At 48.5% G+C, this 71,304-nt stretch overlaps 2 long non-coding RNA genes across 4 annotated transcripts; one reads left to right on the top strand and one right to left on the bottom strand.

Annotated features, from left to right (window-relative positions):
- Nucleotides 1–34,803: 34,803 nt before the first annotated feature.
- LOC143653306 (uncharacterized) lies at nt 34,804–46,916 on the bottom strand. The gene is made up of 3 exons (XR_013161244.1): nt 46,780–46,916; nt 46,445–46,534; nt 34,804–34,964 (listed from the first exon to the last, which is right to left on the bottom strand). It is a non-coding gene; the product is annotated as an uncharacterized LOC143653306 (long non-coding RNA).
- Nucleotides 46,917–47,946: 1,030 nt separating this feature from the next.
- LOC143653305 (uncharacterized) lies at nt 47,947–52,822 on the top strand. Of its 3 annotated transcripts, XR_013161243.1 has the most exons (4): nt 47,947–48,108; nt 48,224–48,546; nt 51,368–51,615; nt 52,536–52,822. It is a non-coding gene; the product is annotated as an uncharacterized LOC143653305 (long non-coding RNA). The 3 variants fall into 3 exon arrangements; XR_013161242.1 differs by lacking the exon at nt 52,536–52,822 and having other exon boundaries at nt 51,368–52,156; XR_013161241.1 differs by lacking the exons at nt 51,368–51,615; nt 52,536–52,822 and adding an exon at nt 49,095–49,714.
- The last annotated feature ends 18,482 nt before the right edge of the window (nt 52,823–71,304 follow it).

The following is a 71,304-nucleotide window of genomic DNA, read 5'->3' as shown; positions in this document are numbered from 1 at the left end:
GACTTGAAACTTAAGTGTCCAGTGGGCAGAGGTGAGCCCCGCTTTGCCCAGAAAGTCTGCCTGGTGCTTTTCCTTGCTCTCTGGGTTGTTGTTTTAATCCCACTGGGGCTCTTTGTGTCTCTTTGGGATGGCACAGATCCTCCCTCATGTCTCCATCCCTTGATGCATCCTTCATTCCGATTTTGAGATACCGGGTGGAATCATGCATGACTGATGGTGTGGTGCCAGAACATAGGACTGTCCTTGCTCAGTCCGCTTGCCATCACTAGGGTAAATGTGGCCTGCTGAGTGCATTACAATCCTGGCCCCTTCTCAGCAAGCCCTTGAATCTGGTGTCAATTTGGTCCATAAGCCTTGGCCAAGCTTCATCCTGAACATAAAGATCTGAAGTAGGCTGTTCAGTTTGGGAGTCTGGCCAGTCAAGAGGACTCTGGGGATCTGTAAGACCTTCAAGTGACTTTCACCAAGTACTCATAGCTGCCTTCTTTGGGGAATGGGTTGGGTGATGGTTAGGCTCTGTGTCAACTTGGCCAGGTGGTGGTGCCCAGTTGTCTGGTCAAGCAAGCTCTGGCCTATCTGTAGCTGTGAGGACATTTTGTGGACTTAAGTCATGAGCACGTTGGTTGCATCCACAGCCGATTGCAGGTGTAGTCAGCTAAGGAGAACGTCTTTGTCAATGAGTGATGCTTAATATGATCACCAGAAGGCTTAAGGAGAGTTCAGAAGAGAGAATCTCTCTCTCTGCTTCAGCCAGCCAGGTTCTCCTGGGGAGTTCATTGAGGACCTTCATTGGAACTGTCAGCTTGCTGCCTGCCCGACAGAGTCTGGACTCTTGCATCCCTGTGGTTATGTGAGACAGTTCTCTAAATCTCATGTTTATAGATATCGCCTGTTGATTCTGTTTCTCTAGAGAACCCTGAAAAATCCAGCTTGCAAGTCTGCACATGAAAAGTGGTTTAACATCACCAGGCATCAGGGGAATGCAGGTTAAATCTAGGATGAGATAACACTACACAACTGTTAGTTGGCCAAAATAAAAATCATTGACAATAACAAGTATTGACAAGGATATGGAACAACTGGAAATTTCACACATTGCTGATAGGAATGTAGACTGGTACTGCCACTCTGGGAAATTGTTCGGTACTTCTTAGAAAATTAAACTACACTTACCTTATGGCTCAGCAGTAACTCCTTTGGGTATTTCTCCTAGAGAAATGAGAACTTATACACACAAAAACCCATACACAAATACCTACTATGGCTTATTTATAATTGCCCCAAACTGGAAATAACTCAAATGTTCTTCAACAGACGAGTGGATAAGCAGACTGTGGTACATCCATTCAAGTAAATATTAGTTAACAATGAACAGGAATAAGCTATTTGTTGATACACACTATACTTTGGGTGGATCTCAAGGGCCTTATGCTGAATGAGAAAAGCTAATCCTGTACTCATGTAACATTCTAGACGTGATGAAATTGCCGTGATGGAGGGCAGAGCAGTGAGACCAGTACTGGGGTTAGGGGAGGATGTGACTCCTGAGCGGTTTCAGGAGGCAGGTCGCTGCAGTGATGGAAAGGTGCTGCATCCTTGCAGGGGTGGGGGCTTGGATTTATATGTATGAGACATTCTCTTGGAACTGCATACCAAGACTGAGGAGCTCCAAGTAAGAGGTGCGCTGGTGTTAACAGTTTTGGACTGAAGTTGGGTGTTGGTTTTGATCATGCCCAATGGTTCTGTAAGGTGCATTCTTGGGGGACCCTGTGGGGAGAGGACTTGAGGGGCCTCACTAAAAACATTTTGCAACTTCTTGCAAGTCTCAAGCTGCCTTTTGCTTCTCAGACCTGGTCAGGTACAGCCTCAGAGGGTGTCAGTTGAGGAGTCAGCAGATTGCCTTGGGTGGGTCGGGATTTGACTTCTGGGGCTGCAGATGTTGCTCCTGCAAATAATTTATTTCTTTTAGCAAGAAAGACGGGCAGCCGGAACAGCCGAGGGCAGGATACTCCTATCCGGGCTTCGATTCTTGAGAGGCGTGGGGTTCAGGCGTGAGACCTTGTAGATTGGAGGTGGAGAGCTGGAGACCAGGCCCCAGGGGGTCCCAAACACCTTTTACTGAAGGGAGCAAAGTGGTCTGTCCCAAAGTGACCTCTCCCATTGGCTTTAGCCCCACTCAGAGCCAGAGCTGGCAGTGGACGTGGTTCCACAGTGTGAGGTTGGTGACGGTGCAGGTTTTTCAGGTCAGGGGTGCTGTCAGCTCTCCAGGGGGAGCCCAAGGCGAGGCCCAGTGCAAAGCTGGTCCACTTAGAGCCACGAAGGACGAATCCCCCGATGGTTTCATGGTCCCGTGGATTCCGGCGGGAGCTTTGGGGACTGACAGATGCAGGGGTTCAGGTGGTGTCATTGCTGTCTCTCTTCTTCCTTGCCATTCCTCACCGCTCAACTCTGCTTTTCTTCCCGAGCTGTTTCTAAGTGCCTCTCCCACAAATAGTTCTTACGTGTGTAGAAGGAAAGAGGGCTGCAGGCAGCTCAGCCTGTATCCAAACAGATAGTGACTCACGCAGAGAGAGAACTTCCCCCAGCCCTGCCCTCTGGGAACTTCCCGCGAGGCATTTCCACAGGCCTGGGGTAGGTGACCTGCCCTGTTGGGCAGATGGGGGTCACACGCCGAACGGGGGAGCCCCCCCCACCGCACCCAGGCCCACATTCAACACCCACAGAGTGTCTGCAGGGGCCAGACCCCATTCTAGGTGATGAGTTCAGAGCAGAGAGTAAAGCAGACCGAAACAGGCAGCACTCCTGCCTTTGCAGCGTTTCCACTCGATAGGGAGGACAGTGTGGGAGTGAGGCTAACAGTCCAAACAGAAGGGGTGTTGGGCGATGGCCTATTCAGGTGTGTTAAGCCAAGGGAGAGGGGAGTGGCGTGCAGAGGGGGTGGAAATGTCAGGAGGAGGGAGCAGGGTAGGTGTGGGTGCACTTTCACCCAGAGTTGCACAGCTCTGATGTCTGTGAGCTTGGAGCTTTAGCGGAAGCTGGAAGAGGCGACCAAGCCTGAGCCCAAGTCCTTGGCTGCATATAACTTTACCTGTGGGAGCAAAGCTGTCCTTCTGGACCCTCCCCAACCCTCTCTTCTGAGCTCCCATGTGAGAGCAAACGAGACTTCTGGGCGGGAAATGCAGGCTGAGGGTAGGACGTAGAGTGCGGCCTGGTGGGTACAGAGTGTGCCAGGAGGCCCCAGTGCCTCTGTCTCTGAAGCACAACACAGGCCCAGGGTGGGGACATGACCTTGGGGCCAGGGCACAGGGAAACACTTAGCCAATGAGCAAGTGCTGAGCTGGGGTGACTGGAGCGTTGGGTGTGCGTGTGGTGTGACTCAGAGGAGTGACTAAGGTGCAGAAACATGCACCGCTACCCGGCTACGGCAGAAACGCAGTCCGGAAAGGGACGCCTGCTTGGGGAGTCTCTGGCCTTCCTGCCTTTGTGTCCTGGAAGCACGACTTGAGAAGGGGCTGCTGAGACTGGAGGGAATTGCCACGCGCGAAGCCACATAGTGCTGGGTCTCTGGCTCTCCAGGGAGGGGAAGGTCCAGGCCACGTGATTGAGCCGCTGGAGAGCTGAGCATTGCACACCCAGGAGGAGCCCAGGAGGAGTGGGGCGGCTTGCAGCTGCCACGATGAGAATGGAGACGAGGGAAGCCTCTCCTCTGGGCTGCAGCCTCTCTGGAAGAGGCCGCAGAAGCCCCCACCCCACCCCCAGGTCTCTCCCTCCTGTGTCTGCGCTGACCATAGGGGCTGAATTTTGAGCAGGCTGGGCTGCAACTCAATGAGCCCCATTTGCCTCAGACGCAGATCACTGCTGTGGAAAGTGAGGAGAACAGAAGCCAAAAAAACACAGCGATTAAAATAAAATAATTTAAAAACATTTCTATGCATCCAAAATAGGACAGAAACAAAGAAAGCAAAAGAAACCAATTTGTAATGGCTTTAGAAGAATATTTAGGGGGGTATCTTTGACTCTGAGGTAGGGAGAGATTTCTTAAACGAGACATGGGAGACAAAACTCATAAAAGAAATGACTGATCAACTTAATAACATTAAAGTTTTAAACTGCTGGCCTTAGAAGTTACCATAAATGAAGCGAGGACATACGGCATGGATGGAGAAGACACTGGCAGTACAGATTGTCGACTGCTGAGACAGACAACCTGTACTGCCAACCGCTGACACAAATGGCAGCAAATCCAGAAGGAAAAGGCAAAACCCAACAGAAAGATAAATGTCCAACCTTCAGGCGAGGAACCATGAGCAGCTAACTACTTTGGAACCACGTGTGAGCCCCACGGGTGACGGGATGTGCACGTGGGCTGAATAGAGGTGGTCAGGAGGTGGGGGCTGCGTGGGTGGATCTGTGTCTGATGAGGTTGTGATGTGGGGGGCACCGGGCCCGGGTGGAGGGGGGCCAATGGCCCAACCTCATTTTAAGCAAGTTGGTAAAGACTGGTAAAGTTAAAGATGCTGCAAATTCCACTTCTCCTCCACGGGTACATGTGGAGATGTGGATCGGATGTGTTTTGTTGCGGTGTTTGGTAGTGAAAAGCAGAGAATAATTGAATTTCCATGAATAAGAAAGTGGATAAATGAATTGCAGTGGGCTTATGCAATGAAACCGGATACAGCAACCTGGAGCCAGAAATAGCAGTCTGGTAAATCTACAAAGCATGATGCTGAGCAAAAGACAAAAAAAAAACAAGCTGCAGAGAGAACAGAGTAATATTTATGTAAAATTGTAGAGCATGCAAATTGTTTATCGATTTATATGTAAGTCACAAATTGCTTGGACGCACAAGGCACGTTTGTGCTAATTACAACAAGGGACCCCCTCGGAGCAGACAAATTTGCGATGAGCTGCTGCTTCGGGAAGGCACATCCACCGAGCACATCCACTGAGCCCATCCACCGAGCCCGTCCACTCAGCTTGTTCCCCAGCCACCCCAGCCCTCCCAACCCATCCACCAAGCCGACCCACCGGACTCGTCCTTCCAACCCATCTACCCACCCAGCCCACCACCCAGAACCCCACCTCCTCTGCAGGTCTCCTGTGCTCTCTCGCTTTTGCCGGCACAGTGGGTACTGTCATGCCAAGACTGGCTTCCGGTGCGACCAGTCCTGTGCACTGGCCAGCGCTACCCAGGGCTTCTTCACCCAGGGAGGTGCTTCCTGCTTGGTGCAGTGCCACTCTGGAAGGGGAGCTGCCCCCCAACTTCCTGATGCCTTCTTCATTGGTTGGGTGTATCTGGAGAAGCAGGGAAAACTGGGAGTCAATGGCAAACCCCATCTGGACCCTCTTTCCCACTCCCAGTTGCCGGACAGTTCTGGTCATCTGGGAGAGGTATCTCTCACCCTCTCCCTCCAGCCCAGCATCTCCCCAGAAGTCTCGTCACTGCCCCTGCCAGCCCTGGGGTTTATCCAGTTCCCTTTTTAATGCTTTGCCCCCCCCCACCCCCGCCCCTGCTTGTGCACGCTTCCTGCCTCCTTCAAGGCACAGCTTTTGCCTGTTTCTTCCGCCAGGAGTTCTGATTCTCTGGTGTCTCAGCGGTCACATGCCCTCGGCTCGGACCGTGTCTGCCCAGAGTGCTCGTTCCCGGCTCCGCAAACACCCAGCCAGTGCCAGCCTGGCCCAAGCACAACCCCCCTGTCTTACACACCCATCCCCGTCTTGGATGGCATTAGTTCTGTCTCCCTGCGATGCCGCAAGCTCCTGGAGCTCCGCCCTGTCCCCACACAGCCAGGGGCAGCCACCCTGACCCAGCCACCCCATGCCCATCTCCCCAAATCCGGCAGCTCTGTGAGGGGCTGGGAGAGGCCGGCAGGCAGTAGGGTTCCCTCTGTCCTCCGGTGCATGGCAGCCCCCATCCCTCCGGTGCTGGAGAATCATCCTGACCAGGTGACTGCCCCATGAGTAAGGTTGTATCATGCAGGGGACAAGTGTCAGCCACAGGGTCCAAGTCTGGAGCTGCCGCCCGCAGCTGTGCGCCCTTGGCCCCCTGCACCGCTTTGCATCCGTCTGTAACAGGTGCCCAGCTGGGTGGGAACAGGAGGCTGAGGGCATTACGTAGAGGAGGGGAGAAAGATAAAATTTGACTATGATAGCAAGTACCTGTGTCTCCTGAAAATGAAATATTTTTATTTTAAATCAAACTTCAATTCTTATACCTTTTAAGTAAATATCATTATAGGTGAAATAGAAATTCAAACTTTAAAAGAGCAGTCTTCCAATCTGTGCATTATGTTGGAATTTACCAGCTGAGTTTTTTCTTGTTAGGAACCAGCCTACGACACGTCTAGATGTAACTTTCCTGGATTTTGCATTTCACATAAATCAAACAGATTCCACTCTTTGTTTGGGGAGATGAGGAATGGAGAGGAGTTCTCTGCTACACTCGCCTCACCCTCCTCGGGTTGCCCCCAGAAGCAGCCCTCACGTGCGCTGTAGTAACTTAAGTGGTGGAGGCATGAGGTTGCTCCAATTTCAGGGAGGGAAGCTGGGAACTAATACATTGGTGCTGGGTGACTTATAAAGCAAACAGGAAGGGGTGATTGGGTTCCTAAAAATGAGAGCATTGGCTGAAAGAATTTTCAGTCTGCCCAGGAAATTGGTTTCTCCTTAGAACAAACTTTAGCAAGGCTTAGTTTATCATCAATTAAGAAGGTTATTTAGATATTTCTATACCTTATCACCACTATCATTTCAGACATGATATATAATTGGTAAAATTTAAAGAAGCCCAAAAGCCCAGGGACAGTTTGGTTTTTTCTTGTGAATTCCAAATGGTAATCTATGCCGATTTTAATCTTGCATTTCCACTGATGGACTATCTAAAGTTAAGTGTCTAAATTGTGTTTTCTGAGCAGTCAGTTTGGAGTTTGTATGTGCTTCCAGCTTCAGGGTCTTCAAATGGCAAATATTTGTACTCTCTCAGCAAAGCTCAGATTTCTATCTCCCTGCATCTTAGGTGAAGAATGGCCCAGGTGTATCTGTCAGCAATGCTATAGTGTGCTGTGTAACAACCCCCCACAGCATCTCAGTGGCACACCTTGACTGGAATTGATATGACTCACGGGTGGCTGCCTGGCTGCAGCTTGGCTGATCTGGCCTAGGAATGCCTCCCCTCTTCTTTGGACCAGCCAACTACTCCAGACTTGCTCCTTCCATGGCCAAGGTACAGGTGCAGGAGACCAGGCCACTTAGGTACTTCTCAAGCCTTGGCTTGTGTCTTACTTGCAAACACACCTAAAGCAAGCCACACAGCTGAGTCTGAGGTCCTGCAAGATCTCATGGCAAAGGGTGTGAGTGGAGGGAGGGCTGGGAGTTGGAACCACTGACGGAGTCTACTGAAGTAGCCTTTTACTTCCTGAACCCAAATTTCTGCCCATCAGTGCCCTCCTGGAGGCGGCAGGATGCACGAGCATGAGGATCGGGGAGAGCATGAGAGAAGGAGAAACTTTCATTTATCTCACTGTTCCTCTTCAGCTCCTGTTTTTTGATACCTGGCACCAATATAATGCCAGACTTGAAATTAGCACATGAGTGATTTCACTGCAAACTAGAAACACTTCAAGTGTTAGCACCTAACGCCTGCTAAACCCATCTGATATATGCTTCTTTCCTCCCTAGATGCCAAAATCGTTTTTATAGGGAAAAATTTCTTTAATAAAATAAAATCTCAAGCCATTTTAGAACCCAGCTGTACCATGGATTTTACACAAACACATTTTGAGGCCCCTGCACAGCCCAAGTCCGCGTGCTTTATCAAACATTGCAGAATTTGCCAGTTGTTCTCCCCCATGACTGGCCGGGTGTGCCTGTGACAGGTCTACACAGGGCTCTGGAGAACAAAATTGAACGTTGCCTGGCTCAGTAGCCAGATTCCAGGAGAGGTGTTTCCTGGAGCCTGGAAGGAAGGCACATGGTGCCAGAGGAAAAATGCATTCCGCACTCAAGTTAGAAGTGCCTTCTCCATCAGTTTCCTTATAAACAGCTGGAAGGTCCAGCTTCTCTTTAGTGCCTCCCAGAGCTTTCCAAAGGCCCTCTCCAAGAGGAGAATGAGGAAACCACGGCAGCTCTCCCTGAACCCTGTCTTCTCCATGGACGCCGTGCTGAATCCAGCCAATCCAGCCATCCTTCACTTGAGTGAGCCTGCTTTCCTTCTCCTAGTCTATGCCAAGTCCCAAGGCACTTATTTATCTTGTAATAAAATGGATTTAAACAATTTTCAACTGGAATTTAAGTCTTATAAAAAGTGTAACGGCAGGAAGAAGCATTCTACACAAATGCGATGACCGAAAGGCTACAGCTGGAGGGGCCCCTGGAGTGGCTGTTCTGTGAGTGGGGCTGAGCTTTCTTAACTGCCCGGCATCCCTGGGATGACCCCAGGGACCTCGGGGGTTCTGGAATCTGCTCCCTTCAGGCCACGTGCTGTCAGTGCTGTCATCAGCCCCAGCTGCTGAGTTTTATGTTCCCTTCTTGGTCTGTCCACCCACAGACCCCTCGTCTGCGTGCCCGCATGAAGCCCATGCTCACGCACTTCCCTGATGCATGCATTTCATCCAAAGCCTGGTGTGGGCCGGGTCTCCGTTTGCACGCCCAGGCTTCCATCTCCTCCCGGGGACTGGCCCTGGCCTCTCGTCCCCATCTTTCCCTGGACTCTTGTTCTGCTTCACCCAATACCTGATGCCACCATTTGGAGAGGGTATGAGGGTCCCAGGAAACCGAACCAGGTGGAGACGCGGCCCATGTGCCCGTGTGCTTAGCCAGGCATCTGGGGGGTGGGGCGGTGGCCGCGTGGCCTTCCAGCTGCACCATGGCCTGTCCTGGGGTCTTCTCTCCTGCCCTGTGCAGCCCCTGCCGTGAGGACCCCATGCGGTCCCTGTGCCCCATTCTTCTGGAAGCTGGTCCTGGAGTGAGGCCAGCAGGCCGGGGGCAGAGCCGGGAGTGCTGGGCTCTGGCTGGGGAGGTCACTGCAGAGCTTTGTTTCATCACCCACAGGGCGATCTTGGGGTTTATTGTGCAGACCAGGGTGTCTAGAGGGTGGACAGGGAACTCCATGCAATTAGGCTGGGGCCACAGACATGCACAGTGACTGTCCCTAACCCAAGAAAATTCCCGGCAAGTCCCTGGCTATGTGCTGGGGACAGGTGGGGGACGCCCAGATGAGGGTCGCTGCTCTCCAGATCCTCCCCAAGTCTCAGGACGCAGTAATCGGTAAGGGCAGGATGTGTGCACCCCAAACACAGGCTCCAGTGCTGGCCTGCGTGGGGCGTGAGCATGCCCCCTGCCCGCTCCTCCCACGCTGTCCTGGCAGGTCAACCCAGTGGGTGCTGCTGAGGCCCACTGGGGACAGGCGTCCACTTCAGCTGCCACACAGCGTGTCCTGCAGGGACGGGCAGCCAGGTCGCTCTGCAATGACTTTCTTTATAGGGCATTGCCTTTAGAATACAGAAGGAGAAATCGTTTCGTATCTCCAGTGTGCTGCGTCCACCCACCCGGGCTCCCACCTTCAGTGCACTTCACTCTCAAATCAGGTTTCACGTGCGTCTCTCCAGTAGGAAAACATCCCACTGGGACCGTGTCGCCTGCTCAACCGATCCACCTGTTCAGAGGGTCAAGCCCAGCTGCTTAAAGTGTTTCCAAAAGGGAGCAGGTCACCAGCACCCACAGCCATTCCGAGGGTCTCCCTATGGCCAGAGCCCACTTTCTCACAGCCACGGCCGTCTGTGCTGGTGAGTGGTGGAGAAATTCTTGACTTGATGTGTGGACGGTACTGAGGCCAGACTTCCTGCTCTTCAAAGCCTTGTGTCTGACAGGGAACGCATCTCCCAGGTGGGGACAGGTGTGGACAGATGAGGACAGGTGAAGACAGGTGAGGACAGGTGACCTATCAGCAATGCGGCACCCCCTCCCTGCTGACATCCACAGCAGGGCTGCCCTCCAGGACAAGCTGCTCCTCACCTCACACCACAGCCCAACAGCCTTCATGTTTGCTTGAGGAGCTTGGGGCTGCAAGGAGGCTGGGAAGAAACAGGAGGGTTCCCGGGGGAGCTTCCCGGCCTGCGCCCGGGGAGGCCCTCCCCGCCCTACACACTCCTGTCCTGTTCTCTCAGGCCGTCAGGTGGGAAGCGGATCCCCGTGTGTGAAGCTGTGTGGCACTGCGTGGGTGGAGGTGTCTGCAGTGGGCTCTTAAGGCTTGTGAGTTCAGCGCTGTCCCAGTGCATGGTGCCGGGTCTTCACTTCCCTCAGTGCTTCTTGAAGGGTGGGCAGGGGTACCTGGGGGACAGAGGGGGTGATGGGGCAGGGGGCACCAGGGGTGAATGGGACAAGGCTTTGGAGGAGTCGAGCAGGCAGCGTTGACAGCCATGGCTGGGGGCCCACCTTGACCCCTGTGTCATCATCCCCTTTGACACCTTTGACACCCAGTTACCCCTGTCCTCACTGTTAAGGCTCCGTGGGTGAGGGTCTGAGGCTTGACCACAGCCCGGGGCACAGCTGAGGGGCTGTGTTGGGGAGGACACTGTCTCCTGGGGGGAGAGGGACAGGCAGAGGCTCCCACTCAGTCCCGTTGGGGTTTGAGTCCCTGTGGGCTGAGCCTTCTGGGGGGCAGTCTGGGGCCCCTGCTGCGGGAGCCTTCTGCATGCTGGGCTGAACTCACTTGGGCCCCGGGAGCCCCTGCTGCCCCCCCAACGCGCCTGCGGTTTCTGGGGGCTGCTGCACTCCCCTAGGTACTGAGCCTCTTGGTCTTGCAGGGTGCCCTCTGGCCTTGTAGGGGACACCTCCCTGATGCCTACCCTGACTCGGGTCACGGGGCCTTTGGGAGCAGCACGGCCCTGGGCCTCGGGGTCCAGGGGAGGGAGGCCAGTGCCCGGGGGAGCCTCCGCAGGCTGTGACCCCCTAAGAAGGCATCTGCAGTGTTGGCCACCCCCACAGCCAGCTGCCTGCCACCTGCTGGACGCTGCGGCCTCTCCACGGTGTCAGCCGCCTCCTGGGGTCTGCATAAGGGGGAGGGGCGGGTGGGAGGCAGGGGACCACGGCAGCCCTGAAGGGGCCTCCTTAATGCACGTGTTCCCCAGCCCAGGGGCCACCTCAGGGGTAGTCCTTGCTGGGGGGTCAGTTTGGAGACAGGGCTTTGTCCCCCCCTCCCCAACGCTGCCGGAGGCTGGAGACCCCATGGCCAGAACAGGGGACAGGGGTGCGGAGAGGCCATCTGCATGGTAACCGCCACATCCTGGGCGAGCCAGCAGGATCCAAACCCCAGGCCTCAAGCCCGGGCCCGGGGTCCATGGATGCGCCTGCCCCAACCCCACCCCATCCCCACCACCCGAACCGCCCGTCCCTGGGTTGGGACACTGCCCTGAGGCCTGGAAAGCATCCTTCATCGTCTCAGTGACCGCCCCCCTCTGTAAGGACCCCAGTCCTGGGGTGCACGTGGTGAGGCGAGTGCAGCAGGGAGCGGAGCGCCGGCCTGCGGGGATCCCTAGCCCCAGGGCGTGTGGGTCCGGGAGGAGCAGGTGCCCAGAGCAGCCGGCACAGGGCGCCCGGCAGAGCGTCCAGAACCACCAAGCCCAGGCGCCAGGAGGAGGAGCTTGGAGAGAGTCCCCTGTGGAGGCCCAGCCCACACCCCGGATCCTCTCCTTGGCCTTTCCTACTCTGAGACCCAGGACGCCCCCCCCACCACCACGGGGCCTGGTTCTGCGCACTCAGATGTGCCGTGTGGGGCGCTGTGGAGCCCAGGTGGGCCGGTGGGGGCGGGACTTTTCACAGTGCAGGTGCTGGACAGGGCAGGGCAGGTGGCGGGCAGATAACGGGGGTCTGCCTTCCCCCAGGGGTCCGCTCTGTGCATGTGGCCACCTTCTCACCCCACTCCCCAGTGCCCCCGTGCTCGGCGCCTGCCACCAGGAGCACCTGCTGTCGCCTCCTAAGTGTCGCTTCCCATGGAAATTAAATGTTTCCTCCTGAGCCCAGAAGCTGGGTCTTTAGCAAGGCCTTGGGAAGGTAACAGTGAGAACGCATTATCTGTTCTGTGACAAATGCGAAGCTGCTGCTGTTTGAAGACTGTTAAAGAACAATTGAGGGTCCGTCCACTGCGGGCAGCGAGGGGGGGGTGGAGCCATCACTGGATAGCGGCGTGCTAAGGTCCACCTGCAGCCCGCACACAAAGCAGGGGTGGGGGACACGCTGCTCCAGGCAAGGCTTCCGCCCCCCAGCTGTCTGCTCTTGGAATCGCTGTCACCTGCCCCTCAGCTGTGGGCAGTGGCCCAGCCTGAGCAGGAGGCTGGCCTCCCCCTGGGTTCCTGGCCCCAAGCCACACCCAGCAGGGAGTGACATGGGCAGACACAGGTAGCGCCAGGTGGGACTTCCCTGAGCTACACAGAACAGGTAGGTCATAGAGAGTGGCTCCAAGGCCCTGGGGGTGGGGGAGGGGAAATGAAGGCTTCCTGGGTGCTGAGTTGCAGTTTGGGGTCATGAGAGGCTCTTGGGAATAGCTGGTGGTGACAGTAACACAACTTCATGAATGCACTTAATATCACCAAATTAAATACTTAAAAATGGTCAGAATGGTTAAATTGTGGATCCACAATTTGGAAAGTAAAATACAAATTGGGTCACAGGACTGGGCCCCATGGCTGAGGTAGAGGCTGGATCTCCAAGTCGAGTTATTTATCCCAGAACTGGGTTCTCGGCTTGTTTATTTGTTTATTCATTTTAAGGGATGAGAATTTCTTGCAAATTAACTCTATTCAACAACCTAGGGAAAAAAATAAAACCGAGAAGAAAAAAAAAAAAGGTCAAAGAAGAATGAACCTTAAACTAGGAGGCAAAGCTGATAAGTGGCCCCCAGGCTGGGATAGCAGTGGGGCGAGCAGGGGACCCTGAGCCCCTGCCCCTCTGGCTGGGAGCTCACAGAGCGTTTCTTTTGGTGGGGTGGGGGTGGGGCGGGTGATAATAAAGCACAGACCTGAGGTCGGCTGCTGTTCACCAAGGACCCTGTTTGCAAAGCTCTTGTGTGTTCATCTCACTTGAGAAACAGTTTCTCAACTGCAAACAGGCCGAGAGAGAGTCCACAGAGAATACGCAAGTGACACTGTGGTAAGTGATGACAAATAAATATTTCATCTGAAGAGTGTTTTGATGTTCTATGTCTGTAATTGTTTATTCCAGAGATTCGATCTTCAAATGGAGCTAATGAAGAAGGGTCCGGCTCCAGCTGGTGACTCTGCTGATGGAATCTGGACCGCCTTCCGTTGTCCACCTCTGTCCACCTCAGAGCTGCCAACCCTGGGCTCATGCCACCCTCAGACCTTCTGACAGCCACACCGTGGGGTGTGCTCAGATTGGGTTGCCACTTGCTGGTGATGCCATCTGATCTTCACTAACCCAAGAAAGCGAGCCCTGAGCATTCCATGGTGGGTGAGAAGAAAGGACACTGAACCTCTGGTCCTCAACCATTTCATTCTGTGTGAAATCTAAGGGACTGTGTGGCTGCACGTTTTCTACTGCTGCACAATAACACAAACTTAGTGGCTCCAAACAGCCCATAAGCTGATCTTCCAGCTGCTGTGGGTTCGGAGTCCAGGCTTGACTGGCCCTCTGCTAGACTGCCAATGAGCTGTTGGCCTGGCTGTGCTCTCCTCTGGGCCTCGGTGGCGGAGAGACTGTTTCCAGGCCCCACGGTGGTTGGCAGATTCAGTTCTTTGTGGCCGAAGCACTGAGGGCCTCAGGTCCTTGCTGGCTGGAGGAGGAGGTGCCCTCTGCTCCTTGGTGCTAACCCTCATGGGGCAGCTTATGCTGCAGCAGTTTGCTTCTCCAAAGCTGGGGGCAAGAGGGTCTTCTAGGAAGTGGACGTCACAGCCATAGGGCCAGGCACAAGACACACCTGCAGGCCCCAACCTCAACCAGGGAGGGGCCCGCCAGCAGGACACAATCATGGGGCCACTTGTAAGGCACCTGGCACAGCATTTCCAGACACAGAGGCACGGTCCATTGAAATTGGGTCCAAAATGTGTCTGGTCTATTAACATGCAGAACATCTGAAAGTAGTAGCTGGAGATTATTCTCCCCTAGTGGAGTTGGGAAAGCTGTTCTTTGTCCTCAGTTCCCAGGACACTAACCAGACCTTCTCGGCTCTGCTCGTAGGATTAGGACGACGGAGCAGCATCAGAAATACGTTGTGGCCCATTACTCAGGGACTCTTCCTCAAAAGACAAAAAGTTTGAAAGCGCCATGCGGACCCTGCTCTGAGAGCTGCCTGCATGCCAGTCCCTGGAGCTCATTGCCGACGCTGGAGGAACGAGACGCGCTGGAGACTCCCAGGGATGGGCATGGCCCAGCCCCTCCCCAAGCCCCTGTGTCATCACTGACCTGACAGGAATGAGGCACATGGACACTGACATTTAACCCTCACCCTGTTCCTTAAACTATAAGAGCCCTAAGCCTCACCTCCACCGTGAACTGGTTTGGGGGAAATGCCTCCAGTTCTTGCAAAGTTCATGTGCAATAAAATCCCCTTCACACTGAGAAGGCTTCTCTCTTCTGGGGCTGGGCCGGGGGGTCCCCTCTATGGAAAGTGCCAGGCTTGCAGTGACAAAAGCTTTCAGGTTCAAGCTGGCATTGAGCAGGCCCACAGGCTTTGAGTGGTTCCCTTGAAATATCCTAGGGGTACAACCTACACACTGGATGCCTGTTCCTTTCTAGATGTCCCAAATAATTGTCCCTCCTCCAGGACCCTGGTGAGCTTTGGGAGCCCCTCCAGCACACGTGGGCTTGGTGGGAGGTAATTTCTGCACTGGGTGGTCTCTGCTCCCCGGACAGCTGGTCGCTAAGGGGCCTTAGTGCTGGCCTCACCTCGCTGGACCTCCCTGCGGGGACGCACGGCTGGGGCTGCTGCCGCGTCTGTGGGGCCCCTGAGCTTCCCCAGTTTCTCAGCCTCATTCCGGGACATGCTTTGGGGTCCCCCGTTTCTTGGCAGTGTGTTCCCCTCTGCTCACGAGAGTCAGATCTGATCCCTGTACCAGGCATGACTCGTCACTGAGAAGCCCCGGGTGTGGCGATGCAGGTACCACTGCCTCCGTGCCATGGGCACGGGGCCCCCTGAGGGCTGCGGGGTGAGCAGCTCAGGAGCACATGAAGCACGAGTCAGAACGCGCAGCAGGAAACGAGAGACTGGCTACTTACTTATGAGCAGCGGAGACGTCACCCAGCTGAGGCCAGATGTCCGTGCATTTTATAAAGGACCCTGCTTCAGCTTCAACGCTTTGACACTGCCTGATTTTGGAGAGCGGCTGTTATGTCTTAATGCTCCTTTTGTTTCCTTTTTGCTGAAGATGGGCCGCTTTATACCAACTGATCGCATCACAAATACTCATTTCTGCCAGGTGGTGGTCCCCGGGCCCCGTGCATAGGCAGCCCTGCCTGATGGCCACTGTTCTCTAACTGACAGAGGGTAAGGAGTTATCTCATAGGTTTTTTAGTACTTAACTTTACTAAGGTGAATTTACCTCCGCGTTTGGTGTCCTACCTTTCTTTCCCTGCAGACGTCACGTGGGCAGCGGTTTCTGCTATTCCTTCCTGGTGGCCAGTCCCTTGAGACCTGAAGGCATCGATGACTAGTAGTGCTGTTGCCAAAGCTCTCCTCTGCCTCCTCTGTTAAGATCAAACGATTACAAGAAAACTTCTCAAAATTAATGTGTCATGAAGAGTTTCAAACCAGAAGTTCATGTTGTTCTTGGTATTCCTGAGAAAAGGGGGCTGGGCCCCCCTGGGGAAGAGAAACTGGATGCCCGTTTTCTGTTTAAAACAACAGGAAAGCCAAGGTGCTTGTAATTTTTGTTAGGATAAGCAGTTATTAACTTAAAAAAAAAACAAGACAAAACTTTTGAGAATATAAGTATCATGCAAAAATTGATTTTTAACAGGAGAAATCGATCCTTTCCCCAGCTGTACACACGCAGAGTGGCAGTGGATTACCAAATGCAGGAGGGTCGGCTTCTGCAGAGTTCCTCTGGGAGGGGAATAGTCTGCACTTACCGAAATGCCGATTCATTTTACCTCTGCTCAACAGGAGCATTGAGTAATTCTCTCCCAGGGTCTAGGGGAAAAGGCACAGACAGGACGAGGAGAGGTTCCATTTCTCCTCTGGGCAGTGAGGCAGCTGGACCCAGCAACCTCAAGGCCCATCGCCATGGGCTTCATGGCTCGACACCTTGGAAAGAGGTGGTAGCCCCTGCCAGTTCCTCCTACTCGGGCTTCCAAGGGCCCAATCTCTAGAACCAACACATTTGCAAGCCATTCCTCAACTTGACAGTTTTATGTGGCCTCTGAAATCCTACCATAGGAGCCGTGGGCCCTCCCAGTTGTCTTATGAACCACTGTACTCCAAAATACAGCCAGAGTTCCAGTCCAAGTGGCTTCCTTGCTGTCTCCTAAACACATCCCCAGTGTCTATTCAGGCCGTGACTGTACTGGCCTTTCCCTTTCTCCTTTTATCTGTCCAAGCCTGTGTGTCCTTCAAGTTTCAGGTGTTCTCTGAATCTGTTCAAGCCCTGATTCCTGCTGTGTTGCCTGTGTTTGTCCCCTGCTCTTCAGGACCTTCCACTCGAAGTCTGGTTGGGAGTTGGGTCAATACCTGGAGTGTATGTCCTCTGGTTCCAACCAAGTAGTGACCTGGAGCTCAGTTGTGATAAATGGATGGATGGACAGTTGGATGGATGGATAGATGGATGGATTGATAGGTAATACAGGATTGATATAGGTATGTAAAACTTTCCCCTCAATCCTCTGCATGTGGGATATACTCGGAAATTACCTGTTGATGGAATAAGTTAAATATTTCAGTAAAAAGAACCATACTCGGGGATCTTCTTAGATGTATTTTGTGAAATTTATTTCTTAATTGTAAACATAGTGTTGATTTTTTCAAAACTTTTCTTTTAATCTTATATAATGGTAGATTATCCTGGTGACAAATTAGAAATGAATATGAACAAAGTCAGAAAGTTATTAAACATCTAAGAAAAATGCCCTACCCCAAATGATTTTGTAATTATGGCAAGAGTATGCTTTATAATACAAATATTTTTTGTACATAATACTCATAGTTAAATATTAACTTAGTGAAAGGATGAAATGTTGACTACATCTTAGTCTGAAATTCAGCCCCAATTTACCTGCAGTCTCAAGGTGGCTTAATGGGTCAATATCAAAAACCTTACCCTGGTTACATTCGTCCCTTCCTTTCTTCCAAGCTACAACTCATTGAATCCTCCAGTTTCCAAATCGCTCCTACTGATGGCTTGATCTATGAAGAAATAAATAATATTTCTAGGAAGACAATTAATTCAGAAAATAATTAAAGATGATTAGCTCCTGGTTGAATACAAAAGAGGTTTAATTTCTCCAGAATGTCACCTTGAGGGTTTGACCCACCACTCAGGGTCTGGAAAACTGAAGAAGAACACAATAATTACAGAAACAAACAAATAAACACAACAACAGAATTCCTTTTCAGGATGTCTGCTTATGGGTGGTGAGAGATGATTATCACGACAAATCTCTTTCCTTATTCCCCACTGACAATTCTAATAGAAGGATGGAAAGAGAGAGGCTGTCCTTGAAGTCTGCAAACATTTAAAATATAAAACCTACTCCATTCTCTGTGACACTGAAAATGCTCGAGGAAGTGAAATTGAGAATTTGGGTCGAATCCCTTTTGGTGGAAAAACGGGATTGTTCTGTTTAACAGCACAAGACCTATCGATGTTGTATAGAGGAACTTGTAGCCATTACCGACATTTCAGAACAGAAAGCCAGTCATATGTTCAAGATTGTTAGAGATGCCAAAAGAGCATCTAGGCTTTCTAGAGAAACAGGACCAGCAGGAGAGATCTGTAAATAGGAGATTTATAAAGGTGTCTCATGCAACCGTGGGAATGGAAGAGTCCAAAATCCGCAGGGCAGGTTGTAAAGCTGGTGGCTCTGATGAAGGGTCTGGATGAACTCCACGAGAGAGGCTTGCCTGGCGAAGAAGCAGTGAAAGAGTCTCTTTTCTTCCTTGAAAGTCTTTAGCTGATTGGATTACTCATGGTGGGAGACACACCGTAGTTGATCACAGATGTACTCAGTACAGATGCAATCAACTGACTGATGATTTAATACACCAGCCTTCTGATTTATCAACCAACTGACCGATGATTTAATGCACTGGCCTTCTGATTTATCAACCAGCCATGAAATATCCTTGCAGCAAAGGTCAGGCCAGCACTTGCCTGGCCAGAGAACTGGGCCTCATCATTTGGCCAAGTTAACACCAGAGTCTGTCCATCCCAGCATCTGATACGGTGTGTGCTCCCTGTCTAGGAGCATTTGTGCAGAGGGGTTGTCCTTCCTTCTGGACACACTCTGAAGTCCCTCAAGCCCTCCCAGAGGCCTGACACACAGAATGTGCCAGAAGACTTTGCTGTGGCTACTCTCCACTCAGACGGTGGAGCTCTGCTGCCAAGGCAGTTTCACAGATGGAGACTCACAGCCTCATCTGGGGTCTTGAGGACAACCAGCTGCTTCCTTCTGCAAGAATCAGTCTTCAGGGGATGTGGCCATCCATTCGGGACTTCATGCCGCCCCTCCCTTACTCCACAACCCCATGCTCACAGAGACTGAAGGTACACAATGATTTCAGCTTCTGCCTGGACAACACAAAGTCTTTATAGCACCTCAGCTCTGATTGCCCCTCCCAGTTCACAGGCTGATACTGTCCGCTATTTGAGTTCTACTCTAACACCAGAAGTCCAGCCTTCTATTGTTTTATCCAGCCAATTTCGGTTCAGTTTTAATCACATTTACCAATGTCAAACTGCAACGTGCCCTTTGCATCTCAGACCTTCCTTCCAAGATGAAGGAAGGAGTTGATCTCCTAGAATTCCCTCTAGTGAGCTTCTGAGGGTCTTACCCTTGCCTGGTTTCCTTCTTCTGAAACTTTGTATTTTACTGTGGTTATTGAAAGCAATGTTTGTTTTGTCTACAATTATAAATGATGGTGCTATTTTTTTTAGTACTTTCAATGTACTTTCCACTGTATTTCTTGAAAAGAGATTATGTTTTGCTGAGCATAATGTGGTAGAGATACAAGTTCCATACTTTATCCTGCTCTGAATACACTTGTGAGTCCTGTGACTTCTGCATCTGGGCACTGGTATCTCTAAATTATTTGGAAAATGTGTAGAAAAGCACAGATGTTGTTTTTTCCTAATTCTTCATTATTTCTTTCTAGAACTTCTCACTCTACCCCTGTTTTTTTTTTCCCTCTTTTCTCAGTTTGCATTTCTTTGTCTCCTGTGCACATACTGGATAATTTCTTCAGCTCTACCCTCTAGTTACTACATTTTCTCTTCAGCTGTGTTTTTGTCTCCTAGGCTGCTCAAAGCAAATACCATGAAATGGGTCGAATTAAACTGGGAGTTTATTTTCATGGTTTTGAGGCTGGGGAAATGTCCAGATCAGGACATCATCAAGGCAATGCTTTCTACCCAAAGACCAGCTGCAGCTGTCGTGGGCTCCTTTGTCCTAAGGTAAGGCATCTGTGGGCCTCTCCCTCCTCTTCTGGGTTGTGTTGATTTCAGCTTCTTGCTTTGGTGGCTTTTTCTTTCATGTCTGAATTTATTCCATTTACATTTATATTCCCTTCAGTGTTAGCGTTAAGACTCATCCTGAAGGAGGTGAGACACACCATAACTGAAGTAGCCTCATCAAAAAGCCCTGCTTACAATGGGGTCACACCCACGGGAATGGCTTAAGTCTAAGAACATGTTTTCCTAGAGTACATGCAGCCTCAAACCATCACAAGCTGCTTACATTTTACTGTTTAATTTGTCTGTAAAGTATATAATATTACTCTATGTTTTTAAATTACTCGAGGTCATAGATTTAAGGGTGCCAAACGTTTTACATTTTTTAAAAATTTCTTACTCATATATTCAATAGTCTCCTTTCCTACTACTATACATTGACAAAACATGGCAAGTTTTAGGCTCTGTGTTTTATAATTCCTCTATCTGCAAACTTTGCAAATCCAGTTCTCCTGGCTCTTACCCATCATGTCTTCTTTCCTTGTGTGGTTTTTAATTTTTATTTCATTTTATTTGTTTATTTTTATAATCTTATGTTTGCTGGAACTCTGAGGATGCTCAGAGCCTGACCTGAAAGTGAATTCCTCCAGGCAATTTATTTTTGTTTTTGATGGGCATGTGGGCATCATTAACCTGGGGCTGCTTTTAAATACATTCTTAACTTGAGATATTTGAATCATCCATGTAATGATAGATTCAGACCCCAAACTTATGGTTGGGTGATCTTTTGGCTGCCGATTCTCAGAGATTTCCCCACCCTCTACACCCAAGGTAAGTTTCTTATGGTCCTTCTTCTGAGGGAATATACGTACATATTTCTACTTCATTCTTTCCAGAGATATAGTCCCTGAAGTCCCTGGTGTTAGGAAGGAGGCCTGTCTCCCTTCTTCTAGGCTGGGCCCCAGGTTTTGTCTCCTGTGCTCACGTCACCAGGGTTGGCAGGTGTCCCCAGGGCAGCATAACTTCAGAGCGCACGTGTTTCTCACTTCCTCTTTCTCCTGGTGCCGGCCTCTGTGGGCTGCCTCTCCTTCTTTGCCAATCCAGGGTAGGAAGATTTGCTTACTTATATTTGGTCCAGCCTGTTGAATCATATTGAAGTGGGAACACTGGTCAGGATAACCAGCTTGTCATATTGCAGAAATAGCAGTGCCAGCCTGCAGCTCTGCTTCCTCAATCTGGGGTTCGCAGAGCCTGGGGGGTCTCACGCCATGCAACCAGGGTGGAGTGGGGGTGAGCCTCCTTGGTTGTGCCGCCTGCAGCCATGGGACACCCCTGTGGTCTCTCTCTGCTGCTCCAGATGGCATTCCAAATTGCATCCACAGACACATCCTTACTCACCCCTGCACCCGGCGCTGTGCGCACAGGATGGAGCATTGAGCCAGAAAAATCTGGCCACTGCAGCTCAGTTTTGTGACTTCTGAAAAGGCGTATAGCAAGTGCTAGGGAAACGAAGCAAAACAAACCAAACAAAAGCTTCGCCAATAAACAGAAGTGCTGTGCTGCATCTTCACGCTGTGGCATCAGGAAAAAGTCTCTGTTCTCCTCGCCAAGGCCTCCCTCCTGCGCTTCCACCCTTAGCTTCTGTGGCCGGAGACATCGACCCCACACCTGGCCAGGAGGCAGACCTCCGCCTTGTCCCAGAGGCAGCAGGTGCTCAGGGTGGGCACGCAGAGCCCGGCTCACCCTCTCACTGGGCAGGGGCCAGGCCTGCGCCGAAGAGCCCAATGTGTGCCCTGCCCCAGACCCCCTCCTTCCAAGAAGCAGGACTCACAGACATCCCGGCATCCAACCAAGACAGACGCTGGCTCTTCACGCTCAGCCGGACCCAGAGGAAGCCACGCTGCCCGGCCGTGGCCACTGGCTGCTGCCCCTGACCCCCGTGTCCAGACTACACGGCTCGGACGTTTATGGGGTTTACCAGGCCATGGGGTGAGCCTGGGCCTGTAAGGAAACAAGAACCAGAAGGAAAATGGAAAAGCACACTCAAAACAAACACAGAGACAAAACAAAACAGGAGTTTTCTTATCCAGCGGACGCCGTTTGGTTTTCTTCCTGTTTTCCCAGGCGTCCCTCCCTGCACCACCCTGGCTGACACCACTCAGCACCCCTCCGCGCACACACGCTCGGCCCCAGGCTGCACCTTCCAGGGAGGCAGGCACGGGAAAGTGCCTCGGTGTCTTCATCTGAAATTCAGGGGGTGTACCTTATTGAAAAGTCATGATATTATATAGATTTTTAGTTAAAAGGCTGTCTCGCCAGTAGTAGGATTCTATGAGAATTACACTTATCAGAACATGTAGCCCTTTCTTTTCATTTTATTTATTTCTGTTTTTTAGGTGCATGGGTTGGGAATCAAACCCAGGTCTCCTGCATGGCAGACAGGCATTCTACCACTGAACTACCCGTGCACCCCTAGTTTTATTTTTATTTAGTTACTTCATATTACATACACCTATGAATTCACCATCTGCGGTAGTTAGATTCAGTTGTCAACTCGACCAGGTAAAGGGACCTAGTTCTATTGCTGTGGACATGAGCCGGTGGCATGTGAACCTCATCTGTTGCTGATTACATCTGCAGTTGGCTAGGAGGCGTGCCTGCTGCAGTGAATGACATTTGACTTAATTGGCTGGTGCTTAAATGAGAGACTCAATGTAGCACAGCCCAAGCACCCCGGCATTCCTCATCTCAGCACTCGCAGCTCAGCCCAGGCCTTTGGAGATGCAGAAATAAGTCACCCTGGGGAAAGTTGTTGGAACCCAGAGGCCTGGAGAGAAGACCAGCAGGGATCGTGCCTTCCCGTGTAAGAAAGAACCTCAGCTGAAAGTTAACTGCCTTTCCTCTGAAGGACTAACAAAATAAATCCCCTTTTATTGAAAGCCAATCTGTCTCTGGTGTGTTGCATTCCAGCAGCTAGCAAACTAGAACACCATCCAAAACAAAAATTAGGGTCTGGATAAAAAAAAACCTACCTCTATCCTATGGGAAAACCCTCCTCTACCTGGCCCTCCCCCACCCTAAGTAACAGCCTCAGCCTTAACCTCATCCTCCCTCTGTTCTCCTGTTGTTTATTTTGTATATATTTCTCCAAAATTATATGTTTTATGTTCATTATATGTAACTTTATTAAAGTGGTATTTTTCTGAACATAATGTTTTTGGAATTAATTTTTCATTCAGTATTACATTACTAATATTAAGCCATATTGGGTTCTGTCATTGCATTTACTCATTTTGACCGCTGTAGAATATGTCACTGTGTGCCTACACCACGGCCCACTCCTCCGTTTCACTGTGCATGGACATTCGGCTTCCTACCAGGTTTTTGCTGTTGCAAACAGTGCTGCTAAGAACACATTCATACATGTCTCCGGTGGTTCACAGGTGAGCATTACCCTTGGGCATGTATCGAGCTGTGGGACACCTGTGGAGCAGACCATAGGACTCTTCAACTTTCAGAGATGACGCAAACGGCTTTCCAAGGTGATCATACTAATGAATACCCCCAGCAGCCATGAATGAGAAAACGCATGGGTTTACCTCCTCTCCAACACCTGGCTTTGCATTTCCCTGGTTGGAACATCACTTCGTATCCAGTGAGCCCTCCCCCAAGGCACGAGACGAGGGGCAATTCTTTCCTAAAGGGACAGCACTATCTTTCTTCTCTGGAGACAAAACAGCTCCGATGGGCGTCTGGATGCATGTAGGGACACCGCAAACGAGGCAAAGTGCAAACCCAAAGGGCTGCCAGCATGGTTATGAGTGACACATAAAATAGGCATTGAGTAGAATCTTTGCACTGAGCCCTGTGTAACGACCTAGGCTTCAAAAATGAACAAAATAACCCAGCCCTTTGGGGAATCACAGTCTAATTCAAATTCTTGCCGTGTGTGTAAGCATTGATGTCGTTCACAGGGTGTCATAAAAATGCACAGGCGTTTCCTGCATGTAGTATAAATGCAGATTCCAGCTCTACCATTCTGAAAACTTGAGCAAATATCCAAGCCTCCCCAGCCTCAGTTTCCCCTCTCTAGCTCTTCCTGCTCTCAGGGGCTACCAAGAGGACCTGATGAGGTCCAGGGTAACACTCTGCTGTCTTAAGCCTGGACTCTGACCCTGGGATGATTTATTTCTGTGATACCAAGTGGAACAAAGTGCTTTGCAAGACACAGCTAAGCACTGGGTTACAGAGCACTTACAACACGTTTGGATAAATGGAGCAAACACAGGCAGGCGGGGGTGGAGCAGCTGCCTTCTTGCTCTGAAAAATCCCATCACACTCCCCCTAGTGCTGTGAGTATCTAAGGGACAACTGACCCTCCTCTTGAGGTACTACTTCCAGAGAAGCTTCCAGAGGAGGCTGCTTATCTCGCTGCACCTGTCCAGTTGCCTGATGCAGTGTGAGAACAGGGTACCTGTGAGGTCCCCACAGGACCTCTGCTCTTTTTCTCAGGGGCATAAATCTGATTTCTTTCCTCACGGCTGGCAGCATAAAAATGGCCATAATAGCTATAAATATTGAATTAATTTTGCTCTATTCACTGATCACAAAAACACCCTTCTGATTTAGAGGTGTTACTCTGTGAGGCACGATTTTCATTTCTAGCCTGTAGAAGCCGCTCTGCATTCTACACCTTGAGGTCATTGTGGAGGTAATTTCGCATCAGAACTAAAAAGCATATTGTTTAATGCAAAGAAAAGAGTCTTTCAGAGAACAGTTCTATCTCATCTTGTGTGTTTGGCTGAAATGCACGGAGTGGCCATGCAGACGGCAGTGGGTGGATCAGGAGCCACTGGGAAAGAGGGACCTTGACAAATGGACCTTTTGCTGCAGGTTTCCCAGGCGTTAGTACCAAGAATTCAAAAGGAAGGATGGACGCACAGAATCCCTTTAGCAACCCTTGGGGGCCCCAAAATGCTAAGAACCCAGGCTCATCGGTCAGAGAACTGGTCTATTGTATTTACTTTCTCATCCTTAAAACCAGAACCAAAGTGATGTCATAAGACGGAAAATCTTTTCAAGAACCAATATAGTAGCTCTAAGAAAAGAAAGGTCCTTCTGGGGTGTCATAGAGTGAAATTTACATTCCTCATTGCTTCATGGACAGACATTGCTTCATGGACAGTAAAGGTAAGAAGGAAGGGTGTGCCGTTGTGTTTTCTATTTGCCCGGGTTCTCGGGAGAAATGGAGATCGCAGGATCTCTGTATAGATAAAATAAGGAATTGGCTCCAGGGCTGAGGTAGGGAACTGGCGAGTCTGAGGTCTGCATAGCAGGTGGAGGTGGGGAACCCTTGGGAGAGGACACAGGAGGCTTGAGTTCAAGTCTGTAAGTTAGGGAGGGGTGGAGGTCATGGTCTTAACGCAGAATTTCTTCAGATTTTGGAACTTTGGGTTCTTTGCTTTTTTTTAAAATAATTAATTAATTATTTTTTTAAATACCAAAAAACACAAAACAAATGCAAACATTCCTATTTTGATCATTCTGTTCTATGTATATAATCAGTAATTCACAATATCATCACATAATTGCATATTCATCATCATGATCATTTCTTGGAACATCTGCATCTATTCAGAAAAATAAAACAAAAACAGAAAAAAAATTTATACATACCATACCCCTTATCCTTCCCTTTCATTGATCACTAGCATTTCAAACTAAACTTATTTTAACATTTGTTCCCCCTATTATTTATTTTTATTCTACATGTTCTACTCATTTGTTGACAAGGTAGATAAAAGGAGCATCAGACACAAAGTTTTCACAATCACACAGTCACATTGTGAAAGCTATATGATTATTCAATCATCATCAAGAAACATGGCTACTGGAACACAGCTCTATACTTTCAGGCAGTTCCCTCCAACCTCTCCATTACATCTTGAATAACAAGGTGATATCTACTTAATGCCTAAGAATAACCTCCAGGTTAACCTCTCTACTCTGTTTGGAATCTCTCAGCCATTGACACTTTGTTTCATTTCACTCTTCCCCCTTTTGGTCTAGAAGGTTTTCTCAATCCCTCCATGCTGAGTCCCAGCTCATTCTAGGTTTTTTCTCAATCCCTTGATGTTGAGTCTCAGCTCATTCTAGGATTTCTGCCCCACGTTGCCAGGAAGGTCTGCACCCCTGGGAGTCATGTCCCACGTAGACGGGGGAGGGTGGTGAGATTGCTCGTTGTGTTGGCTGGAGAGAGAGGCCACATCTGAGCAACAAAAGAGGTTCTCTTGGGGGTGACTCTTAGGCCTAATTTTAAGTAGGCTTGGCCTGTCCTTTGTGGGGTTAAGTTTCATATGAACAAACCCCAAGACTGGGGGCTCAGCCTATAGCCTTGGTTGTCTACACTGCTTGTGAGAATATCAAGAATTCAACTTGGGGAAGTTGAATTTCTCCCCATTCTCACCATTCCCCAAAGCGGACTTTGCAAATACTTTTCCACTCATTGATCAAATCACTCTGGGATTCATCGGGGCATCATTCTGAACAAACCAACAAAATCTCATGTCCTACCCAAGGTTCCAAGTACTTATGGTGTTCAATCAAGCTATCTACATAAGTTATATTAGGAAATGCACTAGTCAAAATATAAATTTTGTAACAAATAAACATTTTTTGCTTTAGTCTCACACGTAAGTTGGAATTTTAAAATAATAATTACCATCTATTTTCAGCACCCTGCAGTAATGAGATTCCTTTGTTCTTACTCATGCAAAAACATTTTTAAAATTCATACATTTAGTCACTATTATTATACACTCTAGGCATTCCTAGATTATACCATCTCAATCTTTATCGTCTATCTTTCTTTCTGATTTCATTTGTGCCCCCAGCCCTCCTCCCTCTGTCATTCTCACATTCAGCTTCATTCAGTGTTTTAACATAATTGTATTACAGTTAGATAGCATTGTGCTGTCCATTTGTGAGTTTTTATATTCAGTCCTCTTGCACAATCTGTATACCTTCAACTCCAATTACCCAATATCTTACCCTATTTCTATCCCCTGATGGTCTCTGTTACCAACGAAATATTCCAAGTTTATTCACTAATGTCAGTTCATAACAGTGAGACCATACAATATTTGTCCTTTAGTTTTTGGCTAGTCTCACTCAGCATAATGTCCTCAAGGCCCATCCATGTTGTTACATACTTCATAACTTTATTCTGTCTTACAGCTGCATAATATTCCATTGTATTTATATACCACAGTTTGTTTAGCCACTCATCTATTGATGGACATTTTGGCTGTTTCCATCTCTTTGCAATTGTAAATAACGCTGCTATAAACATTGGTGTGCAAATGTCCGTTTGCATCCTTGCCCTTATGTCCTTTGAGTAGACACCTAGCAATGGTATTGCTGGGTCGTATGGCAATTCTATAGTCAGCTTTTTGAGGAACTGCCAAAATGCCTTCCACAGTGGTTGCACCATTTGACATTCCCACCAACAGTGGATAAGTGTGCCTCTTCCTCCACATTCTCTCTGGCACTTGTCATTTTCTGTTTTATTGATAATGGCCATTCTGGTGGGTGTGAGATGATATCTCATTGCGGTTTTGATTTGCATTTCTCTAATGGCCAGGGAAGTTGAGCATCTCTTCATGTGCATTTTGGCCATTTGCATTTCCTCTTCTGAGAAGAGTCTGTTCAAGTTTTTTGCTCATTTTGTAATTGGGTTGTCTGTCTTTTTGTTGTTGAGTTGAACAATCTCTTTATAAATTCTGGATATTAGACCTTTATCTGCTATGTCATTTAAAATACAGTCTCCCATGTGTAAGCTGTCTTTTTACTTTCTTGATGAAGTTCTTTGATGTGCAAAAGTGTTTAATTTTGAGGAGTTCCCATTTATTTATTTATTTATTCAGAGCTCTTGCTTTGGGTGTAAGGTCTATAAAACCACCTTCAAGTATAAGATTTATAAGATATTCCCCTACATTTTCTTCTAACAGTTTTATGGTCTTAGACCTAATGTTTAGGTCTTTGATCCATCTTGAGTGAACTTTTGTATAGGGTATGAGATATGGGTCCTCTCTCATTCTTTTGCATATGGATATCCAGTTCTCCAGGCAGCATTTATTGAAGAGACTGTTCTGTCCCAAGTGAGTTGGCTTGACTGCCTTATCAAAGATCAATTGTTCATAGATGAGAGGGTGTATATCTGAACACTCTATTCAATTCCATTGTTCAATATATCTATCTTTATGTCAGTACCATGCTGTTTTCACCCCTGTAGCTTCATAATATGCTTTGAAGTCAGGTAGCGTGAGACCTCTGACTTCATTTTTTTTTCTCAGGATGCATTTAGTTATTTGGGGCTCCCTGACCTTCCAGACAAATTTGGTTATTGGTTTTTCTATTTCTGAAAAGTAATTTGCTGGGATTTTGATTGGTATTGCATTGAATCTGAAAATCAATTTAGGTAGAACTGACATCTTAACTTTATTTAGTCTTCCAACCCATGAACACAGTATGTCCTTCCATTTATTTAGGTCTACTGTGATTTCTTTTAACAATTTCTTGTAGTTTCTTTGTATATGTCTTTTGTCTCTTTAGTTAAATTTATTCCTAAATATTTTATTCTTTTGGTTGCAATTGTAAATGGAATTTGTTTCTTGATTTCCCCCTCAGATTGTTCCTTACTAGTGTATAGAAACACTACAGATTTTTGAGTGTTGATCTTGTAACCTGCCACACTGCTGTACTCATTTATTAGCTCTAGTAGTTTTGTTGTGAATTTTGGGTTATTTTTGACATATAGTATCATATCATCTGCAAACAGTGAGAGTTTTACTTCTTTCTTTCCAATTTTGATGCCTTGTATTTCTTTTTCTTGTCTAATTGCTCTGGCTAGAACTTCCAAAACAATGTTGAATAACAGTGGTGATAGTGGGCATCCTTGTCTTGTTCCTGATCTTAGGGGGAAAGTTTTCAGTTTTTCCCCATTGAGGATGATATTAGCTGTGGGTTTTGCATATATTCCCTTTATCCTTTTAAGGAAATTCCCTTCTATTCCTATCCTTTGACATGTTTTCAACAAGAAAGGATGTTGCATTTTGTCAAATGCCTTTTCTGCATCAACTGAGATGATCATGTGGTTTTTCTGCTTTGATTTGTTGATATGGTGTATTACATTAATTGATTTTCTTATATCGAACCATCCTTGCACACCTGGGATGAATCCTACTTGGTCATGATGTATAATTCTTTTAATGTGTTGCTGGATTTGATTTGCTAGAATTTTGTTGAGGATTTTTGTATCTATATTCATTAGAGAGATTGGTCTGTAGTTTTCTTTTTTCATAATATCTTTGTCGGGTTTTGGTATGAGGGTGATGTTGGCTTCATAGAATGAGTTAGGTAGCTTTCTCTCCTCTTCAATTTTTTGAAGAGTTTGAGCAGGATTGGTACTAATTCCTTCCAGAATGTTTGGTAGAATTCACATGTGAAGCCATCTGGTCCTGGACTTTTCTTTTTGGGGAGCTTCTTAATGACTGATTCAGTTTCTTTACTTGTGATTGGTTTGTTGAGGTCATCTATTTCTTCTCAAGTCAAAGTTGGTTGTTCATGCCTTTCTAGGAATATGTCCATTTCATCTACATTGTTGTCTTTATTAGCATAAAGTTGTTCATAGTATCCTGTCATTACTTCCTTTATTTCTGTGGGGTCAGTGGTTATGTCTCCTCTTCCATTTCTGATTTTATTTATTTGCATCCTCTCTCTTCTTCTTTTTGTCAATCTTGTTAAAGGTCCATCAATCTTATTGATTTTCTCATAGAACAAGCTTCTGGTTTTATTGATTTTCTCAATTTTTGTCATGTTCTCAATTTCATTTGTTTCTGCTCTAATCTTCATTATTTCTTTCCTTTTGCTTCTTTGGGGTTAGTTTGCTGTTCTTTCTCTACTTCTTCCAAGTGGACAATTAATTCCTCGATTTTTGCCCTTTCTTCTTTTTTGATATAGCATTTAGGGCAATAAATTTCCCTCTTAGCACTGCCTTTGCTGCATCCCATAAGTTTTGTTATGTTGGGTTTTCATTTTCGTTTTCCTCGACATATTTACTGATTTCTCTTCTAATTTCTTCCTTGACCCACTGGTTGTTTAAGAGTGAGTTGTTGAGCCTCCACATATTTGCAAATTTTCTGGCACTCTGCCTGTTATTGATTTCCAACTCCATTCCTTTATGATCTGAGAAAGTGTTTTGTATGATTTCAACTTTTTAAATTTATTGAGACTTGCTTTGTGACCCAGCATATGGTCTATCCTTGAGAATGATCCATGAGCACTTGAGAAATAGGTGTATCATGCTGTTATGGGGTGTAATGTTCTATAAATGTCTGTTAAGTCTAGCTCATTTATTGTATTATTAAAATTCTCTGTTTCTTTATTGATCCTCTGTCTTGATGTTCTGCCCATTGATGAGATTGGGGAATTGAAGTCTCCAACTATTATGGTAGATGTGTCTATTTCTCTCTTCAGTGTTTGCCCCAATGTATTTTGGAGCATTCTGGTTCAGTGCATAAATATTTATGATTGTTATGTCTTTGTGCTGAATTGTTCCTTTTATTAATACATAGTATCCTTCTTTGTCTCTTTTAACTGTTTTACATTTGAAGTCTAATTTGTTAGATATTAGTATAGCTACTCCTGCTCTTTTCTGATTGTTATATACATGAAATATCTTTTCCCAACCTTTCATTTTCAACCTATGTTTATCCTTGGGTCTAAGATGTGTTTCCTGTAGACTGCATATAGATGGGTCCTGTTTTTTAATCCATTCTGCCAGACTATGTCTTTTGATTGGGGAGTTTAACAATTAACGTTTAGTGTTATTACTGTAGAGGTAGTACTTTCTTCTACCATTTTGCCTTTTGGATTTTAGATGTCATATCTAATTTTCCTTCTTTTTACCTTTACTCATAGTCTTCTCTTCTACACTCTTCTCCACACTTCTCTCTTCTGTCTTTTTATATCTGTCTCTAGTGCTCTCTTTAGTATTTCTTGCAGAGCTGGTCTCTTGGTCACAAATTCTCTAGTGATTTCTTTGTCTGAAAATGTTTTAATTTCTCCCTCACTTTTGAAGGACAATTTTGCTGGATATAGAATTCTTGGTTGGCAGTTTTTTGCTTTTAGTAATTTAAATATATCACCCCACTGTCTTCTTGCCTCCATGATTTCTGCTGAGAAATCTATGCATAGCCTTGTTGGGTTTCCCTGATATGTGATGGATTGCTTTTCTCTTGCTGCTTTCAAGATTCTCTCTTTCTCTTTGACCTCTGACATTCTGTTTAGTAAGTGTCTTGGAATTATGTCTATTTGGATGTATTCTCTTTGGGGTATGCTGCACTTCTTGGATCTGTAATTTTAAGTCTTTCATAAGAGTTGGGAAATTTTCAGTGATAATTTCCTCCATTAGTTTTTCTCCTCCTTTTCCCTTCTTTTCTTCATCTGGGATACCCACAACATGTATATTCATGCACTTCATATTGTCATCAGTTCCCTGAGTCCCTGCTCATATTTTTCCATTTTTTTCCCTATGATTTCTGTTTCTTGTCAGATTTCAGATGTTCCACCCTCTGGTTCACTAATCCTACCTTCTGCCTCTCAAAATCTGCCATTGTAGGTTTCCATTGCTTTTTTCATCTCTTCTACTGTACCTTTCATTCCCATAAGTTCTGTGATTTGTTTTTTCAGACTTTCGATTTCTTATTTTTGTTCATTCCTTGCCTTCTTTATATCCTCCCTCAATTCATTGATTTGGTTTTTGATGAGGTTTTCCATGTCTGTTCGTATATTCTGAATTAATTGTTTCAGCTCTTGTATCTCATTTGAATTGCTGGCTTGTTCCTTTGACTGGGCCATATCTTCAATTTTCCTAGTGTGATTTATTATTTTTTGTTGGCATCTAGGCATTTAATTACCTTAATTAGTTTATTCTGGAGATTGCTTTCACTTCTTTTACCTAGGGTGTTCTTGCTGGATGAATTTGTTGTCTATCTGTTCTTTGACATTCAGTTCAGCTTTTTCTGGACCTCTAGCTTAGGTTTTGTTTAACAGAGGACAATTTTTCAGTTTTTGTTTTCTTGTTTCTTGCACTGCTTGTATGGTGCCTTCCCCCCCGCCACTCTTAGGAGTGTCTATGTAGGTGTTATAGACCCCAGCCGGATTTTCCCAGACCAAACTCGCCTCCTATCAGGAGGAAAGAGTCACCTGTGTTGGTTTTCCCTGAAGGTGAGACCCAGCAGGTTGAAAGACTTTCCTGTGAAGTCTCTGGACTCTGTTTTTCTTATCCTGCCCAGTATGTGGTGCTTGTCTGCCTGCAGGTCCCACCAGCATAAGATGATGCAGTACCTTTAACTTCAGCAGACTCTCCCTGCTGGGATTGTGGTGGAGACAGAGGAGAGGATGTAGGTTGATTTCAATGGTTTCAAATTACCAAGTCCCGGTGTCTGAATTCCTTGAGGGAGGGATTCCACCTGAGCTGGGCTTCACCCCTCCCCTAGGGAAGGCACAGGCTCCAGAGAAGCCCTCAAACAAGCTTGTTTCTGCCTATGCCTGGGGCAGTTGCAGCCTGAGGAGCCCTGCCACTGTATCTAAAGGCAGTCAAACCTTTGTAGAAACACAGCCACAAAAACCTCTGTTTCTTTTTTTTTTTTCTTTTTCCGTCAGCCCTGCCCCCTTGGTGCCGGGGCAAAAATGAGCGACCTTCACTTTGACCAGGTTCACCTATGCTGGGGGCCTATTTTTAGTACTCAGAATTTGTTAATTAATTCCACAATTGGCGTTTGATTGGGCTCAGCCCCTGCTGCTGGTAAAGTTTCTTTCCTTTCCCCTTTGGAAAGCAGCCTGTGGGGGAGGGGCGCCAGCCACCATAGCTTGGGGAACTCACAGTTCTGGGGGTGCTCACAGCTGGTCCAGCTGGTCCAGACTGGGGTATACTCTGTACAGTCACTGACGTGGCCCCAGGAGCTGTTCTGTACTGTTTCTGGTTATTTAGTAGCTGTTCTGGGGGACAAACTAAAACGTGCACATTGCTAAGCCGCCATCTTGGCCCACTCGGTTCTTTGCTGTTTAAGGCACCCCGCCGATCAGACGAGGCCTCCTCCCTGCCCCCCACATTGAGAAGGGTCATCTCCTTTACTTCAAGTCTACTGACAGTATGTGCTAATCCACCTCCAAAATACCTGCACAGCAGTTTTGACCAAACAGCTGGCCACGACAGCTAGGTCAAGATGACAAATAAAATGGCCCATCACATATTTTCTCATGCTTTGTGCCCATGAGGCCCCCACCCCCAGCCTGCACCCCACAGCAGCCCCAGGCTCACTCGCAGGACCCTCAGACACTCGCCCTCCTCCCTTAGATGCCAGCAGACTGCTCTGCTTTGGAGACAGCTGACACAGATGCTCTTTTGCTAGTCTGCATCATAGCCTGAATTTGTTGAGAAGGTGTGCGATTCAATACATGGCCCCCAAAGTTGACCATGAAGCCAGATTATATTTTGTGTAAAGACAATGCAGATGATTGCTGAGGTGGCCAGGCTGGCGAGCAGAGCTTTTAGAGGCATTTGATGGAGAGAAGCTGTCGACACCTATACATCTCTTAGACCCAAATAGCTCAACAGGTGGAATCTGTGTTTCCACCAAATGCTTAGCCAGAATTCACTCCCTGCCAGCGTCTGTCTTGTGTCTAATAAACGAAAACAAGAAAGCTTGTATTACTTTGTTCTTTTTCCTACCGAGCTGGAAAGGAGGCCGCTTTATATTGTGAATACCGAATAAGCAGCCTCATGCCAGGTGCGGTCTCGGCAGGGGGACGCAGCTCTAAAGCACGGCAGTGCCTCTTCCCCGAGCGCCATCCCCTGCAAATCTCACCGGGCATGTTGTGAGCGTGGGAGGCTTCCCACCAGACTGTGCAAAGCAGCTCACCGATAAGAGGCAGGAAAACCATGTTTCCTCCCCCCATGCTCCCCCCGCAAGCATCTCCAGCCGGTTCTGAGCTGCTGGATGCAGGAGCCTTAGGATGGCTGCAAAGAGTCCACAGGAGCTGCTGCAGACAGCTGGAATTCAGGGCATTCCAAACAATTTGTCATTTTATCAAAGCCCTTTCTTTCAGCCTCAGCAGTTTCGGGTGAGGAAAGCATTTCTTAAGTGGGAGAAGGCTGCTATGGTATGACTCTTTAGGGAATGCAAATGTCTGAGAGGTGGAGCTCCTTGCCATGTGTGAAATAGAGGGGATTATGTCTGGCACCCAGAAGGCAAAGGGACAATTGATGGCTCACAGGGGCTCTGGCTACCAATGGCCAAGCAGGTGCACCTGCAAGCTCATTAGGTGGAGACGGGAGAAGGGGCAGGTCCCAGCCGTGTCTGAACTCAGAATAGCTTGGGGAGAATTAAACACCCCCAGTACCCTAATGGCTGCGCCCTGGGTCAGTTACATCAGAAACTGTGCAGTGGGTCACAGGCTTCAGTGTTCTATAGTTTCTCAGGTGATGATTACGCATCACGAAGAGCGAGAAACACTACGATAAACCCCGGTTCTCGTGCTGAATTTGCCAACTGGGCAAGTGCATCCAGCAAGTGGTCCCAGGGAAACGGTGCCTCCAGGACCCCCAGGGCTGAGAAAGGGGCAGAAGCCAGGCTGGGCTGGTGGGGGAGGCCCTGCTGTGAGAGCTTCGCTCCTGTGTCTCGCACCCACTGGCACACACATGGCATAAGTGTATTTCAGAGGCTGCGCTCGGGACCTTCCAGCCCTTTTATCCAGCCATAGCCCCACCTGTGAACCCTTCACTTTTAATTCATCTTTCCATCATCTAGAGCCCATCCTCCAGGAACATTTACAAGCAGGATACATTGGTAGAATTATCTTATGAACTTCCTTCTTTAATACATTCATGGAAGGTTTCTTAACTAGAAATCAAGTTTTGGGGACACAACTTTTTTTCCCCAATCCATTTTGGTAGAAAACCTGAACTCATTTTTGGCATACAGTGCACGCTCCTTGATATATAATGTTTTAATTCCTGCCTAGGAAATCATGGGGTTTTCTTTATTTTTTTAACTCAAAAGGTCATCAGAGTATGTGTACGTAAAAATCTCTTATCATCCATTTCCTTTGTATCATGAAAATTCACAGGTCTGTCCCCACTCAGGATGAATTCCTCATGTGTGAGGTTGATGATTTCCTGCAGCAGTCAGGCTCCAATGGGTTGCATGAGCTCTGCAACTCACGGCGATGGGCAGCTGTTACAGGGCTTCACTCTCGCACAGCTGGTGGGATTCACTGATAGGTCACCTGAGAAGACAAGGACATCCAGTCCATGGAGGGGCCACCGAGGGGAGTGGAGGTCAGCATGGCTTCTCGGTTGGTTCTGTTTCTCAGCAGAGCCTAACTCATACAGGTTTTGGTGCCAGGAAAGAGAGTGCTGCTATGCAGAAACACCTACACCTATGGCAGCAGCTTTGGAACTGGATAATGGGTAGAGGCTGGAAGAGCTGTGAGGCACTCAGTGGGAGAACTTTCTAGATTGGCTGGAGGAGATGATTGGTAGAGATAAGTATATTAAAGGCAACTCTGATGAAGGCTGAGAAGAAAATGAAGAGGGCTGTAGCAAGAGTTTCCATCCACTTATAGTGTGCATATATCCTTATGAACATAATGCTGGTAGAGATATGGACATTAAAGGTGCCTCTGGGAGGCCGGAGAAGGAATGATGGATGTGTTATTGGAAACTGGAGGAAAGGAGCTCCTTGTTATAACATAGCAGAAAATTTGACAGAGTTATGTCCTAGTGTTAGATTTAAAGTGGAATTTATAAGCAATGATCTTGGATATATAGCTGAGGTGATTTCCAAGCCAACTGTGGAAGATGTAGTCTGGTTTCCTTGCTTATAGTAAAATACGAGGGGAAGGAGATAAAGCGAGGACTGAATTGTGAAGCAAAAGTGAGTCAGTACTGGATGATTTGGAAAATTCTCACCCTCTCCAGGGGATGCACTTTGAAGCTAGGACGAGAAGCAGCTCAATAGGCTTCCCCCGAGACCCCGGAGAACAGCGCTCTGTACGAGGGTGTGGCTGAACGAGGACCCAACCAAGAGTCTCAGAGCACGTCAGGAATTCAAATGCAATCATCCAGGAAGGATTTGCAGAGGAATCTGTCTTCTGGTGGCTTGTTCTCCAATTGCACAGAAAGCTGACGAGAGTTCTGGTTATTTTGTACAGAAAAACAGCCCTGCCATCCTGGGCTATAAGGGGTAGAGATGGGATGAAATGAAGAAAAACTGACTTTGATGTTAGAAGCAGAGGTCTAGGAAGAAGAGATTTCCATGAGATAAAAGAGAAGGGCTTTCACCCCAGCCTTGGGAGGAAGCAAGGCTTCTCCTAGAGTTGAGAGGGTACTGCCTCTGCTCCAGTGTTGAGTGTTTGGGGAGAGTCTGGTCATTGTCCAAGCACTTGGAAAGGATGGGGCTGCAAACACAGCAGGCCAGGAGGACAAAACACTGATCTGCAGAGGACTCTCAGGTCTTCTAATGGAATTTGCCCTGCTCAATTTCCGACCTGCTTGGGGCCTGTGACCCCTGTCTTCCTTCCAGTTTCCCCCGTCTGGAGCGTGAGTGTCTGTTCTATTCTAGACCACCGTTTCGTTTTCGAAGCAGATGATTTGATTTCTAGTTTGCACAGGCCCACAGCTAGAAAGGAATTTGCCCCAGGATGCATCATACCCATAATTTTTGGTGTGATTTTGATTAAACTTTGGACTTAGAATTGTCACTGAAATGGCTTAAGATGGGGATGGGGTGAAAACATTTTGCATGTGGGAAGAACAAGTCTCTTGTGTGGTCCATAGAATGGGCAGACTGTTGGCGATTGGGTCATGTTTCCCACCAAAGACGTGTTCAAGCCCTACCTCCTGGTCCTATGGAGGTGAATCTGTCTGTACATAAGACCTTTTAAGATGCTATTATTAGTGAGGGTATGGCCAAACAGAATGCAGGAAGGCCTTAATCCAAAATCGTTGAGTCCTTATAAGCAAATCTACTTATTTGGACACAGTAGAAGTTAATAGGAGCCAGAGAAGGAGGCAGATCCCCAGGGGACAGACGCAAAGATGCAAGCCAAGGACCCCCAAGAATTGCAGCAAATCAGCACCAGGATGCTGTAGATTACGGGAGAAAGCACCATCTGTCAAGACCTGTTGGACTTGTAGCCACCAACACCATGGGATACTCCACTCCTAAGGTTTAGGCCACCAGTGGGTGGTGTTTGTCCTAGCAGCCTGGAGGACGGGTTAAGGTCCTATCAGTCTCCCCGTTAATGAAGACACTTTGCCCAATCTTTCAATAGGGCAGTCACAGCATTCCATGTTTTCAGAACATTCATTCTGAAACCGATAACATATGCAATGTAAGACAAGCTGCCAGCTTTCTTTTCAAGGAGTTGGCATGACATTGATGGCCAGAACTCTTGATTTTTTTGGACACCTGAACTGGCCTAAATTTTTACCAAAACCTCGATTACGAAAACATAAAGGTTCTTGGAGTCTGATGAAATGATGTGCTATAATTGAAGATGGTAGATACAAAGAGTTTCTATGGTAGTAATCAGGGACCCTACCCCTGGTGTCTGCCCAGGGAAGGCAGATGACAAGCAGACAGGGATTGCAGCAGTCCTGTCTCGTGCAGACACTGAACCCTGACAGAGGGGTTCTGATCTGCGAACACAGGAGTTGAAGACATCAAGCCAAGTCAGGGACATAGAGGCTGAAGGATCAGAGCCATGGAAGGAAGGCTGATAAGTGGCCAGGGGCAGGAGAGACGAGGGGGCCAGTGCCTGAGCCAGGATTGAGCCTGGCCCTCCACAATCATAAAGGAGCCTGGAAGGGGAAGGAAAGAATGGAGAGGAGGAGCCCAGTTCCATCCGTCCCTTCCAAGGGAAGATCCATCCCAACCACACACAGACCAAAGAGGAATTCCGAGGACAGACTCAAGGAACTTGTTCTCATTGTGGAATCTCCAGCCTGGTCCCCAGCCACTGTGCATCAGCTTAAACGCACCCTGCAGTCCCTGCAGGATGGCAGTGTCTGCCACTGTGCTGGGGACCCGCTTTGTGGCTCAGCACCATGTGGGGGTGTCCTGAGGTTCCAACCCAAACTACCTCCTCCTTGATGCCTCTGCCTCCTTTCCCCGGGCCCTTGGCGGGTCTGGCCCTACTTCATAGCCCTCCACCCCAGACCCTCACCCCATTAACTGGTTCCAAAAGCCTCTCTATACCTCTCTGCAGAGTCTTTCACGCTCTCCTTGAAAACGATTTTTGCCTCCTTTAAGACACCTTGCCGCAGGAAAAGGAGAAGAGAAAATGGGATTTATTTTTGTCCCTTTGACGGTGGTGACATTTCTTAAATAATTTTTTTAAAAGACTTGGAGTGTTATTTTATAAAGGGGCAGAGAATGAAGCCTGCCTTTTTGAGAAAGTGATGACTTAAGCACTGCTTCTCAGTTTTGCAGAAGGAAGCTGGGTCACTAGAATAGTTAGAATGGAGAAAGTTGGGCCTCAGAGGACCAGAGGGCTTTGCTCTTTAAAAAGCAGGGAGGTCGCTTTAGTGAAGGTGGTGAGCAGCTCACAGCTGGACAGCTGGACACTGGAAGGACAGTCTGACCTATTCCAGCTGGGAATAAACCCTGAGGTGGCCAGAGAGCTAATGATGAGGACGAAGCCATTTACAGAGTGAACCCTAGGTCCTTCTGCTGCCCTGCTCAGGGGGCCTTGCCCGGGGGTCACGGCCAGTGATTCCGGTTGGGGTGGGCTGCGTTGCTTGTTTGGTCAGCCCCGGGTGAGCAGAATTATCAGGGCATTTCGGTACCTCGACTGCTTGGCCTCAGGAGCCCGAACCAGGTGTGCAGAAGCCATGAAAAGCATCCCCCAGGCTGAAGGCTGAGTCTGAGCTCAGGGAATTCCCCTGCTTCCTGATTGGAGCAGCTGGTAGCACAGGCAGGTGTCCAGCCATCCCCCTCCTCAGACATCCCGGTTTGAGCACGGCACAAATGCCGCTTGTCCATGGAACAGATGGTCTAGTTTTGTGAGGAGCTGGTCATCTCTCTCTCCCTCCTTCAGGTCAACCAATATTTCCCCATGAGCCTCCAGAGGACCCTCCCTCAGCCCTAGCCCCCTCCGCAGCCCTGGACCTCACAGTCCTCCATATTAAACCTCTGGAACCTTTTCCACCCAAAGCCTACACAGACCTGTGCCCTTTGATAAGAGAGAACTTTCAGTGCTAGCTTTCCTTTAATTTTTAAAATAAGGAAGACAGCATGCAGCAGGAAAGGACACTGGCTGGGGTCAGGAGGGGGTGGGGTGGTGGGGTAGGGTGAGGGGTAGGGAGGCCGGTTCTAGCCCCAGCTAGTCCATTATCCCACTCAGGACTCTCCTCACATCCTGTTCTCGACCTCCCTTTCCTCATAAACAAAATAAAATGACAGGCACATCAGTTCAGCATTCCAGAATGGAAATGTTCTCTTTTCCCTTTTAACCTGGCCATAAATGATAACTGCACCCTCAGAAGAAATTATGCAGTCCGAAGAACAAAGAGCAGGAATAGAATTTAAAAGGATGAGTCACAAAGACCTATGTGGAAATACCATGTATACTAGCCTGGATGCAACTGGAGGTCCAAGAGGGGGAGAGAGAAAGAATGAGGCAGAAAAATATATCTGAAAAATTAATATCCTCAAATTTACCAAAGTTGGTAGAGAATGTTGCTCTTATAGATCAACAAATACTAAGCAGGACACAGACAAAGAAGACTGCCGGTAGGCATAACGTGGTCAGATTGCTACAACACAGAGACAGGGAGGAAGCCTTGAAAGCAGCCATCGAAAGACGGCACAGCACGTGAGAGAAAAGAACTGTGCAAGTGAAGGTGGGTTTCAGAAATAATGAGGCCAGGAGACAACTGAAAGACATCATGAAAGTGCCAGAAGGAAAAACATAAAGTAAAGCCAGAATTCTATATTCAGTGAAATGATCCTTCGAAAATAGAAATGAAATAAAGACATTTTGGATAGCACACATTGAGAGAGTTTGTCACCAGCAGACTGCAAAAGCAAGTCCTTCAGGCTGAAAGGAAGGGACACCAGATGGTACTGAAGAGTACCAGATAGAGCAAATATATGGGTAAACATGAGCTCTTTAGAGCAAACAAAAATTAATGCAATATTTTAGGATTTTAAGTGTAAGTAGATGTAATTTATATGGCAACTAGATCACAAAGAAGGCAGGCAAACGGAACTATGCCGTCATCAGGCTTCCTATATTTCACTTAAAGCAGTAGCATTTTAACTACTGTGATAAGTTAAAGATGTATATCATAACCATTGGAACCACTAAGCGATAGCTAACAAATCATTTGAATAATCTAAATGGAATGCTAAAAAATTACTACATTAGCCCAAAATCAGATAAGAAGAGAGGTAAAGAGAAACAAAAAGTAGGTGAAAAAATGCAAAACAAATAGTAAATGAGTATAGCTAAATCTGATCATATCAATAATTATATTAAATGTAAATAAACTAAAATTCCAAATAAAAAGCAGAGATTGTCGGACTGGATTAAAGGAAAAAAAAAGCAAGACCCAGCCATATGCTCCCATAAAAAATGCATTTTTAAAACAATGATGTGATTAGAATAAAAGCAAATGATGGAAAGTTATATATCATACAAACACTAATCTTAAGAAAGCAGGGGTGGATTTATTAGTATCATACAAAATAGATTTTAAAACAAGATGTATAACTAAAGTTGAAGAACATTTCTTGGCATTAAAAAGATCAGTACATTAGGAATACATAACAAGTATAAATGCCTATGTGTCTAATAAAATTGCTTCAAAATACATGAAGCAAAACTTGACAGAGCCAAAGGGAGAAATAGACAAATCACAAAATGCTATTAGCTAAAAAATATGTGAAAATAATTTTAGGGAAGGAAATGCACAGCAAATCATCTGCAGCAATAATTTATAACAGTAGGTGCTCCATCAATATTTATTCTCTTTCTACCTTTACGCTTTATTAAAGACAGCTTTTTCATCGAGCACTTCAATTTATCATGTGCCTGAGAATGGGTGTCTCTTTTCAATCTTGAAGGTCCTCGATAAATGTGATTTAGTTGCAAATGTTAATGCGTGCTTTATCAATGAGGAGAGAGACGTGACACATAAAATCACTGAGCCTGGCCATGGAAGATTCACAAGCAGAAACTGTGCTGTCATTCTCAACCTCTAGCATTTTCTGCACTTGACTTTTAACATTCTAGTCTTATTTTCCTCCCCAGATGCTCAATTCGGAGGCAAAGAACGTGAACTACATTATTTGATTTTTCAATGACATAACACATTCCACAGTGTGATATGAGGTGATAGAGAGGAATGCGAATTTGTGATTAGAACAGTGAAATTGTCTCATTTCTGGTGTTTTGCTCTTATTTTAAAATTTAACAAATGCTATTTAAATGGAATGCTGAAATCCTAGGAGTCTAATTTATTGACTCAATTCATTTATTTGGTTATTCATTCACCCATCGCAACAAGGTAGTTGGCATTCTAATGCTGGGCAGAGCACTCAGTAATTTACCTCTAAGGAAGACAATTCCTTAGTGTGCATTACACATGCCTGGCACATCCCAGAAGGTCAGGCTTCCTTCTCTTTGTTGCCACAGTGCTTGCACGGACTTGGGTTCTCAGCGGCCTCCTTTCCCACCACGCCACCCCCAGCCTCACCTGCCACCCTCCTGCCCTTCGAGCTGATTCTAGTCACAGCGTGATTTAAAAAATCATGAACACTCTCTACCCAGCCTTTCCCAACCTCACTTCTGTCTATTCTGCCTTGGGATGAGGGCCAATGAACAAAGTCTTCTCTCGTTCATTTCCAAGCCATCTTTAGAAATGAGACAGGATGGGTTCTGTCATGGGTGGAATGGTGTACCCCAAAAGGTATGCCCAGGTGCTGTCCCCCAGAACCTGTGAATGAGCTCTTATTTGGAGGCAGGGTCTTTGCCGGGAATTCTCGTCCTGCTTCCGTAAGGGACTTGCTGGCTGGGGAGGGGGAGACTCAGCTCAGTGTCCTGGAGGCTGATGCACAGGGGCTGAGCGCCTGCGACCCTGACACTATGTCTTTACTTCAGCCTTTGCTCAGTGTCCCCCAGGGTCAGGAAGGCTGTGGGAAACACTTCTGGAATTCATCAAATGACCACAACGTGTTGATAAAGCACCAGCTGTCTTGCAATGCCTTGCTTCTTCTTAAGAAATAAGAGTTTGTGCCTTATGAAAACAAAGACAACCGGGGAGTAGGATGATCTGTGTACCAGTCTATTATGAGTCAGGAAGGAGACGACCCAGGTGTGGATTAAGGCACAGGCACTACGTCACCGCAGACTGTAGCTGTCAGAATAGGCTGTAAAATGGGGTACAGCCTGACCCATGTGGACCCTCCTAGCCAGCACCGCACCCGGGCTAAAGTATCATCTGTAAGAGTCAGTTCCACGAGGAACTCTTAGTCGGAGACACAGCTCAGCCCTTGCACAGAGACGAGGACATGTCTAAGAATTATCTAAAACGAAAGGGGTTCAAAACCTCACGGCTGTCTCTGCACACTAGGAGAGTTTAGAGCAAGTGAGTGGTCTGGAAACGTCTTCCTAGAGCAGGGACCATTTGGGATGAGTGCTCATGGGGTGATAACTACATTCCGGAGCTACGACCTGCTGCAGGCCTCCCTCCCACCCACTCCATTTCAAGACGTGACAGTGCCCCAGGAGCCGGACCCACTGTTCTAGTTTCCATCTATAGGAAGTTGCTGCCTCAGTTTACCCTTGTGAACTGCTCTGATGCACTCACAGCATCTGTTTAACCTTTGTCATCACCAGTCTTTTAGTTGTGCTTTTATTGGGTATGGCGGTGATTTGCAGGTCACGAAATATTTTTAGCTCTCTAACTTTTAGGCACAACTTTTGCCCCCCTGAAGACACCAAGCAGGGTCTTGAGACTTGTGTGGACCGACGAGAGCAGAAGTGATGTGTGCCACATTTTAAGAGCGAGTGGCTGATTTGACACATTCCTCTCTTCCTTCTCCCGTGGAGCTCGGCTTCGCTCAGCCCCAGGCCTTGAGCAAGAACAGCCCAGCCTCTGAAAAGCCCCTTCCAGTCACTCCCAACACGCTGGACCCTCACGCTTTGTGGCGGGGAGACCTGTGGATGGCATGGGGCGGCAGCCTCGCCGATGCTTGACGGGTGTCCCCAAGGGCAAAATCAAGCCAGCTCCTTTGCTTGTTGCCTGCACTGCCCAGGCTGGTGTGAAATACTAGATTAAATTCTGAGATACGATCGACAGACGGAGCTTTAAGTGAGAAGCTTGATTAGTTTTGATCTACTTTGTATTAAGACGAATAAAATGTAGTTTTTAAAGAATCGGAATAAAGAAAAACCTTCCGGAATTTTGTAAAACATTTTATGGGCTTTCTGCAGATATATTTACGATGCAATCATATTTAAAGGGAGAGCGCCCCCCTTGCCTATTTTGAATAAAGAGGTGGAAGCCAAATTTAATGCCCATTATCTACAAGGTGGTTAAATCCAGGAGTAGGATTCCCCAAATTATACAACTGTTGGCTCAGATAATCTGACTCTTTTCTTTTCTCAGATAGCAGCTATGCTATTACAGGATGGGGTCACCGAGATTCTGCAACGTAAGCGGTGGTGAAAGGTGAAAGTATTTCTGTTGGCTTTTCCAATTCCTTGGCCAATGAAATGCTAAACCTAAGTCAGTTTGAGGTCTATTCTTCAAGTTCAAAACACACTCCAAATTCGTCCTCCACCGTCTTCCAGAAACGTCATTAGTTTCACCAAAAAGATTAGAGGGTGGCAATTACGGGCACCCTTGAACTCTGCTGAGTGCTGAAGGGAAAACTGGTGACTTGGGTTTCTCGGAGGCCGCTCAGCTCTTCTGGAGCCTGCCATCCTCGCCCAGACACCAGCTAGCTCAGGCAGCTCCTTGGAAAAAGCTTGGAAGGGACCCTCGGGAGTTGAAGGGCTCGGATTCAGCAGCAGCCCGGCCCCTCTCCAGCTTCTCTGCAAGCGGAGAGCTGTGTGCCTCCTATTTCCCATGGAGTGCGCTCTGCTCACAACACCCAGCAGGGTAGAGGAACCAACTCGATAAGTCCAGGCTTCAACCCTGGCGAAAGCCTCTGCACAGACACTGCCATGCTGGCTCTCCAGGAGGCACGTGGACACCGTGGACACGGGGCCCGTGTCCAACACCACGTGACTTCCAAACAAAGGCATCGTGAGCCGCAGGTGCAGTGAGTGGAGAAGCACGGAATGCGTTTTTTGTTGTAATTTTCACGGCTCTGCTGAAGGGCTCCCCAGCCAGCACGAGGCAGCCCCGCGTCTCCGCTTCCCTTGTCTGCTTCCATCGAAAGGACCCTCTTGACGCTGGAAGCTTCTCTGACAAGCCTTGTGCTCCATCCTGCATAACTAACCTGTTCTAGAACAGCTGTTTTCCTGCTTTGCAGGCCGAATTGACTCAGGAGCAACTGCTGTGGATGTTCAAAGTTTTCGTCTGTGTCTTGTTGACAGAAATCTTCATGCTTCTGAGTAAAGGTAGTGCACAGCCCTCTGCCTTGTGGGACGTCGCAAGCTGAACCTCGTTGGTGAAGCACCGATGCTAAAGGCTGGAGCATCAGCTTCCGCAAGCCCTTCACTGCGGACGACGTTGGCTGGGGGCTTTTTAAAATTTTCTTTCTTCTTTCTTTCTTTCTTTCTCATTAAGGAGTTTTAATTCTGATTTCTTTTTTAACTGCAAACATTCTCTCTGCCCTCCAAGAGGATGGGATTCTGGAGGCTTCTGCCAAACTGGCGAAGCTTTAAAAGATGGTCGTTGCCGACTTCCGACAGGCCTGAAGGAGCAGCTGGTCTGCGGACCGGGCAGACTAGGACGGAGAATTACTTGGCTTTGCTCTGTCCTGTGAAGAAACCGAGAGCTGCTTTGCCAGCCTGTGTACAAACCAGTGACATGGTATAAAGCTGTCACCAGAAAACAGGTGGTCGGCTGATATTTGTTTTTTAAATGTGTCCAGAATTAATTGGCTTATATATCGCTTGGCACTGAATCCTAATTGGAGGCTGTAAGACACAAGGTTGAAAAACGACTCCCCATTGTGCCCTCGGAATGCAGAAGGCAAATATTTGTGTATTCAGTGGATAATGCAGCCGATAATCTTCTATTAAACCGCATACCCAATCCCATCTGGAAAGTTCAAAAGAAAACTATTTCCCAATTATATGTTGAGCTGATTGTTCTTTGTAGTTCTTGTTTCCTATATGAGGCTTTTGTGGCAATCACACGCTTGTTGATAAATGTTTTTGATTAAAGCTGAGAGAGGCAGGGAATCAGGTCTTTGGATAAACAGCTTGCCATTTAAAAGAATTCCCCCGAATGTATGACAGGCAAGGAATGATTTGGGTAAGTGTTTTGCTGGGGGAAGTGGGGAGAGGGAAGGAAGGAGGAAAGAAAGGGGAAGACAGAGGGAGAAAGAGAAGCAGGGAGGGAGAAATGAGCAGTGTAGGGGACTACGAGCTCTGGGGGGACCTGCTCCTAGCCTGTGGGTCCCACTCTGCCTCGCCGTGGGGGGCTGTGCCACGTCGCCCCAAGACCCATGCAAATGCAGGCAGCACACGTTGGCAAGGCGCAGCCTGTGTGCTCATCCAAATCCGCAGCCTCAAAGCAATGACTCGCCTGTGGGCTGAGCTGGCCAGGGAGCCGGGGAGGGAATGCCAGCTTCTCTGTCTGATAAACAGCTCGCAGGTCTGATGGCTCAGGTCCCAGCTGGAGAGGGCGGGGAGGACTGCGGATACCCCCCACCTCAGGGGCCCCCACGCCCTGTCTTCATCGGGAACGTTGGGTTCACTGTCCTTTGCTTGGCCAGGGACTGTTGACAAGGAGGCTGTAGTGCAGGGGCTTTCCCAGCTGGCCCCTTCCCTACCCACCTGTGAACCCTCGTCTGCCCTGCCTCTGTGGGCCCCTCTTTCTCAGGTGAGCGGGTGTCCGCCCCTTTCTCAGGTGAGGGGGGTGTCCGCCCCTTTCTCAGGTGAGTGGGGTGTCCGCCCCTTTCTCAGGTGAGCGGGGTGTCGGCCCCTTTCTCAGGTGAGCGGGGTGTCGGCCGGGTTGCAAGGCCGCATCTCCGCTTAGGGAGCGCACAGGACGCTTCTCCCAGGTGGACGGGGTCCCAGTGGGAAGCTGGCCTGGAGAACTGTAAGTTAGAGGGGAGCCAAGCCCAGGAGGCAAAGGAGCAGCCGGGGAGAGGAGCACGACACAGGGGCCGGGCTTTCCAGAAGCTTCCATCAGCAGATTCTCCTGTCCTCTCTGGGCCCTCGGCCAGCGCCGGGACTCCCGGCTCCCTCCCCCCCGCTGACCTCGCCCGAGCCCCTCCTCAGGCCTGCAGAGACACGTCCTCCTCGGTGCGCAGGAGGGGCTCGGCGCCTCGGGGCTTCCAGTGCGGGCTGCAGACCTCGAGCAGGGCTGGCTCCGGGGGGCGCAGTGTCCTCCCTTTTACGCTGTGGGTGCGATGGGCGCCTCTCCGCTGAGTTCAGACAGGATTCGTGCATGTCACCCAAACCCCAGGCACCAGGGGACGGTGAGGACGCCTGCAGGGCCCGAGACGCCTCCCCCAAGGTGCCAATATGTGGTCGCGAGCTCTCCCTCTCTCCTCCCCCCTCGGTAAACCCCTTACCCAGGGACACACACGTGGGCCCATTCCTGCTCCCCCCTCCTTGCGTACACTCCTCCTACACGTATGTGTGGGTGCACGCTTGCTCGCTCTCTGGAATACAGGGGCATGGGGAGAGATGAGGGGGAATGACAAGGGAAGAGAGAGCCAAGGGTGGGAGTGAAGCAAGGAGGGAGCAGAGTGGGGCAGGGGTGTCCTAGGAGAGCAGGGGTTCGGAGGGGCTGCGGGCCCCCAGGCCAGAGTATCCTAGGAGCCAGGGTGCTGGAACACGGGCGGGGCCAGAGTCCACCTCTCCAGGTGCCCCGGCGCAGAGGGAATGAGGGGACGAGGGGGTGCACCAAGTGCAGGGAAGCTCTTCTGCAGCTGCAGACATGGCCGGGCTAAAGCCTAGGGCTGCCACTGGCCCCTGGGCCCTGGGCGGTGGGTCACTCCGAGGGGTGCAGGGACCCCGTCTCCATCGCATGCCGCCCGCACCACCCCCACACCCAGCCACTGAGCCCGGCCTCCTTGGGGTAACCTTAGCAGGCCCTCGGATTCCATTGTTTCCATGGCAACAGAGTGCTTCCCAGCGGAAATGAGAGAGGCTGAAAAGATGAAGGAACCACCCAGCAAAGCTGCAGTGCAGGAGCTCCTGGGGGTCTACCCAAGGCCCCTTTTCCGGAGCATGTGATGGGCACCTGCCTCCTGTGGCAAGGCCTGCACTGGTGGAGGGGTTGGGGCCAGGCTGGGTGGGGCCGGGCATGCCGCTCTCCCATCCCTCACCCGGCTGGGAGGCTGCTGGCCTCTGAAGGGTGGCTGGGCAAGTCGTTTTCACAGAGGACATGATGGATAGTCTCATCCTGATCTCAACGTGATGGTGGGACAAGCGGGGAGGCAGTGAGGAGCAGGGAAAGGGAGTGTGTGGGAGGGGCAAAGTTCCAAATAAATTTTGAGTGCAGAGAGTGTAGCCTGGAGGCCCCGGGCTTGGGGCAGACCCTACCCGGTGCCCCTGCTTCTTGCAGACCCACCCGCCTGTGCCCTCCTCAGCCCCTCAGATGCTCTGGGGTGGGAGCTACTAACTACATGAAGACAAAAAGTGCTAAAAACACCCAGAGCGCTTCCTTGCCTTCAAAGGGTAGGAGTCAGTGCCCAAAATGTTTGTCTGCAAAACAGAAATGTCCAAAGGTAGAAGATGGAGCATTCACCAGATGTGAAAAGATGCTTATCAGGGTGGGGAAGTGTTGCTGAGATCTGCCTGACCCTGAGGCTTTGGGCTGTGGGGGCCACAGGAAGGTCCGGCCTGGCCCTCTTGTCCTGGGCTCCAGGGCCTGGAACCAGCTGATCCAAACGTGGTGTGAAGGGGGAGCTGGGCTTAGTCCTCAGTCCCAAGCAGACACACTTGAGGCTGACCTTGGCCCCAGAGGAGCAGGGATTGGCCGCACTGAGTCCTTATGGAGTGGACAACCTGGCCAGGGGACCCAATTCCTGTGGGGTTTGAATCAGACACCCCCTCCTCCCACAGGTGCCTACGTGGACAGGCTATCCGCTGTGAGCATGGGAAGCCGAGTGTGCACAGGAGAAGCGAGCTGTGATTTAAAGGCGCCTTCTTGCCCCATCGTTCACTATTTCACTCGAGCTGAGCTGCAGGGGGAGGGTGGCGAGAGGCTTCATAGCACAGAAACCAGGCCGTAAGGTTTTTTATTGAGCAATCTTCTGCTTCTCAGAATATCTCAGGTGGGACGACAGCTAGAAGTGATGTTCAGGAATGGCTGAAATAATACATCGATTTTTGTATCCTGCTAGATTCCATACTGCCGTGAATCATCCTTTCTCCAGGTGCCCTGTAAGTAGAGGGTGGCACCCCTGCCCCGGGCTCTGCGAAGGCGGCCCATCCATCACTGGGGCAGGACACTGGGGTAAAGCCCATCGCTCAGTGTCTCGCACCCCCTCAGCGGGGTCCACCGTGCCAAAGCAGCCAGGAGACCCCTTCCCCAAGGTGGGATCATTCAGCTAGGATTGCTGCCAGCCAACCCGTCATTTTATGTGAAGAGACAAAATGAGTCCATCGATTGATGGCTTCACATTGATCCCAGACACCTCGGGGTGTGGCGGAGACCAAATTGCAGGTGAGAAACCAGACTCAGGTTTCCTGGACTGTAGAGAAAGTGACGGCTCCCGGGCTCAGTTCTGCAGAGCCGCGGTGGGCTCCGGGCACCCGGGTGCTGAGCGGCCCGCTGGGGAGCTCAGGGCACAGTGACCTGCAAACGTGACCTGCTTGCGTGGGGCGAGCTCCTTCCAGGCTGCCCAGAATAGGTGGTTTTCTGGTGAAATGCCCCAGTGCCCCACGTGCTCTGTCAGTGTTAGTCACTGTGGCTTCTCTAAGATCCTTCAGGATGTATTTATCAAACGCCAGGCCCAGCGACCTGACGTGCAATTAGAGGTTTTGGAATAATGTGCCCAGAATGAGGGAGCTGTTGAGCTCCTGCCGTGGGGTAGGCATGTGGACCTGCTTCCCCTAATGAAACCAAGGAATGGGCACCCTTTGTGGGGTGGGCGGTGGTACCCCAGTGTCCTTGGGGAAGGGAGGGGAAGGCAGGTGCCGTCGGTGGTCCCAGTCACTCTCTCGCCCTCGGGTGGGGTCGAAGCATGTGGCTCACCCATCTTCACTCTGCAGCCTCGGGGCTCTGGATCCCAGACAGGCAAGAAAGCAGCAGGCACGGGCGTGTGAGCCCCAAGATGCGCCCGTTTTCTGCAAATCTTCTGAGCACCTGTTGTTTACCAAGAGCTCCCCAAGATGCATCCATTTTCTGAAAATGTTCTGAGCACCTGCTGTTTACCAAGAGCCTCAAAGGAAACGAAAGTGAATGTCTCTATTCCCATGGTTTGTGCCCTGTGAGAAGAGTCTCATCAATAAGGCAACATCAGTCATGATGAAGTCACCTAACGGGGAGGGCAGAGTCCAGGGAAGGGCAAGCAGGGCTGGAGAGACATCAAGAAATGTCCCCTGGAGAGAACCTCCCCTAAACTGAACCTCAGAACTGGAGAGGGCAGCGGCCACAGCCCTCAAGTGGGCATGGGTGGCGTGGTAGAGTAAGGCCAGTGAGGGACCTGTGGGCAGCAGGGAGTATGGGCGAGGCCTCGTCCAGAACTTTCCAGGCATGGGACTGGAGATTCCCTGGGGCATCTCCGCAGCTTTAACCAGGTCTGCAGTTTGCACATCACCTGTGAGCAGGCAGACTCCTCCAAGGAGCTCAGAGCGTGTGGCTGCTGGATTCTCCGTCGGTGTGTCCCAGCATGCAGGTCCTCCCTGCAGCTCCTCCCTGCAGCTCCTCCCTGCAGCTCCTCCCTGTGGCTCCCGTGGCCAGCCCTGAGAAGGAAGCCCCCCAGTGAGATTTCCAAACACGTAGAGGCAGAGGAAAGGCTGAAAACGTGACAGAAGGGGCTGAGGCATTTTGAAACAAAGCATAACCCGCCTCACATTTTCCTTCCAAGGCCCGTCTTTTCAAAAATACAATTTCAGTTCAATTCTTGAAAGTGACTACATGACTGGGTGTTGACAAGCCAGGACACCGAAGCCCTTCCCCTTGAACAGTAGGCATTTAAGGCTGCAATTTGCACTGTGGGTTCTCCCCAAGTTATAGCCAAGGCTGAGGCAGTAACTCCCGGGGACAAGAAAGCCTGCCTTGCTGACCTGGGATCTCAGAGGCTTGGTGGTGCTTGGAGACCCATCTTTAAGGAGCGTGATTCTTTCTTCTGCCCCATGAGATGGAGAGATGAAAAGATGGCCAAAACCCACCCAAAAGTGAGCCACATTAACACAGTTGAGTGTAAGGGGCTTGGCCGGGGGGCACCTGCCGCCCAGAGACAGCCCGGGGGCCCCTCTGTGGAGGCAGCTCAGCATGCCCCTGGCACCAGCTGTGTGGACGGGGCTTTCCTATGGTCAGCAGGTTGGAAAGGAAGAACTAGAACTCGGAGTCTGGCTCCAGGTTGAAATCCCACGTGAGCTCTCTCTGGCCATGCACAGGCCATTAGGAAGGCTCTGTGTCCCACACCATGTCCGTTGCACGGACCGAGCAGGGCAGCCCCGGAGGTCCACTCAGACCCCAGGCCCTGGCCAAGGCAGCCTCCCCACACACCCACGTCTCCAGCCTGCACGCCCCTCTGAGGCTGCCCTGGGGCAGGCGGTGGGCACTGCGTGGCCGTGGTGCCCCTGCCAGCACCCCTGACGGGAGGCCCTGCGGACACTGACTCAGAGCTCAGGGCTTCCCAACTCCCGCCCCTCCCCCAGGCCCTGGTCCCATCAGTCAGGGGGAGACCTTCTCCCAGTGCCGAATCTGCGCCGACACGTGTGACCCTTGCCAAGCGCCATCCCACGGGGAGAAAAGGGAACACTGGAGAAGCCACTCCCTGTCCATTCAACTCCTTGCTTACGCTGTTACCCTAAGTGAATGAAGACTTTATTGCTAAATTCAGTTTAGCAATTACGACTACTTGTCGTAATTGACACTGGCAGCGGGCTCGCTAACAAACGAATTCTGTTTGCAGACAGGATGGTACCATATGTAGAAAACCCCAGGGAGTCCACAAATAAAAGCTATTTCAGTAAACAAGTTCAGTTAGGTTGCAGGATACAAGATCAATATACAAAAGCCGTTCGTATTTCTATTCACAGCAGCACATAATCCAAAATGAAATTAAGAGAACACTTTTGTTTATAATAGCATTGGAAAGAATAAAACATTTAGGAATAAGTTTAATAAAAGAAGTATAAGACTTGGAAAACTACAAGGCATTGGTAAAAAATTAAAGATCTAAATAAATAGAGAGACACCCCACAATCAAGAGTCAGAAGAATTAATATTTCTAAGATCTTAGCACTCCCCAAACTGAACTATAGATTCAATACGATATTGTTCAAAATGCCAGATGCCATTTTTTTTTTTGCAGAAATTGACAAACTGATGCTAAAATTGTTATGGAAATGCCAAGGACCCATGATAGGCAAAGCAATCTCTCAAAAGAAGACTAGAGTTGGAGGATGCATGTTTCCAATTTCAGAACTGACTGCAAAGCAACAGTAAATCGAGGCTATGATTACCGCACGTGATGCTAACGTGAGGAGAGACACATCAGCCAGTGGCACAGACATGAGAGTCTAGAAATAAAACTTCCCGTTTCTGGGAGATTTTCAGCAGGTGAGCCAATTCAACGGGACTGAATTATCTCTTCAATAAATGGTGCTGGGGCAGCTGGACAGCCACGTGCCAAAGAAAGAAGCTGGGCCTTTCCCTCACTCCCTGTGCAGAAAGTCATTTATATATGACCCTACATGTGGATTTAAGGACTGGAATTATTAGACTCATAGAAGGAAACATAGGAAACTTCATGACGTTGGGTGAGGCAAAGCCTTTTAAAATACGCCACCAAAATTCACCATTTTAAACACAAACAAGCCATTAAAGAAAAAATTGGTAAACTTAAACTTCATCAAAATTAACAAGCTCTGCCCTGAAAACAATCCCATCAAGAAAGTGAAAAGACCAGGATGAGAACAGGGGAAAATATTAAATCCTATCTTTGATAGGGGATTTTTATCCAGAATACACAAATAATTTGTACAACTATGTAATAAAAAGATAAGCTAATCAAAAATCTGCAAAGGATCTGAATAGATATTTCTCCAAACAATATATACAAATGGACAACAAATGCACAAAAATGTATAGTCTCATGAAATGTCCAAAACTGTAAAATCTAGAGAGATAGAAAGTAGATAAACTTTTGCCTGGGCTGGGGAGGGGGAGGCAGGGAAGTGACCACTGCTAATAAGCAAAAGTCTTCTTAGGATGATGTTCCAAATTTAAATGTTCTAAAATTAAAATGGGGTGATGTCTGCACACTGCATGGTGCGTGAGTTGTGCCTTGCTAAAGCGATGTAGAAAATACAGCGATGATTGAGCCAACTTTGTAAAAACATTCGTGGGAAGGAATCAGGGCAGCTTCGGACTGTGGTCTCCCCTGGGAAGGAGAAGCGATGGAGGAAACTGCAGCTTTGTATTTCTTAAAAAGAAACGTTAACATGTGCTCAACTGGTTATAAATCTTCTTTCCTTTAGGATGGTTTTGCTATCCTGTCTGGAGCTGCTGCCCCTTTTTCCCAGGACCCCTGGGGGCCCTTCCCTGCTGTTTGTCTCCGGGGGTGTCATTCTTTGGAGCAGGGATTTACTTGTGTGCTATGTGTCCCTGCCACCCACTGGAAGGCAGGGGCTTTCTCTTCGCTCCCTGCTGCTTCCCCGGGCTTAGAAGAACATCTGGTCCAATAAGCGCTCAATAAATATTTGTTGAAGTAATAAATGAAATTTGAAAACACTAAAAAGAAATTGGATACTATTCTATCATATTCCCCCTCGTGATGGCGTTTAGTAGAACTGATATTCCTGGGATATTTGGCAAATTTCACCCGTAAGAATAACTGGGTCGAGAGCCTAAGGGGATATTTATTCTTTGAAGTATCTTTTTTAATCTCTTGAAATTAGTGAGGAATTGTTAGCATTTCTTCTGTTAAATATTATTTGAGTCATTTACAGTTAGACATGTATTTGTTCAGGATAAAATCAATTATTCTTTTGGCCTCTTCTTGGGAAAAGCAAAGCGTACACTTTTCCATGAGTACATGGGCCACAGCTTATTTCCCCGAGGAAAACTACCATCATGTGCTTGAGATAGCAAATCTGTTTGAGCAATTTTATTTTGGCTGAAATAAATACATAAATGTACTATTATCGTTTTACTTTGGATACACATTTTGTCACAATTCCATTTGCACAGACGTTTGGGTCCAGAAGCTTTGGCCGATAAGGAAGGCTGTGCCACCAACCTTCTCTCCGTTGTGTTGCAGCCTTCCAGGGCGCAGGGTTCCCTCTCAGCTGGGGGTGAACTCACACCTCACTGACCCCACAACTCTGTCCAGCTGCTCCTGTGTGCAGCACGTCTCCCCACACACAACCTGCATGGCGCCTCTGCGTCCACTATTGTTGTTGTTTTCTTGGTACAACTGTAATGCTTTTTATTTGATGAAAATAAAATTTTACACTCATGTGTTTTAACTGCCTCAAAGAAAACCTGACTTACTCTTTTGTTTTAGACTTTTTTGTTGTGAAATATAACATATATACCAAAAAGGAAATCATTTCAAAGTTCGTCGTAACAAGTAGTTGTAGTACAGATTTCAGAGTTTGGTACGGACTACAGTTCCACAATTTTAGATTTTTCCTTCTAGCTGCTCCAAGATACTGGAGACTAAAAGAAGTCCATATGACTCAGCAGTCATATTCGTTTGCTAAACCCTATCTTCTCTTTTCTAACTCCTCCTTCTCCTTTGATCCGTCTCCCAATCGTTAGGGGTATTTGGACTCCTCCTATTCTAACTTTTTCCTGTTTGAAAAGGCTGTTGGTAATGTGGGGTAGGGGGATGGGACTAGCTGATGTTCTGGAGAGGCTGGGCCCTCTGGGTTTCAGGACTTATCTGGTCTAAGAACTATCTGGAGGTTGTAGGTTTCTGGAAAGTTATATTAGTGTGCGAAACGTTTGTAGAATCTCAGATAGAGCCCTAGGTGATCTTTAGGGTTGACAGGGATGGTTTTGTTTGGGGGTTGGCAGACCATGGCAATTAGCAATAGCTAGCTGCACTTGTATAAGAGTAGCTTCCAGAACAGCTTCTTGACTCTACTTGAACTTTCTCAGCCACTGATGCCTTATTTTGTTATCTCAAGTTTGATCTTTGAGAGGAGATACATAATAGATGGAATTCAGGTCTTCCAAAGTCTCATCCCCAAGGGCAGGTGGAAATGAGTTTTGTGTCCAGCTGCCTTTGGGGGTAAAGCAGACAAGTGGAGCTCATGGTTTAGTATCTCCTTCTGAGTGGCTGCATATATATGTCTCAGTAAATTATTTTATAGGGTGACTGTTTCATTCCACACTTATTTGTCTTTTGCATGTCTCAGCTGTGGACCAAGAAGATCCATTCCTCTGCCTCTCTTCCTCCACATTTTGTGTAAGAAACCATTACCATTGACTGCACCGTGATGTGGTGTCCCCACCTCTTTAAAGTATCCCTGGTCAAGATGTGGCCTGAGTTTCCTGGACAGCCTCTGGCCTGGGTGAAGGTGCACCCCAAGAAGCAGGCTGCACTTCTCATTGTCATGGAGGGGGGCCTCCCTGCTGTGACCCAGTGGGTGCCGCGGGGTGGCCCAGCCTGCACCTGCTATGGAGAGTTGGTGGAGGTGTGGCCTCTGACCCCCTCCCACTCAGGGCCAGTCCCCCAGCTGTGCTGCAGTCCAAAGCCCTCCGGATGTGGCATGGGGGCTCAGAATGATTCCCCTGGGTTGGGGGCCCTTTGGGCATGTGCACAGAATCTTTGATCCCAGACACCTCAGGAAGATCCATTGGTGGAGCGACAGTGTAGTTTAGCATTCACGCAGGACACTTTCATGCGTGAAAGAGGCGCCATCAATAATGATGTGGAACAGGTGTCAACTGGGGCCATGATGGGAGGGGGCCACGGGCTCCCTCTCCAGGAGGGGCGGGGTCATGTACCCTTTTGGCTCCATAGGAGCTATTGTAGCAGATGGAGCTGTGAGGGGCGAGAGGAAATATGACGCCAGCCTGTTCCAACCAGTCATTGCTAGGTGACAGCCACACTCAAACCTTAGTGGCTGATTTTATCATAGCTGTTTTACCATAGCTCACAGCTTTTTGGGATGGTTTTCAGGAACCCCAGCAGGGCACAGTAGGCAACTCTTTGTTCCTGTGACAAGGAAGGATCAGTGCTTTGTGGAACTCAGCTGGTGGGGCAACTTTATGCACGGGACAGGCACCTGGGCAGAGGCTGGACACTGGCCTCGGCTGGGGCTTTGACCAGGAGGCCTAAACGTGGTGGTCTCGGGCGGAAGGACTTGTCTTGTGGACAGCCGGGGCTCCCAGAAAGTAGGCTGGGAGGGGCAGGAGGTGGAAGCTGCCCGTCTCCGGAGGCCTGGGCTGGGAAGCTGGTCCAGCATCACTTCCACCACACTGCCCGCACCGGGCAGTTGCAGATGCCCGGATTCCACTGAAGAACCGATGGCCATCTCTAATCTACAGTCCTGCACCACTGGCCGAACTGAACCCCTCTGTGCACAACAGGGGGACCCTCAGAAAGAAGCAGGTTCCTCCCCCAGGGGCCCAGCTCAATGTTCTCTCCTGGCCTAGCTCCTCTCGGGGCAGCAGGTGCAATTGGTAAAGCTGGGCCAGGTACACACAGCATGTCCCGGGACAGGGTTGTGCGTGGCTCTTGGCAGGTGCTTCGGTCTTTTGAGTTGGGTAGGGGCAGCTCAAGTCCCCTGCCCCATCCTGACCCATCGCCACAGCCCTGTGTCCATGGGGGCAACGTGCTGGAGAAGCTGAGTCTTCTGCAGAGGATGGAAGCGACCCATTTAGACTTGCCTGGAAGGCGTGTGCCACATGGCTCTTCCCTCTGCAGAGCTGTTGTGTGGCAAAGGCCCACCCCCCCGTCTGCTGGGTGCTCCATTGTAGAGGGTCCCCATTTTGCGATGCTTTCTGAGGACAAGGAAGGGGCCCAAGAGGCCCCGTGTCCACGTGCTCGCTTGTGCTAAGAAGTTTTCAGGTCTCTTTTCATTCTTTTCATGGATAAATGGCTGGCCCTTTTGAGAAGCTGTGTTTTCATAGCTGCGTGTGTGTGTATGTGTGTGTGTGTGTGAGAGAGAGAGAGAGAGAGAAACTTCCAGCTGGACCAAAGGGGAAGGGTCTTAACTCCAGGGCCCCTGCATCTTGCCTGGCATGGGAAGTACCCACATAGGAGGCCCAGCTCCCCAGACCCCTATGACCTGCTCCCCACCCTAGCCCCTAGGACCCCGCTCATGCCATCTGGTGTGCCTCCCCCCACCGACAAAAAGCCACGGCTCCAGAGGGACAGCCCAGTGGAACCAGGCAGAATCCCCATTTTACAGGTGAGGGAATTAGGGCTCAGCAAGAACCCGTGACTTCCTAGGGTCACAGCCGAAATGTTGGCAGAGCCAGAATTCACGTGGGATCCAACAAGCAGACACTCTCCCGGATCCGGTGCTCACCCAGCCAAGTTGGTCTTTGATAAGCTCAGACAGAGCCGTGGAGATGCTAGACTGAGAGTCAGGTTTACTGAGGACCACTCACACAAAAAGAAAACTTTCCCTCTTGAAATGTGTAGTTTGATGAGTCTGGATAAATGCACACCATCTAGTAACCACCAACCCATTTATGAACGGGTCCTAAAACTGTTTCCACCACCTGCAAAATCTGTCCGTGCTTGCCTGCAGCCCACACTGCCTGGCTCCCGTCGCAAGGCGATGTCTGCTCCCCAGCCTGGCCCAGATTGTCTCAGCAGCGGCCTCAGCAGGAAGCAGCCCTCGGGTCTGGCTCCATTGAGTGAGCATGAGGGTTTTGAGAGTTAATCATACTGCAGCATGTGTTGCTGGTTTCTCCTTTTTCACTGCAGAGTAGTAGTCCATCCTGTGGACATCTGCTTGCTTCTCCATTCACCAGATTACGGACATTTGGTCAGTTTCCCGGTTTTGACTGCTGTGAGCAAAGCTGCTACAAACATTTACACACAAGTCATTGTGTATATAACATGTATTTTTATGACTCTTGGATAAAGAGGCGGGAGTGGGGTTGGCAGGTTGTCTGGTAAATGTGTCTGTGTTGCACAGCCTTACTGGGGAAGGTTCACCTCCCATGACACGTAACCACTGTATCGGTGCAATCAATCGCATTTGATTTAAAGGTTTAGAGTTGCATGGTCCAGATTTACATTTCCAACTCAGTCCCCTGATGCCCACCCTCAGTGTCCTCCCTGCTCTCCCCCTGAGCCCTGGTAGACTCTAGTCCGCTCTTTTCCTGCCTCTACAAACTTGCTGTTTCTGGACATTTCTCATAGATAACATTGTATGTGCATGGTCTTGTGAGTCTGACTTCTTCCACTGTGCACAGTGTTTTTGAGGTCTGTCCTTGCTGTGCATGTATCAGAACTGCCCCCCTCATATCGCCAAGTGCGTGCCTTGCAGCACAGAAAGGGCTCATTTTGATTATCCATTACCAAGCTGCTGGACGTTTGGATTGTGTCCAGATTGAGCTCTTACGAGTCCCGACACCACGGTCGCTTGTGCTCATGTCTTTATGTGGACATGTGTGTTCATTCTCCTTGGGCAGGTTCCAGGGAGTGAAATTGCTGGGCTGTATGTTAACTTTCTGTTTAACTTATGAGATTCCTGTTGCTTAAAAACTCACTTTGGGGAAGCCATACTCTCCTGGGTTATGTGTTAGTGGTCAATAGTCTAGATCACTGAGTACACGACCGTGGGAAACGCGCGTTTAGCTTCTCAAGAAACCAGGCCTGGCTTTGTCCACCAAAACCAGAACCTTACAGGTGTTCTAGAGGAAAGCTGCTTCTGCTTGGAAGTGGCTACCACCGTTCTAGAGGTTGACTGAGGTGGGTCTGGAAGGGAGCTGATGCCCCCCCAGGAAGCCCTGAGGCCCAGGCCCTCGCCAGAGATTTTAGCAGAGGGGCTGGCTGGGAGCCCAGCATCTGCTCACAGGCTAACCCTGGCAAGGAACTCGGTCAAAACACCCTCCAGTCTCTGCCTCCACTTCCCTCTGTATATCTGGGCCTTACATCCACCTGGGCCACAGTGAATCGGCATGTGGTTACATGCCCGTGCATTACCACACCAGCCAGGGTCAGTGTCCACTGAAAGAGCTGGTACCGCAGCACCTCAGGGGTGAGTGCTTTAACATATACACACATCTCTGACCTCAGTGGCACCCAAACACCTAATCCTTTGATTCAGTATGAGAGAGCAGACACCCTAAAACGGAGGGGCAAATGTGAGGATTGGCCATGAGTCCTTGGAAGAGGTGTGGGGTGCTATTTATGTCCTAAGAGAAAAGAGCCCCCAAGCAACCCTCTCATGGCCGGGTAGTGTGAGTGAGAATTCAGCCGCTTTTGTTTCAGCCGTGAGATCTGGAGTCGTTACTGTAATACAATGTATTCTGTCCTGACTGATAGCAACACTATTTATAATAACGCTAAAAATATAAAGCATCTAAATTCAGCTTAACCAAGAAATTGAATCATCTTTTATGAGAAAATGATCCTTTCCTGAAAGACAGTATAAAAGACATAAAAAATGGGGAGATACGCAAGTTCTCAGATAATAAGAATCAATATTGTAAAATACATGAAATTTCCCCTAGTTCATTTAATTTTTCAATGCAACATTAATCAAAATCTCGAAAGTTTCTCACAGAACTTTGTAAACTGAATCTAAATTTTACATGGAAAAGCAAGAGTCCAAGAGCAGCCGAGGCACTGCTGAGGAAGAACCAAACCCAGGGGCTGTGCAGCCTCAGAGGGTCACTTGCCCTTTTTGGGACCCACAGAGTCCTCGCTAGCCATTTGCTGACTGCCTCTCAGTCCTCATAAGCATCAGGTTGGAAATGGGCTACTTCAGGTACAAAGAAGATATTTGAAGGAAGGGCAAAAAGAGCATGGCTTTTTAATGGTTGAGAAGGAAACTTTTGTGACCAAATAAATGAACTTCAGAGCCCTTTTATCATCTGTAACAATGACAATAAAAGCCAGAAATGAGTGAGCATCTCAGTAACATTGGTCTGAAGGCAGATGAGAGGCCCTTTGTCAGGTGTGAGCTCGTTCCAACCTTGCTAATGAGTAAATTGCCAACATGTTATTTGAGAAATGGAATATTATCACAAGATATTTTATTCCAACCAAAACAAATACTGCCATCATAGTTTGTAGAAAATTTAATTGAACTATGCCATTTGATCCTTTCAGTAACTCTAAACCCAAAAGACAAGAAGTACAAATATAACCAACTAAGCTGTACTGGTAAATTCGTTGAGCTGGGACTTGATCAGGCAACTGGATCTCCAGTTTCCTTAGTTAGGCTCTTTCTGAGAGCATTTTACCTTCCTCCTGTAGGAGCTGTTTCCCCTCCAATTTGACAAACCTTGGTGCCTTCATACTAAGACCAGCAAACAAAACTTTGGATCAAATAAATGAGAGATGTTGTGTGAAGAAAAGACGCAGGCCCCAGCAGCTTGGTTTGTAGAGAGAGAATATACAAATCAAGCTGCTGAACTCTCTGAGATGGCTTGGGTAGAAAGGTATACCAGATGTCTGATAACAGGGATGAGCAGTGAGATGATGAGGTTCTCAGAAATGTCCCTTAGATGTGAGTTGAGCTGCCAGGCCATTTTCCTGGGAGTCTCTGGACCAGGCGACTCAGGAACAGTGGGGAAGGCATTCCTCAGCTGAAAGCTCCCAGAACCAGGAGGCTGCCTGCTCCCATCTGTGTCCCTTTCCCAGTCCTGGCTGCACAGGTGCCCTTCCTAGGAGACCTCAGAAGACATGCACAGGCTTCTGCTGCTAGGTGTAAAATGAGGCGAATTTGTTTTCAACCAACCCCGACATGGGAAACTTCTTTTACACACTGTGGAAAATACATAATTTTCCTGCTGGTTTAGTTTTGTCTCCTTCTGGGTCTCACCAGCATGGGGGAGGCAGGGATGCACCTACTCAAAATACCAACATATCACAAAGATGAGGGAGAGGATCGTCATTGCCAACATCCCAGAGCACCAGCCTGCATTTCTGAAATAAATTCTGCCTTGAGATCCTGCTAACTCTTTATATTTATGTAGCACTTTTACTCCCAAAGTGCACGTGAATATAGTGTGTCCTTTCATCCTCCCTGGCTAATGCTCACAAAAAAGCTTCCCTGGAGTTGCACCAGGCAGGGAAGGACAGATGGATGGCGATTAAGCCTGTGTGTGGTCCTCTACAATTTTCCACACTCCTCTCTCTCCCACCTCTAACTTCCCTGCGCATGACCATGAATCAGCAAGAGGATGCTCAGAAACAGGAGTCCTATGACTTAGACTTGGTGGCTGCTCTCTGAAACGCTTCCCTCCCTGCTCTCAGCATCATCCCTCACTGGGCTTGTTCTTTGGCTTCCCTCCCCCATATCCCTCAACAGGATCCACCCTCACCTCTGCATTGAGGAGATGTTGGAGACCACTCGTGGTGGCTTCCTGCATGTGTCAAACGTAGTCTTCATCTAGGGCCATGCAACCCAGCCTCTTTGGCTCTGGTCCTGTAAGGGCTTCCACGGCCCTCACTACCAAGTACTCCATCCAAACTCCCCTTTTGTTTTAAATCTGCATGGATTTGTGACCTGGGCTCACAGTATCATGGTACTAGAAAGGAATCCAACACTCGATCCAAAGGAGTTGCTCTCTTGGGGATGGTAGGTTATCTCTATGCCAGCCGTCTTTCCCTATATCTCTGCAGCCCTGGGGGGCACATTTGAGGGACTGCTAACTCTTGGGGGATTGTCACACTGCATCTGCTGGCCTCACTGGCTTGGTGCTTTGTTAGCTCAGTGCTCCAAGTTCCCTTGCCCCTCTTCTATTGGTTCAGTCATCTGCACCCATGAACTCTTCTCTCACCATAGTTGGGATGTCACCCTCAGCTCCACCCAAAGCTCTGTCTCTAGTTCTCTAGTGACATTCATTGCCTTTGCTTTAAACCTGTAGCTCTTGCTCATGAGGGACATTTGTCCTGTTGTTCAAACGTGACATGGATCATATCCTTCAAAGCCTCCCAATTCAGCCTGTCTGTGGGTTTCCAGCCTGCCCAGATCAGTAGACTGGGGACATAGGTCACTTTGGTTCTTGTGTCCCCTTCTCACCTGTGCCAGCACTGCTGGTGCAATGCCCAGACCCCCAGAATGCTCTTCAGGCAGCTGCTGCAATGATTGCTGCTAACACACACCTTTAGGTGACCAGAGCTGCCTTGCCCAAAGTTTCCTGAGTTATGTCTACAGTCAAGTAAGATCCGCTGATAGATTGTTACAAGGGTACAAAATCTCTTCTCCCTTGCCTCAAGGTGGAGTAGGCCTGTAGTGACATTGATGCTTCAGGGCTCCCTGTAAGGTTAGGCTGCAGCTGGACCCAACCTGAAGCCACATGTTTCTCGAGCTCCTTCCCTTTGTCTCTGCTGCTTCCCTTCTCTCTGACTTTTCTCCTGAAACAGTGCCTTAAGCACTTGCCCAAGAATCCTCGGGTCAGGCTTTGCTTCTAGGAAACCCAAACGAAGACAGCTCCTTTATCTAAAGGCACCAAATTGCGTAATTGTAAACTTTGGGTTGTTGTTAATGTTGTAGTTCCCCTATCCTCCACCCCAAGGCCACCTTTTAATTGTGGTGCTCTTCAATCTGTGTGTCCCCTTTCCTCCCTCCCTGCTGTGAGTGTTTCGCCCTTGTTCTCAGGAGGCAGCTCTTTGGATCTGGAATCAGGAGTCAGGCTCAGATCTTAACTCAGTGTGGCGATGAAGGTAACTAATGACTCAAACTCAACTACTATGAAAATGAGGATAAAAATCCTCACCACACTGCTTCGCAGAGAGGCTCTGAAGATGAAAACAAATGAGGGAGTGAGTGGAGGAATGGAGGTGCCCAAACACCTCAAAGCCCCATGCCAACCTGAGGTGCTCTCAGCACCCGGCAGCCGTGTAAACCTGAGTGCTCTCAGCACCCGGCAGCCGTGTAAACCTGAGTGCTCTCAGCACCCGGCAGCCGTGTAAACCTGAGTGCTCTCAGCACCCGGCAGCCGTGTAAACCTGAGTGCTCTCAGCACCCGGCAGCCGTGTAAACCTGAGTGCTCTCAGCACCCGGCAGCCGTGTAAACCTGAGGTGCTCTCAGCACCCGGCAGCCGTGTAAACCTGAGTGCTCTCAGCACCCGGCAGCTGTGTAAACCTGAGGTGCCTGCTCACCAATGCTGTGCTCCCCAAACGCTAGTGATGGCTCCCGGTTGCCCGGGTCAGAGTCTGAGGCATGGAGTGAAGTTCTTGCCCGTATTCCCCAAGGCGTCACCCACTATTCCATTTCATGATCCATCCACATACGGCACAAACCAAGGCTGTTTACAATGATGAGATTTTCACTCATCTTAGGTTCACTGAGAAGGGGGCAGGGGCATGAGACCCTGGAGAGTGCTGGTCTCTGGGAGAAGGAAGCACGAGGAGGGAAGAGAATGGATGCTTTACCTACAGGGAAGACTAAAAGCATCACACAGTGAGTCAAGATAAGTGAGCACAGAAAAGACATCTCGTGTTCAGAAATGGAAATCAGGGAGTCGTTGCGTGTCAGAAGCGGACAGAGGTGGAATAAAAACTGTGCTCGAGTGGGGAAGATTCAGAAAGAAAAGGCAAGTAGACAGTGACCAGATTTATGCTTCTGAGCCTGGGCCTCCCTTTCGAGGAAGATGCTTCAGCTCCCAGTAGCTAATGCAAAAGATCGTGAATAAATACAGGAGTTCAATGGGAGTTTCTCATATGCCAACTCTGCGGCTGGGAATCACTGTCGTTGGAAGAACCTCCCCCCACCTCCCCTTGCTCAGGTAAGTACCCTCAGTCTTAAACTTCCACCATCTCCCCAGCTCTCCATCCCTGCAACTGCACCTGCAGCAACTTCTTCCTTACAGAACTAGCTGTGGCATTTATATTTCATGCCAGACCTAGATGTTTAGTGCCTTCATTTTTATTATTTGTGTTCAGCAAGATAAATTGGAAGTGCTTAGAGTTATATTGATTACCATGCTCTATGTCTCCCCAATATTGCTTGGAGGATTGTTGATCACCAAATATAGCTCATAATACATAGATTTTATTGATTATCACCATTACACTGGTGGACAAGCTGCAACTCTTTGTATCGGAAACAAGAGATAAGGTTGGAAAGTGAATTAGTCTTACAGAGAGTTTCCAAAATGCCTTGCATGGCATAATAATAAAACCTGATGGTCCTCATCTCTCACTTGCATTTTTAGAATTGATCACAGTCTAAGGAAAGAGAAAACTAGACAAATGGACTGAGGAGACCAGGGCAGAAATGGTTCCAGATCTCAGCTCTCTTCTGTTCACTGGGAGCCGAGTGGCTTCAGTGCAGACACGAGAAAGAGATTCACTATAGGAACTGACTCGCATGGCTGTGGGGAGGGGCAAGTCCAAATTCTGTAGTGCAGGCCACACAAGCTGGGAACTCCAGTGAAGGCTCTGGATGAATTCCTCAGGAAAAACTGGCTGAAGTAGAGATAGAAGATGGAAATTCCTTCAAGTTCTCATCAGAATTACCTTTCAACATCCATATTCTTACCAAAACAACACAGATTTCCTCTATTAAGCACTTCACAATTTTTCTGGCCCTTACCCATTACCCAGTCTCAGAGCCATTTCTCCATTTTTCGGTATTTGCAGTGGCAGCATCCCACTCTCCTGCTACCAAAATCTATTTTAATTTCCTGTTGCCAAAGTGAATACCATGCAATGGGCTGGTTCAAAGAAAGGAAATCCACTGGCTCATGGTTTTGAGGCCAGGAGCAATCCAAATCAAGGGGTCATCAGGGTGATGCTTTCTCCTGAGTGACTGGTGTTCAGGGGCTGGCTGCTGGAGCCCCTTGGTTCTGGACTCCCCTGACACAGGGCAGTGCACGAGGCAGCCTCTCCCCGCCTCTCCCTGTGGATATTCCCCATTCAGTGGCTTTTCCTCCTTCTGTTTGAATTTCATTCTGCTTATAAAAGATTCCAGTGATAGGATTATTACTGTAGTATAGTGATGATCAGACCCATCCTGATTGAGTTGGACCATGCCTTAACTAAAATAAACTCATCAAAACCTCCTACTTCTAGTGCGCCCTTGGGCACCACATCTGCCAGGGAATGAGAAAGAGACTGGGGTCCACAATTAAACCAGGTGCCATTACAATGGCTCTGCAGGTGAAGCGAAAAGTTTGAAACACTTCCCAACTTTATGGATTTTAATATTTTGATTATTAAATTCATCATCCATTCCCCTACAGATGGAAGGCTATGGGGCAAGCAGGCTCCATTATTTATAAAGGTTTTAGGGGACCAGGCAGTCTTCTGTTGAACTTCCTCATATAGCTTGGGGCCTGGGTGCTGAAGGAGATATGGCAGCTACTGATGACGGTAAGACCTGAGCAGGAGCTGAGAAACAGACCGGGCCTCCTTTGAAGTCAAACACAGTTTCACACACATCACCTTTTCTACTGCCCACCAGAACAGGAATATCCTGTCTCATGTCCCCCTTGTCCTTGGCAAGGACCTGAGAGCAGAGCTACAAGGGGGCGTTTTGCAGCATTATTCCAAGCCACAGGCCAAGTGCTCTTAGTTTACAGGGATCAGTTCAATCTTAATTCCTATCCAAACAACCTATGAGCAAATCACCCCAGCTTACCTCACTTCCTTGGACTCTCTCTCAGGTGAAAGGTGAGAGCTTGTACAGCCTGCCCATTCCTTTTGCTGAGGGGACTCAGTTGAGAATCCCAAATATATAATAGCTAGTGCAGCCCTACCTTTTAAGCAGATGAAATGCTTCAGGGATGCAGGGGGCCTCTGGACTCTCTTCTTTCTAGTAGCAATGGGAGAGGGGGCTCCTGGGGACAAGGTGTGGCAGGGCAAAGGGTCAGGATATGCAGAATGATGAGTGCCTCCAGTTTAGTCTCCTTGGGTTTGACGTGCCTATTTGAAAGCTGTTGAGGACTTACCCATCAGATTAGGGGTCAAGAGCCCCATTCAGGGGTGAGGTGTGGCCTGGAGGTGTCCAGGTGCCAGTCTTCCCAGTTGGCAGATGCCCACCTCTGGAGCACAGAAGCTGGGCTTGCTAAGTCCAAACGTTGGTTCATCCTGGCTGGATTGGGAGCTAGAGTGCCCAAGGACACTACCAGCCTATGGTAATGCTTTGATTCCATGTTAAAAACCCACCTCAAATCTGCTACCAAACCCCAGGAAAGCAGACCAATGGGGCGCTTGAGTCTTGGGAATTCTGAGAAGCATGCGAGAGTATGTGTATTATACAAACATATGTACATATGTATGCATATATATTTATATTATACAAACACACAGATAGACCACATAGATTATTCATTGAATAATATTAAATAGCTAATGGGGTAGTTGAGTTTCTTCCTTCCTAATGTCACTTAGGTATTAGCTGCAGCCATTGTTATGGGTTCTTGTCTCCCAACATGACTGATTTGTGCAGCATTCCAGATGACTGTAAGGGCGTATGCTGCATCCATCTTTTCAAAGAAAATTGCTAAGTGCTTATTTATTGTTGGCCTAGACAGGCCCACAAGATAGCATCTCCAGAACATGCCCCAGGAAATAGGATGAGCCTCCTGGCAGAGATGAGATTGATCATCTTGAGCTGTCGGCTTACCAACCCAGCTAGTGAGAGAACAGGGTTAGGACTGCTGGAGTGGCCTGGGGTCCCCAGGTAATGACCTAGTTAGCAGCTTAATGGGGAGCTGGAGGGCTGGAGTTGGGGGTGGGGGCTTGCTTTGCTATGTTTGCCTATTTCCTGGATTTGTGAGCCTGAAGTCACTAATCTTTTTGAAAGTCATCATTGCTCTTATTACAGAAACGGTTTATTTTTTAAAGTTGTGGGAGGCTCTTAGAATACAAAACAGTTTTTACAAAAATTTTGACTCATCTATTTTAAAAGGTAGTATTTTTCATGGTAGTTGTTTTGAGTGGATCTGCAAAAATCAGAGATGTACATATAGCTCCATTACATTGAACCTCTGACAAATAGCGGGGAGCACGGGTATGTATTTTGCAATGACATGGAGTTGGCAGGAGGCAGCTCCCAGGGGGAGGAGCTGGTCTAGAGAATTCCACTGGGCAGTGAGCACCCACAGCCTCCCCATTGCCGGGCTGCGTCTCTGCACATCTCTGTCACCAGTCGGTCTCTGGTTGGCTCTCTACTGCCATGGTCCTATGGTGGGTCTACAAATGGTTTCTCTACTCATTTGCCTTTGTCTTAGGTTCTGGCATGACATGTGGGTTCTGACATTCCTGGGTTGATTGCCTCCCCAGCTGCCTCGTTACTAGCTGATGCTGCCCACTGCTCAGCTCACCTGCTGGGTTCACACCACCAACATCTGCTGAACCATGTCATGCTGAGTAAGGGAGCAAGAGCTGATTTACTCATGATCAGCATGTGCAATACTGTCAAGGAAATTCAAAATGGCACACAGGTCCTCAGAGAGTGGAGGGTGAAGGTGGCTCCATGGCTTCTCCACAGTCCTGACAGCTGTGACCAGGCTCAGAGTTGAAGCCTCTAACGGGAGGGTCCGTCCAGCAGCTGTGGGTCCTCTGTCCCCTCCCTGAGCCCCACTGGCTCTACCACAACCTGCCGACCAATCCCTGGCCTGTTCCCAGCCCTGCCTGGTGGTGAGGAGGGGGCAGCAGAGGGCCCCTTACCCCCATACGCCACACCCGAGTGCCATGCTCCCTGAGCACCTCTGGATTGTCAAGACGTGCCAGAGTGAGTGAAAAGCACTTGAGGTTAAAGATGTTCTGTTTATGTCCTACTGTTTAAAGCCTACTAGAAGCTGTTTTTCTGAAATTAATTACCAGACAAGCCAGAGAAATTAGGCAATTAAGCTCCAGTTTTGGTAGCACTGTGCAAAATACATCCCCAAACTGGCAGTTATTTCAAGAAGACAGTACATGAAATTTGTAGTTTGCGACATTGTATTTTATGGTACAAATGTAGAGATAGAGGGAGAGGGAGAGATAGAGAGACTGACACAGAGAATATATATTGATAGGTAAATATAGGAAAATCCAAATGCAGTATATATACTGATATATCTACATATACAGATATACTGAAAAACTCGTATACGCAGTGTGTTTGATACTTTTTAATGAGATGTCATTTTGCAATGTCATGTCTCAATGAAACATAACAAGAATATTGTAAATATGATGGGCCTGCATCAGACCTCTTATCACTGAATTTCACCTTGAAGTTCCAAAGTGAAGGACCCTAGAGGGGAACAGGGAGTGAGCACTTGTCAGGAACTTCTCCACGCAGCCTTCTCTGGGCCCATCCCTCGCCCCTACTCTGGAGGAGAACACACCCCTTGTTTCGCCACGTCCCCAGGGGCTGGCCCTACTGAAGGCCACACCGTGCCAGAGGCCAGCTGGCCCACATGTTGCCAGCTCTCTTTTTTTTTTTTTTTTTTTTTTTTTTTTTTTATAAAGGAAAGACAGAGAGAAGGAAGGAAGGATAGAAGGAAGGAAGGAAGGAAGAAAGGGAAACATTTTTAAACATTTTCTTGTTTTATTGTATTCTGTTTCTCCGTTTTTGTTACATGGGCTGGGGCCGGGAATCGAACCGAGGTCCTCCGGCATAGCAGGCAAGCACTTTGCCCGCTGAGCCACCGCGGCCCGCCCGTTGCCAGCTCTCTTAACTAAAGGTAAGCTGACCACAAATGTCAGAAACACTTTCTGCTGTATTTTGCATTTGCAGCATTTTTCAATACTATAAGACAAGTAATTAGTGATAATTATAAAGCATTAAGAAATTACATAAGTGCATCCATTGTTCCATCACTCAGGGATAACTCCTCACAACAACTCCGTTTGTGAAACCGTCTAAACTGTGGTTGACACACAAATGCACACACTCGAGCCATGAAAAGTCTATAGACAAACAGAACGCCTAACGGAGGCTACAATGAGCTGCCCCTGCAGAACCACTAGACAAGCTAAAATTAAAACACTTGATGCTGCCAAGCGGTGGAAAGGGTGTGGAACACCCGGAAACTTCTCACACACTGCCCCTGGGATAGCAAACTGGTCCTCTCACTTTGATAAACCATTTGGCAGTTTTTAAATAAAATTAATATCTACGACCCAAAAATCTTACTCCTAAGTATTTACTGAAAAGAAATAGAAACACATTTCATACAAAAATCTACATGCAAGTGTTCATAGCTGCTTTATTCATCACAGCACAAACTGGGAAGAACCCAAAGCCCATCGTTCGGTGGACGGCTGGGCTCGCCGTGGTCCTGTGGGATGGAATACTGCTCAGCAGCTGAAAGGACAACGACAGGGGGGACTCTCAAAGGTACTGTGAGAAGTGAAAGGATGCAGAAACCAAAGACCATACCTGCATGGCTGCATCTATACAACCTTCTAGAAAAGTCGAAACTATAAAACAGAAAGCAGCTCGGGGATTGCACTGGGCGGCCGAATGCCAGGGCACTGGGGGACACTGGGTGGTTGTGGAAATATCTAAAATCTTCACTTGGGTGCTAACACAACCCTAAATATTTGCCTCAACTCATCAAACTGTACACTTGAAGGTGAATTTTAATGTATGTAAATTATACCTCAGTAATTTTGAGTAAATATAAACATAGGTATATGTGTGTATTTATATGTATGTGTGTACATATGTAAATGTGTGTATATATGCATGTATGTATATATAGTGTGCGTATACTTTTATGTGTGTACATGTATATACGTGTGTGCAGTGTACGATGTATACATGTGTGCATATATATGTGTGTGTAAATATGTAATTAGAGGATGACACCAAACACTTGAGGGAAGGCAGGGAATCTGGGTCACTCATATGTGGATAGTGGGAAAGCAGAATGGTGCAGCTGCTCTGCAAATCAGTTTGTCAGTTTCTTTAACAAGCTAAATATCCAACTACCTTGCAAGATAATAACTGTCCTAGCAGATGCCCCCAGGGGGACTTTGTCCCAGAGAAGTGAAGATCGGTGTCCCCACGAAGACGTGTGGACGTGTCTCTGCTGCTACCTTCATCTCAGCCCCAAACCAGCAACAGCCCTCAAGTCCTTCAACGTAGGAGGGATGCTTCCTTGAGAAGTGTGGTCCAACCGCGTTTGGGAAAGCCTCTCCGCAATGGAAGGAGCATGCTGTCGGGTTCGCAGTCCCCAGGAATAAACTCCAGAGAATCATGAGTGAAAAGAGTCAGGCTCAAAAGGTCAAGCGCATGAGCCCATCTGCGTAGAGCTCTGGAAGTGGTGAAAGGATAGACAGAGCAGAGCAGTGGCTGCCAGGGCGAGGCCCACGGGTCGAGGCAGGAGGCTGCACGTGGGGGGTCCAGGAGGCTGCCTGTGGGGGGGCCCAGGAGGCTGCCTGTTGGGGGGGGGACCAGGAGACTGCCTATTGTGGGGGGACCAGGAGACTGCCTGTGGGCGGTGTGGGCAGCAGCCCCTGGATGGAGAGGCCAGACACCTGTGCTGATGCCCATGTCCAAAGTACGCCAGGTGCCAGCTCCACACTCCCACGGCGACCTGTGGGCCTACCAGGATCCCGGATGGAAAGTTTACATAATACACACAGAGGAAAAAAATAAAAATAGAATAAAAAAAAAAAACACACGTAGACAAGAGAATAACATCTTAATATTGTAATATATATACATATAAAAGTGAAAGGGGAGTGCCGCCAAACTGCAGCTGCTCCATGAGAATGTGGTGGCAGGAAACCAGGACGCATGTCAGGGCATGCCGGACCCATCCTGGGACTTCTCTTCCCCTGCGCACTCTCCAACCCACAGAGCCGCCTGCCTGCAGGGCAGCTGCCCTCGGTGTCTCCCACGCCTCAGAAACAGCACACCTGGCACCCCCCACATGCTGGGGTCCCCACGGCCTTCCCAGCTTGCCATCGCCCCGGCTAACACCTGACAGCGTTTTCACTTTCTCCCACATCCAAATCTAATCTATGTGTTCTAGCTTTAAAATAAACCAAACTACTGTATTTCTACTGTGCCCTTGTCACCCTCTGTTTCTCTCCTTGCCCCACTATAATGTAAATGCTACCCAGAAGCCAAAATGATCTTTTTAAAAATAAAATCACTTAAGATACTCAAAACCCTGTAGTACCTCCTCATTTCAATGAAAATGAAAGTCAAAATCCTCAAACATCTTATAAAGTCTTATAAGGATCATGTACAAAGCCCCCCAAGGCCCGCATTATTTCTCTGACCTCACCTGCCCCCCCCACACAAAGGAACCACCACCCTGACCGGCTGCTCTTTTTCAGACCTGGCAGCTCGCCCCACCGTAGCCCTTGCTCTGGCTGTGCCCTCAGCTGGGATGACATTCCCTCATGAACCCGCTTTGCTGACATAATTAACTTCAGGTGTTTCTCAAATAGCATCTTCTCGATGAGGCCATCCTGGCCACTTCCTACCCCCACTTAGCCTCTCCCCTGCTCTGTTTCTATTTCCCCCCCGCCCCCAGAATTATCATCTTCTAATATATTTTGTAACTTTCATGTCTAATGTGTGTTTGCTTACTGCTGACTTCTCCTTGACGTCTGGGACAGTTATCTGTTTGTCCTGATTTTCTCTAGAGCATACAGGAGCCTCTGTGAAAAAGTAGTTTCTCAAGAAATACTGGTTGAATTAATGTAGCCCTAACTGGGCTCAAATCCAAGCTCTAATAACTACCTGCTGTGTGAGCTTGAGCAAGTTGTTTAAATTCTCATGATCTCAGTGCCTTCATCTGGAAATGGAATTGTATCTAAATGAATTGATGCAATGATTAACTGATAGCATTTGTGAAGGGCCAAGTCTGGTGTCCGGTACAGAGCGAGTACAGAATGAGGTGGAACACCTGTCCTGAAACCTGGTGGCTTCTCCTAATAAAGTGCATTCTCTTTGAAATAGGCCGCGGCCACACCACTTCCCTGCCTCGCACGGCGAGAGTGCAAAACGAGGTGCCATCTGACCTGGGCCTCCCGAGAGTGGGCCTAAGTGCCTTCCATGCATGATCCCATTTAATCCGCTAACTCTCCTGGAAAGCAGGATCGGTTATAACCTCAGTACACAGATGAGGAAGCAGAGTCACAGAGCTAGTGCGCGCCTTGTCTCGTCATGTGACAGGTGAGTGGGCTGCTGCCTTCGAGC

Source organism: Tamandua tetradactyla, chromosome 13 (assembly GCF_023851605.1).
Source record: "Tamandua tetradactyla isolate mTamTet1 chromosome 13, mTamTet1.pri, whole genome shotgun sequence".
NCBI lineage: Eukaryota > Metazoa > Chordata > Mammalia > Pilosa > Myrmecophagidae > Tamandua > Tamandua tetradactyla.
The sequence above is the reverse complement of the archived record's forward strand: the minus strand, read 5'-3'. Positions and strand labels throughout refer to the sequence as shown.